The sequence below is a fragment of the Amblyomma americanum genome, chromosome 1, assembly GCF_052857255.1.
Source record: "Amblyomma americanum isolate KBUSLIRL-KWMA chromosome 1, ASM5285725v1, whole genome shotgun sequence".
In the NCBI taxonomy this organism is placed as follows: domain Eukaryota; kingdom Metazoa; phylum Arthropoda; class Arachnida; order Ixodida; family Ixodidae; genus Amblyomma; species Amblyomma americanum.
Window position 1 is genome coordinate 101,222,378 of NC_135497.1, and position 71,833 is coordinate 101,294,210.

The 71,833-nt window shown below is 49.5% G+C and overlaps 1 protein-coding gene and 2 long non-coding RNA genes across 3 annotated transcripts; all 3 read right to left on the reverse strand.

Moving 5' to 3' along the window:
• Positions 1–7,188: 7,188 nt before the first annotated feature.
• LOC144134526 (uncharacterized) lies at positions 7,189–11,388 on the reverse strand. The gene is made up of 2 exons (XM_077667437.1): positions 11,093–11,388; positions 7,189–10,616 (listed from the first exon to the last, which is right to left on the reverse strand). The coding sequence occupies exons 1-2, from the start codon at positions 11,253–11,255 to the stop codon at positions 10,435–10,437; spliced, it is 345 nt and encodes a 114-aa protein (XP_077523563.1). The 5' UTR covers positions 11,256–11,388; the 3' UTR covers positions 7,189–10,434.
• A 2,871-nt stretch (positions 11,389–14,259) lies between these two features.
• On the reverse strand, positions 14,260–15,777 carry LOC144134537 (uncharacterized). Its single transcript, XR_013315144.1, has 3 exons — positions 15,603–15,777; positions 14,889–15,325; positions 14,260–14,377 (listed from the first exon to the last, which is right to left on the reverse strand). It is a non-coding gene; the product is annotated as an uncharacterized LOC144134537 (long non-coding RNA).
• Positions 15,778–16,336: 559 nt separating this feature from the next.
• LOC144134545 (uncharacterized) lies at positions 16,337–18,454 on the reverse strand. Its single transcript, XR_013315145.1, has 3 exons — positions 18,282–18,454; positions 16,650–16,800; positions 16,337–16,410 (listed from the first exon to the last, which is right to left on the reverse strand). It is a non-coding gene; the product is annotated as an uncharacterized LOC144134545 (long non-coding RNA).
• Positions 18,455–71,833: the final 53,379 nt, after the last annotated feature.

Below are 71,833 nucleotides of genomic sequence, written 5' to 3' on the forward strand. Positions count from 1 at the left end.
GTAATGTAAATTATATTTTTATTTTATTTTTTACGCAGTGCAGAATGTCATAGATGCCTTTTGGATTTTATATTTGTGTTCTCTACAGTGCTATAGCTTCATGATACAAGCGTAATTCACTAAATACATTGACTGCAAGCATACGAGTCACTCATCCGGGTTTTGTTAGTAAATCTGAATTTTACATATATACTGAGCATAGGCAAGGAAAACACCATGCATGCATGTTATTTTCTGCTGCCTACTGTTCACAACAAATCCTCTATACAAGGCCTGTCATGCCGATATAGCAAGCTGTCAACACTTAGTGATGTCTGTGATAATGCCTTGCCAGCTTAGTCGCAGATGCCTACTAATATGTACTTTTTTTGTCTCTTTAGGAGGTATATGTACATCGCCTACCGGCAATTTGGATATGTGTTTACCTGTGTTGCAGAAATCGCAGGGCACTGCAAAGCTGCATGGTCAATAAAATAAGGACTGCGTTTCCAACAGCCCGCTATACGTGATTCAAATATCCAGAGTAAGAATTAAACTTGTTTCACTTGTAAGAATACACTCCAGAACTGCAGTATTGCTTTATTTCATGTTTGCATTCATGATGGTCACAACTCATCTCCACCTCAATATGCATTAAAATATGACAGCAGTAACGTAACCAAAAAAAGCTGTCTGAATGATGGTGGAAACATTTACCACTGGTAATAGATGCATGTTGTATTCTCACAGCAGTCATAGCTCGAGCAGTGGTGAAGACAGAATCGGCTCTTTGCTTCTGCTCTGCTGTTTGAATCTGACATGTACTTGTCAGCAGCTTAAACAATTCACGAATGTGTTATGCCTTTAGAATTACTGCTCCGAGTGAATGCACTACTAAGCATTGCCTCCAGAAGTTCGGTTTGAGAAATCTCTATTGCACACCCCATGCACTGTGCCTCAGCACATGGGCTAGATTCAAAAAGCTGCAGTAGAAGAGGACCGCAGTCAAACAGGCGGTGAGCGTCTTGCACAGTTCCAGGTTTCTGATGAAACAATTATACTTTGTGTACACCACATTGAGTAGGCGCTCAGACAGACGGCACCCCAAACTTTTGATAGCCAAGTAGCAACTATGGGTGATGCCAGCCTGTTTGTGATTGCTCTTGCAGCTCTGCAATGCATCCACATTTGATGCAGTGCTCAACAATGATAAAAAGTGGGTCCTGTATGATGCTCTCAAGTGTACTGAACATTGGCAGGTTGTTCCCGCAGGACCTTGTGCCTCACACCGATACATCGCACCATACCAAGTGCTCTATTTCTTTTCATCACATTGCTCTAGCTATGACTGCTATGAGGGTGCACAGCACATGTATTCGTCATGGTGAACGTTACGACACACCCCAACTTTCTTTTAGGGCATGTGAAGAAGTTATCCCCACATTCGTGTTTAGTTCCGCAATGAGACAGCAAGAACCTCTCGTTACTTCATACAACAAAAGAGAGGCCATGTGAAGTGTAACCAGTCTTTTCCTATGCAAGTTAACAACAATGGGCATCTCTAACACTTGGGTAAAGAGCAGGACTAAGCATAGAGGCTGGTTTTCATAAGTGACAAATTGCAATGAAATGCTGCCTGTCTGCTCCTTTTTCTTATGCCAATTTAATGAGCATTTTTTTGGATCACGATATTGTCATTGCTACATACATGTAACAGTAAGCAAGCCCAGTGATTTTACATGTGCCAGTAAGAACAAATGATGATTATGGATTTTTATGGTGCAAGGGCAGCTATGGCCAAAGAGCGCCATGGCAGAAGGTATTTTCGACTTCTCAAGGTGGGGTCAAAGCATTTCCCAAGCATTTCACCCTAACTGTAAGAACAAATTTGGTGACAAGTTCTTTTGTGGTGTACGTAAGAAGTCTGTACCTTGCAATGCAACCAATACAAAACTACAAAATTGCTTCTTCAACCGTCACAGAGCTAGACACATTATGAGCAGATTAACATGTAAAGAACATGCAGAGTAACAGTTTGTTCCATGAAGCAAGAAGACATCTGTAACAATAATTACCTATTGGCAGCTGAATACATCATTGTGACAATGCACAAAGCAGAAAATGACAGAGCAAATAGTAAAACATGGATGAAAGGTATGTGGGAGATTAAGCAGTAACAAAAGCTCTCTAACATGTTACAGTTCGCCTGTTCAAATTGCACGCCCTTTATCACACAGTTAATGGACAGTGTATTTGATAGATACGTCACACCTCCACAATATCAATTCTAAGGTGGCTGTGCTCACAGAAAAAGGCTTTAACATACTGTAAAAGCCAGTTATCTCCCTCGTCACAAAGGTGCCTGTCAGAGCCGAGAAGGAAAACGCTATATAGTAAAGGAGTGTGCTCAGGATTCAGCCACAGAAAAAACTAGACCGTCGCTTTTCAGTCTTTGGTCTAACTCTTCACTGAAGGTGTTTTGATCTTCCCTGCAAAGCAGAGTTTGTAGTCTCCCACGGTCAAACAGTATTGTCTAAGGCATTTTGTGCACAATGCCTTGCCACATTCAGCCAACATCATGCTGTGGCTATATCCCCTCTACATTTCTGAAGTAGCACTGAACCATTTTCATCTATTCAGACCACAGAAGACGCATATGGGTTAGCTGAGAGAAAACAGACGCCAACCAATATTTTTTTTAACTTTGCCCAACATTTCGGGACCAACTCGGTCCCTTCTTCATGCGTGAGTAAAGTGTGCCAGCAGCAGCGGGGTGCTGCCTTCGCTCGCCCTTTGTTAGCACGTGGCGCAATCCACTCACGTACACGGCGGGGAGCATTCCTGGAGTCCTATTCATCACCGCCTTTGCGAGCCGGATGTGCCATGCCTAGACATGTCGCCTTTTGAACAGGTTTGGCTCGACGGCCAAGACGCTCACCATTTCGAAGGCTATTCGGTGGTCGGTGCTATCGCAGTGTTCGGCGAGGGGGTTGGCTCCTGAATTCATGAGCCGGATGTCATTTTTGCGTTGCCTTATTCTTTGGTGAAGGTTTTTTGTTTCACCAATGTATGAAGCCAGGCACCTGGAGCATGGGATTTTGTAAACGACACCCAGTTCTTTTTCTCTGGGGACGCGGTCCTTTGGTCGTGGAAGCGGCTTATTGTCGAAACAGGTTTGTGAGCCACGTGGATTCCATGTTTTCCCAGAATGCGCGCAAGTGCCTCGCTGGTTCCCCTCACGTATGGAAGCATGAGCGCGCTTTTCGTTGTTTCACTGTTGGTTGACCCCCCTGTGCTCCGAGCCTGACGGCGACCAACGCGTTGAATAAAGCCACGTGTGCAGCCATTCTTCTGTATGTCGACGAAAACGGTGGCTTCTTTTTTCTCCACTTCGGAGGAGCATATTGACTTTTCTCTTCTCGGTGCCCAGCTGACGTGGTGTTGAACCCGTGGCCTTTCGCCAAGGCAGAAGTCTCGTTTGCAGACAGCGATCTCGATGATAGGTGGGTGACAAAGTTAGAGACATCACCAGGCGGTCTACTTGCCTTGTCTTTCTCCTTTCGCAACTTGCAGGGACCGATTGAAGGGACCCAGCTGGTCCCGAAACGTTGGGCAAAGGTAAAATATTGGTTGGCGTCAGTTTTCTCTCAACTATCTCAAGAGCCCAACCAGACGGACTTCCGTTGAAGATGTTTTCGTTCAAACGCATATGGGTGATAGGCATTTCTGAAATGGTACAAATCTTTGTCATCATGACATGGAGTCAGATACTTGAGGCAAGTTCCTTCAATGTCAGCATCAAAGCCTTCGTACAGCATACCAAATTTTTAAAGTGCGGGTAAAGACACGGGATGAGACAACTGGCAATTACACAATGCAAGTCAATGTTGACTGCGACTGCACAGGCGGGCTGTTCACAAAAAGTTTCTGAATAAACCTAGTTGCGAGTAGAACTTGTGTACCATCCAGTTATATCTTTGCCTGCACTTTCAAAATTTGGTATGTTATACAAACTACTCCAATAGACAACTTCACGAAATGTTCTAAGAACACTAAAACAAATTTCTGGAGAGTCATAGTGGCTATGATGAGAACTAATGTGTACGTGTGACATACTGTTCAGGTTTGGTAGAGTGCATCTTGAAACCGCGCAAAAAAGACAAGCGACGAGGAAGAAACCAACAGGACAGAGCGCGGAACTTCAACTCGTTTATTAGAACATTGTGTCACATTTATACAATCATCGCAATCGCGTTTGGTTTATGGGGTTTAACGTCCCAAAGCGACTCAGGCTATGAGAGACGCCGTAGTGAAAGGCTCCGGAAATTTAGACCACCTGGGGATCTTTAACGTGCACTGACATCGTACAGCACACGGGCCTCTAGAATTTGGTGCTGGTGCGCCTCCAGCTTACCAGCGCTAGGCATCGCCTCTCAAGGCATGCATTTTTGACGGCCACATCAAGCAAAAAGATTTCGTTGCAATCAATACAGTCTGTACTCTTCATTTGTTTTTATTGTGCTTACTTTCCTGGGTCACTGCGTTATTTCCGTAAAAAGTGGGAAGCGGGTAACGAGGAGGCTAGAAAAAGTGAGAAGCGGGTGACAAGGCTAGGAAGCACGCATTGCGCTCCACTCAAGCAAGAAGTGGCGATTTTTGATTGCGAGGCAGAGTTTACAGTGACTCCTCGGCCACTGTAATCGAGTTTTGCAGCCACAGGTATTTGTTGTATCTGAGAATTGATTCCAGCCACTGCCTTTACACATATTTCGACAGTGGCACTGCTGTCGTTCGTAATAACCGAGCGTTCGTCACATCTGCAACTGTTATAAGTGGGCTCGACTTACCAACAGTAGTTGTACAGCGCTGCCTACACATCCAAACTTTTGTGCACCACCTCTGAGAGCCTACTTCAGAAGCTCAAAGCAAATGGCAATGAGGGAAAAAAGCAAGAGCAAACAGAAATATGGCCTTTGGCTGCAATCACGTACTTTCATAAACTGTCTCACAACTTAAAGATGACAGTGAAGTGCAACAATGTTGATAGTGTGTTTCCAGTCGCAGTGTGCACTTTGCTGGCAAAACCAAGGAAAAATCCTTGCTCAATAAAATGCGTCGATCTATTCATGGTCTGTGTCATGAGTGCTATCTATGAGATGCCTTTAATGTGTGGAAGTGTGCACATCAGCCCAACCGGCAGATGCCTCAATGAGAGATTACTGAACACTATCAGCTTGTACTCAAAAAAGCCAGTGGTCATCTGCATAACTGCTGTAAGACATGATAAGGGTGCGAGCCACTGTATAAAAGTATGAGAAATATACCCAGTGCTTGGGACGGAAATTGAAAGACTAATCGCTAAGAATATGCTGAATGCCAAAGCTGGAGAACTATGCGCAAGCACTCCATCATCTTACCAACTGACAAGGAATTTAGTTTTTTAGAGCGGTTCCAAGTTGGCCCTGCCTTTGCTGTGATGCACTGACACCGCCTTTGCAATTATTCTTGTCTGCATTTCTTGTTTTGTTTTGGCTGAAGGGGGCCTGTGTTCTTTGTTCTGGCGGTTGCAGTTTTGACTTAGCTTTTGCTGTTGCCTGCCTACCATAATCGAAACGGTTTATACATGTTACTCTGCTTTTTCTTCGATGTACTTGACACCGCAGTTTTAAAGCCTTGCTCTTCTCTCCAGCTTTACTTGTCATCATATGGTCATTGGCTCGGGTTTCTATTGGCCACACTCGGTTCCGATTTCTTGCTATACTCATGACAAAACGTCTTTTACGTTTTCGATGGATCTGTACTGATCTGATGTTTCGTTTTGCTTTATGGTTTATGGGGGTTTAACGTCCCAAAGCGACTTACGCTATGAGGGACGCCGTAGTGAAGGGCTCCGGAAATTTCTACCACTTTGGGTTCTTTTTGCGCACTGACATCGCACAGTACACGACATGTTTCGTTTTGCCTATGCTTGCTTTTTTTACTCGTGTTTCCTTGCTGTGAGGTGGATTGAGGTCGTGTTTATGAGCAGCTATTCGCTCTGAATAAACTGTTGGTGATAGTTCAGTACCAGTCCTGTCTGCATTTTTGTTCGTTTTCGTCTTTTTCCACCACATCCTGTAATCATGGGATCTGGTACTCTGCCATGGCAACAATGCACAAAGCAGAAAAGGCATAAAAAAGAGGTACCATGCATATGACATAACATCATGCAATGCTATTTCAATAATAATAAAAGGATGAAACGGAAGCTGAGCAAGCTGCATACGGCACAACAATCAGACAATTCACAGACATGGTGATCTGTGCCATTACATAAAAATGCACTTTCAAAAATAATGGACCCTTTGGCAGCTGGTCCAATGCTACGGTACCAACGTGTAGAGCACAATATGAAGCAAAACCTGAGACACGAGCACTTCAAAATACTGCCTATACTCAGTTTCACAAGATGTTTGCAGCACTACAAAAGGTAGAGTTCTCACGTCCAATCAGAACAGCATGCACTACATTACTGTGTTCCTACGTGCCTGTCGCACCACCAATTACTGATGGGCGGCTCCATTCATCTGAAAGAAGGCATACTAGAAGAACTGCAGATTGGGCTAGTTGGTGATGCATAGTGGTGGTTCGACAGCGCAACAGCACACACAGACCAAGTAGGTGTGTGTCTCGTCTCCTACTTGGTCTGTGTGTGCTGTTGCGCTGTCGAACCACCACTAAGCATACTAGAAGTTAGCTTCTATTTCCAACAGGTTGCGCTTGATGTCTTTTATTTTCTTTTGTTTCTTTTTGGACAGGCGAATGCCCATTCCAAAGGAACTGGCCCCACTTTTTTGTCAGCATCTATTCATATCAGTTCCTCTGTTGTCACGTCACACTTATTTTCAATGTTCCTGTCATGTGCATATAAAGTCCATTCGATTTGCCTGCAGTCCCTGCACCAGTTCTGTTTAGTTCCGCGGCAGTGCCGCGATCGTGCAGCGCCAGTTCCAGCAGTTGAAGTGCTGCTTTGCACTGGCTGCTTCCAAAACGAATGGTGGAGTGCAGATTTGTTCGTCTGCTAGCCTTGGCGTCGCCACCAAATTGCAGCCAGCAGCGTAGTGCCCAAATCAATGGCCGCCAGCATCTCAAACCGTGTGAAGAATTTTCAAATACACATCGCAGCGAAGTGTTTCCATGAATCAGCCTCGATGCAAATTCGCGGCAGCTAAGCGAAACGCACGTGTGTTCTACTGAACACGACTGAGGTGTGCGAGCGCCGACTTGCATGTTAAGCAGTTGTTGCAACAACGTGCATCATGCGCTGCATGCGTTTACTTTTTAGTTAACATAACTGGCTTCGAGTACTAATATAACTTTATTAGTACAAAGGAAAGACGCCGCTGATGGGTCCGTCGCGGGCACGATGGTCAAGAGATGCAAAGTGCCGGCCAGGGCCACCTTCCCCACCTCCGTCGCCACATTCTCGGGTGGCCAATTACGTTCCATAAGAGTTGGTGGGCCTGTTTGAGGCAGCGTTCTCATCGACGAGTGGAATAATTTGAGAATCACCGCCGTTTATCGCAAAGCACAAGCCATCATATGCTTCCATGGCAGCTGCAGCTGCACCATTTCGGCACCGACCACTGAGGAGGTGCACAGTTTTCCTGAACTTTCCTGAACTAGACTTGCACAATGTCTGCACTTTTATTAAACGACTCTCATCGTGCAGACGGCACCATCTTGCACCGCTGAAACGAATGGCTAAGTGCAGCACCGCGAGAACTTGTTCATGTAGTGCAGGCGAATCGAACGGACCTATAATTTTATTTATTCCAGTGTGGTCACTGCACTAGTAAGCTGGGTCGAATGCAGGCAGAAGCAGCAGAATGCCGATGCTGGTGAAATGCAAAACAAGCTTATGTGCTGTGAAAAAGTCGATGCACAAGAAGTCAAAATACATCCCGAGCCCTCCACTACGGCATCTGCCATATCTCGTCAGAGACGATGTCATTCTCATTTTCGTTACTCTCACTGCAACAGTACTGAATGGCTCCGACTTGAGCATGCTGATATAAGGAGCCACGTTAGCACGTTAAAGGGGCTCATTTCATCATCCTCATCACAACTCCATTCAGCACTGCTGGTTGTGTCGTCTCCCAGGTTGACAACAATCGCCAGTCCTTGGTCAACAACAATGTCGATGATGTGGTCCAGTTTTGTCATCATATCTTCCTCATTGATAACATGCTGCACATAATTCTTCCATTTCTCAGCAATCACTTGCATGATGTCTTGCCAAACAAGAGGCTCCACGTCTTGGAGCAAAAACGTCTTGTTTTGACTGGCCATGAAACCCTTGCCGTCGCTCTAAACAAGCTAAATCGGGTTCGGTTGGCAGCGGATGGCCAGCAGCTGCAGCGATGGAGTCCACACGGTATCGGTCCGCACCTGTGTTCACGCTGTTGACAAGTTTCATGAGCATGGCCTTCATCATGTTGCTGCTCCATGCGACACCTTTTCCGGACAGCCAAGCCTGTATGCCCTTTTTGAGGCCCACCCGTGGCACTTTATCCTGTTGCACAGAATCATATGGCTCATAGTCCATCACTATAACACTGCCGGCTTTTTAGGTGACAACGCTCGGCCCATTGTCCACTGGTGAAGCGTTCGCTTGCTCCCCTGGGTGAGTTTTGTTGTCGCCCTCTTGATGAGCGCATTCGTAGTTGAACTACCCCCGCATTCTACGCGAAGCGCTTCAAGAAGCGAGCTGCTTCGCCTGCTTAGGAAAACAGCGCACGGTCGGTGTAGGACACACAAGCGACAAAGCCGACGCCATGTAGACAAATGGCGACGCATCACTAGCTCGCAGCAGGTGTCTGCAGAGCTGTGTCCGCACGAGCTTTGTTAATTTCAGCAGTGATTGAAACACTCTCTACTATTTAAATCTATCAGTCCAAAATATGTTTTGAATTGCTGTGCTTGTTGTTTGGTTAACAGTCCTGCTCAAATATTTGAGGGACTATGCTTGCACGAGAGGTCCGCCATCCGTAGTGCTGCAAACATCTTGCGAGATGGAGCATAGGACTGTAGGCATAACATGCAACCACTCCTACATATTCCAGTAGCTTCCGATGGGCTGGATTGTCTGTTGCGTGACCCAGCCCTTTCCCAACAATCTTCAATTATTCCTGTTTGGCTCTACACATGGCCACTGTATCCCAGCAAATTTCTTAGATTCACCTCCCCATCTGACTTTTGGCTGCCCCTGATTACCTTATCCTTGCCTTGAAATCTTCTCCAGTAACCATCCGTTACACATCCAACATAAGCCGAAGAATCTCACTGAGTGGTTCGGACAAGCCGACACCACCCAAGTTAACTTGGATCTAAAAAGTTTGTGATGAGTCGATCTTGTTTGTGCTGGTTTGCTCCTAGAACAGTTGACAAGAGGGTCATCTACAGCCTACATCGTTAGTTTTATAACAAAAGGCAGTGTAGACAATTAATTTTTGTCTACCACTTGCAAGTTCTTTTTGGCACGGCAGCATGGTTTTTTTAGTGTCTACACAAGTACTGCTGGCCTATTACTGGAAAAACAATGCATTTCTTTGTTATCTAGTTATTCTGTTAACGACAATTGAGACAAAGGCATACAGTGTCTTTTTCAAGCGAAGCACACAGAGACGAGTTCGTGATCAGATCCTGACATAAAATGAATATAAAGGCACAGATGACACTGAGTGCGTGTCAGTGAACAAACAGGAACATTATTCACCTGGAGCCTCTCTTTGGTTTTGTTTTCAGGCACATTCCAAGAAGATATTTTTTGCTGCCACTTTATAGGCTGAACTGCTAGAATACACAACTTTCTCTAAATGGTGACCTGGTATCAATATTTGATGAAGCCTGCCAAAAAAATAGCTGCGAAGCTCAATGTCGGCATACTTAGCAAGGCCTCTCACATGAAGTGGGTGCCAGTGACCAAGGAGGAGACACAGGTGTTCCTCTATCTCGTGCTCGAAGGAAAACAGTTCAGATGTAAAGGCAATACTGGTACTGGTCCAAGAACAGGCTTTAGAGAGCAGAGGAGCAGTACCTACTTCCAGCATAAACAAGAATGCTTCACTTTGTTGGAAATGAAAGCGTCACCGATCTTGGTGGTTATCCACAGCTAAATCTGAATGCAATATGGCCCTTTTCAGACTCACTTGTTGGACCTCTTGGCGTCTCTCCTCAAAACGAGGCTAATTCTAGACCTCAGTATACTCTCGTCGCTGCATCTCTTCTTACTGAACACCTCTACACTCTGCACGTAATTAATCCAGAGCCTTTCACTACAGCATCTCTCACAGCCCATCTGGCACTCTGGGACGTTAAGACGTGCTTGTGCGAAATATGTGACAACTGCCACCTCCACAAAAGATGTGTGTGCGACCACATCACACATTCTCATCATCTGTGCCTGTAATAACACTAGGGTTGTCTTTTCGTGGTGCAAAACTTGAGGTGGTCCCGCACTAGTGCGGCCTTGTCCACAGGGTCAAAATAGCTTGTAAGGGGTGGCGGCGGTGGAGGTAGGGCACAGAGGTGTGCAGCGCCAAAGCTGCTGCTGTCCAAAAGCTCTTCAACAATTTCAAGGAGATTCCCAATGTAGTCTGCACAAAACAAGCGAAAAAAAAAAAACATAAGAAAGTGGGGTACCTGCTGCAGTGGTGTAAGTAGAATTTAGTTTGAAATCACAGAAATAAATTACAGCAAGTAGTTGAAAACAAACAGCCTTGAGGTTGTACTACAGCAGGGTGAGAAGTCTCAGTGACATCATTGTTTTTTTTTCAGTTTTTTGTTTGGCTGCACGCATGTACTTTTTTTGCATTATCATTTTATCATTTCTCGTGCATTATCTTTTCTTACCTATTAGTTCTGAACCATGCACTTGCAGCAAACAGTGCCAATGTTAACCGGCACAGTGCATTTTGATGCTCTTTATGCATTGCAGCACTATCAGACATTATTATTTTTTAGCTATTAGTTCTGAATCGTGCATCGATCCTAAGGAAAAAAAAACTGAAAACTATGGTGCCTGCACCGTAGGCATTAAAGTTTTTCCTTCCCTCTGGAGCTCTTTACGCACCATTGGTTGCAGGTTCTTTGAATGGGCATGCCACTGGCTTGCTTTTCCTTCCCTTCGGGTATTTGACTGCCCATCGCTGCTCGCCCAAGGAAGTTCTTCCTTGCAACCTGTCAGCGTTCTCATTATAATGCAATGCAGCCAGTTGTGTCCTGTGCAGGAACATGCACAAAGTCAGAAGTGCACATCTCTACCTAAACATTGGCTAAAATGAACACACAGCTGACCTCATAGAATGCTTTCATGTGAAAAGAACTTAAACAGTCGTGCCCATGTATATGAACCTGATATTCACACGGATTTTGTCCGTTGCATCCGAAGTTCATAGTAAGTGCATTAATGTAGAAGAACTTGCGGGGCCAGTTGGTGCATAGCTCTCTTGGGCTGGCATTGTGCACACGAAAGATGTACATAGGAAAGAGCAGAAGATGACAGTTCTGTCATCTTCTGCTCTTTCCTATGTACATCTTGTCCTGTGCGCAACACCATCCCAAGATAGTAAGTCGACTTGCCTTATTACAGCCAAAATATAAGTCAGACAAAAGTGGTGTTCATTTCTCTAAAAAGTCTGTTGTGCACCTCTGTTCCTTCAAAGCAGGGCCTATCAAGTCATTTTCTAAGTTCTCCAGTGCGACCGTATGCTCCTGGCTCAGACCGCTGCTGCAGACGAGCCGCTTTAGGTATGCAAAAATACCAATAGTGACTGCAGCATTAATGGAAACTGCTAGTAGGTAGGCATCCTTAGCTTCAATCCTAAACAAAGTTGGAAAAAGGCATCAACGAAGTGATCGCAGTGCATGTGTATGCAGAACATACAGTATGTGCAATACTTGTGTAAAGCACTTGTGCAGTGTACTGGACTTTAAATAAAGCGACACCCTGCTGCAGTTGTTAGGTTCTTGAAGCAACCTTTGCACGGAAGTAGGTACAGCCGCACAGACCTTCAAAACAGGTGGGAACCTATTCTTTACCCGAAAACTGTCGCCTAAAGTCTGATTTCAGTTTTCACTCATCAGTGTGCACTGCTTCGATCTATACAAGGGTGACACAAACTCGCTGCGGTCTGTGCACTGCCTGCACCGGCAGCAGTGCACAAGGTGGAGATCCGGTTGTGTAGGCAATGCAAGTCACATGATCGGATTTACCAGCAAACATATCTCGAGACCAGCATTCAAACTTCTTGTACCGCTACCAGTGGTTGATCACCGGCAGTGTGCGGTATAGTTTGCTGCACATGTGTACAGCAACTGACCTTGTAGCCTGTCTGGGTATGCTTGGCTGTCACTTAGCAGCAATTTCAACACCGACTTTTTTATTAGGGGTTAGCACAATCTTTGGGGGAGAATACAAGAGCTGGGAGACCAGCTTTCGTCAGCATGCTGGCGGGAGACATGCCTTCTTGCATTCACCTCTGCATTTTATAACTTCAGGGGCAACCACTACCCCACCCCATCCCTCGCCCTCCCTTACCGAGTGATGGGTGACCTTGCTAACCAGCCCCGCCGTGGAAGACCAGCTCGTCCTGATCTCCAGGGGCCAGGCGGCTAGGGAAGCATATGGGTCCCGTGAAGAGGGAACCACTCCCATCGACGGCGTCTAAGCAGACGTCGAGCTCGAATCAATAAAGTTGTTTCTCTCTATCTCTTTCAGGGGAAAGTTTGCGGCACCTCCTCGTTTGTCAAAACTGAGCGGTGTGGCCACAGTTGTTTGTTTTATCCAAGACGCAGTGCCATATTCATAACACATATTTTGACCATAACACCACCCTGATTTCGTATTAAGAAAGATTTCGTTATACCTTTGGCCGTTACAAGTCTGCTCGACCGTAGCTACATGCGTGCTGCACTGTGAGCATGGCATTCCCATCACAAATAAATGGGTGGAATGTTGTCACACAATGTGCCTCAGCACAGTGCATTTGCCACCTGAATTGAAGGCCAATTTTTGTTTTCTCTGCAGTGTCACTGCAGGCCGTGACTCTGCAGCTCTGAGCATGTTAAGTAAAGCCTCTGTAAGTGCAGATGATCACTCACTACTTGCTCCTCTACCTTGTTACCACTGTGAACCAACATCCTTGACGTGCTTGCCGCAGACATGACTGTCAATGCAGATATTCACACAAAATTATTTGCACAACAGTGGGTAAAGGAAAGAAGGAAGTTGAGACAGAAACATGTTCGGATGCTCCGAGAAACCCAAAACGTGCTTCAAGGAACCCTGCTGTTTCATGGACCCGTCTGAGAATGCCTGCTTTAGGGCTTTGTATTGTTTTGTACGCCACCGTGCAGAAATATTGTAGCTGGCGCAGTAGCAAACACAAGGAAGTGTATAGTACAAAACATCTTGTCCCATTTCGTAAACTGCGGTCATGTGGTGTTCCATTAGTTTTAAATAAAACTAAACCAGGCTGCATGGCTGTAGTTTTATTGAGACATCTCATGTAGCTCTTCAGCTCCTAACATGGCAAACAGTTAGATATATTGATATTTTTTGCATGGACAACAAAGAATTTGTAAACACACCAGGGTAGGTATTTTAGACACATTACTGCCGCCCTTTATAACATCTAGCACAGAATTATATAAGTGTATTGCTGATGCGTATGTAAAGAAATCAATACTTTCATACCTTGCCAGCATTCCATAGAAGAAAAATGTGAAGCTCTTTAGTGCGAGCCTATTGACCAATGAATGGAATGACTCCACGCTTGATGTCTGGCATGACGCTGACACCTGCTTGATGTCGATAAGCAGGCGGCTGTTTTCAGCTATAACCCTCAGCTTTATAAATGCATCGGTACCTGGTCACATGAAATAGAAGGATACAGCATTATATAGAAGCGGAAAACTTTTGAAGGGCTGTCAGAGTAAATCATGAAGAATGCACCAATGAGCAGGTCTACATTCCTCTTGTTTGCAACGCATCAACCAGACACTTTATCATGATCATGACAATCAAGGGTAATCATTTGGACCGCCAGCATTGAAACAGCAAAAAGCGATCTCTACAATATAAATGCCAAGTTACTTGACACGACAGAATTACCTGGCAAGATCCACTTTCTGGGCAAGAGGTCCCCGTGGTCACAGTTGGGATATTCATCACTGTGCTTACAGTGCTTGTTCTGCACGTTGTTTAGAAATGATCGCCAAACGGCCACCGCAAGCTCACCCCTGGCTCCACCAGTCTTCACTGAAAAGTACAAGTGGTTGATGATTGACGTCACCCACTCTCCAATGAGATCGCAGCCTCGTGATCTTGATACAGCCTGCAGCTTCTTTTTTAGCCCTGCACAAAAAAAAAACAAGCAAGTATTCTTAGCTGCCGTTTAAACAGTAATTAGAACACCCGCATCACCAATAAAGCTCTCAGCCAACTGAAAGTTTGTCTTCCATGATCATCTGGACACTGTTAATTCTTTGAAAAGTTAGGCGATGTTCATAAGTAAATATCAATCTGCATGACAGAACCCACACATGAACACACAACAGGTATGCACAGCTTGAATGCTATGCATGGTGAACAGCACACCTATGTTTTAATGATAAAAAAAAAGGCGGAAGTACTCTTTCGTAGCAATAATTTTGCAATATTAACAGCTTGCAAGGAAAGTTAACTTCCAGGATTGAACACCAGGATGAGAGTATTTACACCAGTTAAAGCTTCCTACAGTGCTGACATGGCAACCTCTGTCATCCCCTATTTGGCCTGCTGCACTTCATGTACTACTGCTCATTCAGAGTGCAGTCTCCCGGCAGACAGCAGATCAATGACGAACTGGAAAGAGTGAGGTACTAACATTTGGCTACATGCCAAGCATCAATGCAGTGGGGGACATCAGGTCGCTCTTTCAGCAAGTGGCTGCGCACCTGGGTGTGCCTGTCTGTGACAAGTTTAATGACACGAACTTTTTGGCTGTCAAGCACCCTCAGGAACCTCTTTAATCCCTCCAGCTCCATGGCAGAACTGCACGAGACCTCATTTGACTGCAACAGGAGATCAAGTGAAAGAAAAGTTAGAAGTGACCAAAGTGGATGCACTCCACACGAGAAAACTGGAAAGTCTTTTACCTGCACAAGCTGCACGTCAGTTATGCGTTTTAGTGACGTGTCCATCAGCGAGTATGTTCCGTAATTAGCGCAAATAGCCTGGTGAATCTGCAAGACTGTCGCCTGCCAGCTGGGCACCAGTTGTGCTTAAGTTGTTTAAGAGAGAACCTTTTTGGCATTTCCAAAGCTGCAGCAAAAAATAGAGACATATTAGTACATAAGCAACGCTAAAGGCCCAGAGAAAAATAAAGGGAAAAGGCAATAACTGTAATGCAATGCTTATAACAATACACCCATAGCAATGGGAAGCATAGTGCTACGTAAAAATAATGTCACTTTTCTCATGACTAGGCACCCAAAAACATGCCTAAAAAATTTATCCGTGACATTAGCTGTATGACCTTGCTTATGTGAAAGCTATTTTTCTAGTGGACACAAAGACAGTGCTAACAAATTATGCCCACCTTGTGTGCAGCCAGGACCAAAATGTCCTTCTGTATGCGGTAATAGGTCCACTTTGTGAAGCAGGCAATACCCGCACTCTGCAAAAACCTAAGAACTTGTGTTGGGCTTGAGCCAGTGAACAGAATTGAGGCAGCCAGAACAATATTGCCCATGGCAAATCGCTTCTTCTTGGGCTGACTGTGCCAACTTAAAAGGTGTCCATCCTGGCACGTTGATGTCACAACGGCAAGAGAGCCAATAACCTGCACACACAAGAATACACACCCACACAGTCCTTTAAATATGCTAGAATGCGGGATTAAAGCTCCTGTTATGCGACTTCTACATAGCGTTAGACAAAAAAAATATCAAGTAGCATAAGGACAAGTCCGCCATCACATATGGTTTTCAACAACCCTGAAACAGACTGGGTGATCACTTGTACCTTGGGATTTGTAATGAACGTTGCATTCAATGATCACTGAAGCACCTGTGTGGCCAGTGTAACCTCCTATTTTTGTAGACGCTTGAACGTGAATGAAAATGTTTTTGTACTGAAACGTACAGCATGCAAGAAATATGTCTGTGCTGTCTTTTTAGGCAGACATTTTAGAAATACAAGAAAGGACAGAAGTTATCAGATTGACAAAATGATAGCAAGAAATTCTAGAAAAACTGTGCTGCAACAGCTTAGCATTAGAGCAATGGTTCCCATACCTGTACTGATGACTCTGCTGGAAGTGGCACTGCCTGCAAAATTTCATGCGGTGCAGGAGGTTTTCCTCATATACAATGAATTTACGAGGAGTTGTCGGTTGAGTGGCAGAGCTGCAATGGAAATTTATATTGCCTTTAAAACAACTTATCTTTTTGTGTTGCATGCTTCACATTTTTCCACGCACAAGCAAAGCTTCTCAGATGTATTACTAAAAAAATGTCAACTATTTAGAGCAAATATGTTGACAAAACTTATGTGGCGCAAGAGTGTGTATTGACCAACATACCAACACATCAGTACCCCATGCATAGGAAGGGAAAATCAGATTTTAGCCATTAGACGCACTTACGCTTCCAAGTGCTCCAAAGATGGCTCATATGTATCATATTTGGAGTTGTCGTGAAAAGTGACAGACATTTCTGGTGACTGTGGTGTGGAGCACCTAGGTTGCCAATCCTCTGGCAGCACGATGTCTGCAAAATCGCAGTCAGTTTGACATCCTGCAAGGCAAGATTAGAGGCTATTGTAAATGTACACACACTAAGGCTGAAGTGTGAAGAGTAAAGAGCAAAGAAACACAGCAGCTTAGAAAAAAGTATGCATAATGCAACAAGTATGCTCTGGTAGTGCATGTCTAACACTCGCCTAGAAGAAAAACACTAAGTTTTGTTAGAGGGTCCACCAAAAAAAAAATGTATCAGCACTAAGTGTGTTGCTTAAGAGCACTGCACTCTCCAGTGAGATTACAGCACAAAAACCTACCACAGGAGTCATCAGAGCACAAATAAGCAACACTAGCAACTGAATCATATGCTCTATCCCAAGGCAACTAGCAAATGAACTGTCCACATCACCTGATACTGCACTTGAATGCATTATGCAAAGGCAACACAATGTGAAGATGAGATAGCGCATGCATGCTCTTTCCGCACTGAACACCATGTATGCTCACACTATAACACGGCCACTTATCAAAGGACTGACTTCAAGTCCTTGTATCGTATGTTAGGGAGTTTTCCAAAAAGAGATTTGGAGCATGTTTACATCCTCCATGAACTGAAAAGTGTGCTTCAATAGGTGTATTGGATTCAAATCCCGAGTTGTTATAGGCTAGGACAGATTATTTCCTCCTTCACAGATTCACTGTGTATAACAGCCGCATCTTACTGGTATTCATCTAGGGGGCAGAAACGTGGAGGCTAACGAAAAGGGTTCAGCTTAAGTAACGGACAACACAGCGAGCCATGGAAAGAAAAATTATAAATGTAACGTTAAGAGACCAGAAGCAGGCAGAGTGGGTGAGGGAACGCACACAGGTTAATGACATCCTAGTCGAAAATCAAGAGGAAAAAATGGGCTTGGGCAGGGCATGTAATGCGAAGGCAAGATAACCGCAGGTCCTTAAGGGTCACGGAGTGGATTCTAAGAGAAAGCAAGAGTAGCAGGGGGCGACAGAAAGTTAGGTGGACGGATGAAATTAAGAAGTCTGCAGGCATAGGGTGGATGCAACTGGCAATTAGGACAGGGTTAATTGGAGAGACATAGGAGAGGCCTTTGCCCTGCAATGGGCGTAGTCAGGCTGATGATGATGAGATTCAGAGCTCTGCACATGACCACCAGCTGGAATACGCCATTAGTCACGGCCTCTATAACTCCACACAGCATGCCTTCCCACTGTCCCAATTCACCTAGACATAAAAGTTGCTGTTACTTGTGTCTTTGTTTACACTTGCATCTCAAGCAATGAGGCAGGCCGTCAGGTGACAAACAGTTTACAGAATTCCCTATGGCAGGCAAACAACCATGCGCTGCTACTCATGCAATAATACACTGCTTACTGCAAAGCTGCGCCACAAACACACTCCTTGGCATATCCAAACTCGTCAATGCTCAGTAGTGGCAAACATAAAAACATGTGCGCACACATGCTTTTCACATAAATTCAATAAAGGTCAGACATGCTAGCTGTTTTCATACGCACCCACAGTTCAGTTCACACCTTTTGTCTGCACACCGATGCTCCTCATTTTTTTATATGAATTGGCCTGTGTCGCCTTTACTGACACCTGCACAGAGCACTGCGTCTGGGAGTCATATGAACTGTGTGCAACTCCTGCTGTGGCTCCACAAGGTGGTGATGGCGCGCAGGAGCGATGCCCAAGTGCTGGAAGAAAAGATGATCACAGAAGTCTAGGAGGCATGTTTAACTGATAATTTGTGCGCACAGAGCATACAGCATATGCAACATGTGTGCCACAATCATGCCAGTGGTTCGTTCATTTCTGTGCTACACAGACAGGTCAGCCAGTTCTACGAGTATAAACAGATAATTGTGGCCACATCCTCCCTAAAATGGCACAACAGCCATATAGAACATGATAGGAAATTCGGCGCCTTAAATTATATTGTTAGTGGTTCATTTATGGATTTATCAATAAAATTGTGCGCCAAGTTGAGCTGGGGTTATTGTAAGCTACTGGTAAATTAGCCTCGCGATTATTCTGCTGGCAATTGCTCCGCCGTAGTGATTCTTAACATCGTGAATTTCAAAGACCGAATCTATTTGTTCGGATTTTGTGTTTACGCACTTTGCATATTAGGGTACGATCGAAACTTACGTGAAGATACTTCGTCCATGGCCGGCATGTCGCAGGAACCGTCACGATCGCCGCCAACGCCAGCGATACACTGCGCAAAATATCAAACACACCAGACTTACAGTCACCGGCAACAAACGTCGCTACAGCCATTACCATCGGACATAATCACATGCTTGCCACATGCAAGTGGTCATTTAAATAGTCACCGCCTGGTTATGGCCAATCCCCCTTGTGGGTATGTGCCATTGTGTGAGGTCAACAACAACAACATAATACACACCTGACGGTTCGGAGAAGTTGCTCCCGTTTCTTGTGCAAGGAGACGACGAGCAGCAGCGGGATACACCGTCGGCACAGCACCGGGTCTTAGGCGCCGCTGCGTTGGAATCTTAAGCTCGGCCGCATACGTGCTGTAGTACGAGTCCATCGAAAAGTGAAGTGAACAAAGCACGCTGCTCTTAGCCGGTGTCCAATAGTGCCGCCCGGCGGCACGAACAAACTTTATCCACGCGTCCCTTTGCTCTTTGTCCCGAGGGAACTTATGCAACACCGCGCCGTCTCCGGCTTTGCTTGGGCAGAAGCCCATCACGCAGTAGGTCAAAGGCATGGTTGTCGCAGCGTTCCAAGGCTGGCTGCCACGAACAAACACGCTCACACGTTGAACGTCGCCGTAACAGGTTCGTGAGCGTGCAAACTGCCGGCTATATTTTCTAGTACAACACGCACAGAAAAGTCTCGCAAGCGAGGGACGGCACCGAGCAACCACGCAGTCAGTCAAAGGTCGAAGCACTCCAGTCAGTGGCACGCTAATCTACGTCACATTATTATTGCGCTATGACGTAGTGCATTCGTTCTTTTGAGGTAACGTCACTAACTGCCGCGCTAGCGATGGCTCCAAATCATGAGAAAGAGCATTTTAGAACTTTTTGGAGCCGAATTAAAATTACTTGCAAATGTTTGTAATATCCAGTACTTCGTCATGGGTGCCCTTGAATACAGGAGAAGCCTGCAGCATGCTCTTCATAGCCTTAAAATTTAGTGCCTTAGCCCCATTAAGCTGCCGCTTCATTTCCATAGTATAAGACTGGTTGGCTTTGCCTACCACACTGCGGCGCCGCTTTCCTATACCGTAATGCCAGCGAAAATAGAAAATAGAAAGAAGATACGACTGTACTGAACTACTCACACTGTGAATAAAAGAATTCAACACCAACGCCGCCAGCAAGCTTTGATTAGAGAGTAGAATTTCGTAGAAGCATTTTTTTGTGCTGCAGCCAGTTCTTTGAATCCTCACTGAGATGAAATCGGACTTCGTTCCGGGAAACAAGGTTTAGGACTTGGGAATTCAACGGCCTTACTGGGTATAATTTCTACATGTTTTACTCCACACTCTGATCATCTGACAGGCTCTGGGCTGATGATGAAAATGTTGAGGGTGGTACCACGGTTCCCGTTGGACCGGCGGCCACCCGTAAGGCCCGGCCAGTGCCCCATTGTTAGCGTACTATACAGGGTGTTTCACCTACTACTTTACAAAATTTTTAAAAATAGGCTTTTTGAGCCTCACCGAGTGAAATCCTCATGAGGTGAGAGTGAGGACGCCTTCATTGAGGGCTCGCCCTCGTGAGGATGCCCACCTCTCGTCGCAACTCACCAACATGTGCATGTAGCAGACGCCCCTGCCGGGAGCAGTCCGGAACTGTGGCTTTTTCTTGTTGGTGAGACGCTTTAACGTTACGTTGAGCCATGGTCAAGAATCGCTCAGTAACAGTGATGCTTGGAATATAAGTTTGTATTAGGCTCTGCATCTTGTTTTTAAACAGAATCCAGTTTGTTTCAACATCCCGTTGTGAAAAACTAAGTAGAAACGTGTCACATAAATTAGCAAGTTCTTCGTTAATAACGTTGCAGTTGCCTTTGTTGTTGTTGTTGCTGCTGCTGCTGCTGCCTCAAAAGCGATGGCACATACCGACGGTGGGGCATTGGCCAGGGTATGGTGCAGATCGAAACAGGCGAAATTTCATCCAGGTTTATCTCAAGCTGCTCATAAATATAGAGGAACATGTGAAAACAAACAACGAATTTTGAAAGATCTTGAGCAAATCGGAATGAAAATTGAGGAAACAAAGCTGTGTGGGTGGAATAACCAAATATTAAAGAATTAATCAGAAAGAAAATAATTTTGAGAGGAAAGTAAAAGGCATCGAGAAGTTAACACAAAAATTTCCCGGTTTCGATAACATGCCTGTGAAGAAGCTCACACACCTGCTTAAGGTGATGCCCTTTGACGGTTGCACTGAAGGAGAGGAGGACGGGAAGAGTAAACGGCTGCCCTAACTGAACGAGAGGATTTTGCAAAAACTTAATTCTCTGCCGTGCGAACCGCCGGAAGGAGAGGATGAAATGATCTACCGTTTCAACGTCCCCGCATGACGCACATAGATGCGACGGCGTGAACCCAGAACGGCGTAAGTAAAGATTGAGACGAGGAATCCTGGCGAGCAACAACGTCGTGGAAACCTCACAGTGCCTTCAAGCGAATGAGCTTATGTTCCATGGGAATTTTAAGTGTTCAAAGTCCGCTGTAGCAAGGATGGGCTCACGGCTCAGGTTCCGGTGTAGTTGGAAATGTTCATAACGGGTCGTGGTCATCAGAATAAGGTAGGGAACGACATGGAAGGAGATGAAGTCTTGGTTACAGACTTAAAGCGAAAAGGGGACGTGATGGTGGATGGCTCATTTTTCTAACAAATCAGCCACCGAATTTGAAGTAATGCCACAGTGCCTTGGAATCCGCTGAAAACGCACTTCTTGGAATCGGTACAAGAGACTTGTCCTCGAGCTTTCAAGCGCTGCCAAGACTGAGAGACAGTCCTAGAGAATGATTACATGAGAATTAAATATTGCGTGGAACTTTTTCAAGGGCCAAACCAATAGCGAGAAATTCAGCAGCAAAAAATGGTGTATAATAAGGGACCCAGATAGAATAAAACTAATCTAGTGCGTGGGAATTAACACCTAGCTACTGCTGCTTTTTCGCCTTGTTGAGATGCATCAGTAAAAATAACTACGTGGCTTGGATACTGGAACAGATATTTTTCCAGGAGACCAGTTAGCACTTTGGCAAACAAGTTCTTTGCATATAGCGGCAGCGTACGGTCGAAGGAAACAACTTGTGCACTCTGGACATTTCTATCGCATTTCACGGACCTAATTAAGCGATACTGCAATTCTAGACAACACGTGCTCTGTAAACACAAATTGAGGCAGTTTGTAGAGCTGCCAATGCTTATCTAGAAACAAAGCTGGATTTGTGTAAAAATTGGGGAAGCCACTGCAGGTATAGGCTCAAGTCACCGTGAGAATGTGCGCACTGTGAGGAGCTGGAAGCGCGAGTTAAGTCCCGTACGCTGGCTTCCAGAAAGAGGACACAATTTGCTGTCAACGAGAACAGAAAACTGGGCGAGTTGGAATGGATTCATCTTTAAGCAGCGCGAAACACAGGACGTAGAGGAAGAAACACGAGACGACACGAGCACTATCTAACAACTGAACTTTTATTGCTAGAAGGGTTAGTTATATATGCACCAAAAGCAATAACCGAAAAAACACACAAAAACCCATATCATAAAATCGCGATAGTCCGTAAAACCGTACGTGCATGCAGCGGGAGGTTAATCGCGTCATTTTAAAAAAGCACACCAGCAATCTTAATACATGACATGAACCTGCTATCAACCTGTCGCCACACATTCCCTGAGAGCGTGAATGTCTTTTTCCACGAGATTAATAGAAGGCGAAGCGACACATGTTTCAGACTCCTGCCTTATCAGAAACGCCTCAACTAACTCCCTGCAGGTCCGATCTGGGCGACTAAACAAGATATTTGTCCTGTCCAAATAGGGGAAGCAATCTTTACATTTCCGGAAGTGTACAGCAAGGCTCGACGAAACTGCTTCGATGTTCAAACAGCAGCTCGTTTATACAGCGGCCTGTCTGGCCGATGTACGTCTTGCCGCAGAAAAGCGGGATAGAATAAACCACTCCAGTGTCGCAGTCGACGAAGCGGTTTTTTATGTGAAACTGTGCATCTGTTCCTCCCTCGGTCATCCCGGCCCTCGAGCTTCTTCCTTACTGCACTGCAGACTCTGCTCAGTGTATTCTAGATAGCGCTAGATAGCGCTAGATAGAGCTCGTGTCGTCTATTGTTTATTCCTCTGCGTCCCGTGTTTCGCGCAGCTTAAAGATGAACACAATTTGCCACTGATGTTGATAAGCCCAAGCAAAGCCGTAGAGCGGGTCTCTCCTAAAGCACCTGAGGTTGAATTTTGTATCTAGGACAACCGGAGAACAGAGCACAACCGAGCTCTAAAATTGGTTTTACGTAAGTCTTATAGAGAAATAAGAGAGTATCTCTGCGCATATCAAATTTCTTAATGCGGATTCGCGTCAGGCAATCGAGAGCTCGCTCACTTTTGAGGACTATACTTTTGATGTGAGGTCGCCAATCTACATCAGGGTTGTATACTGCACCTAGGTAGTTTAAGGACTCAACTTGCGTGATTTGGGCGCCTCGAAACAGTAAACAGATATAAAGACCCCCTCTTTACATCTGGAGGAAAAACGAGAACGGAAGATTTGTTCACGTTGAGAATTAAATGTAACTTACGCAGCCATACTTCCTGGGCTTTGAGGTAGGCTTGCAGTAGCTGGTATATAGTGAATGAATGTCTCTAGCAGAATCGAAAAAGGTTATGTCATTCGCATGCACATACACTTTGATGTCACCTTCAATAGATGCGTCCCGCATGAGTATGTTAAAAAGTAATGGTGACAGGACCGATCCCTGAGGAACACCTCTAGTCTTAAAAAAGGTTTCGGAAGTAAAAGAACCGTCGGAACAGAAGAAACGTCTATATTTTAGGAATTCCTGTACCCATGCAAGAATGTAAAAAAAGAGGCCGAAAATCTTCAAGCTTGTTCAAGAGTACTGAATGCTCTATGCTGTCATATGCTTTGGCGATATTCAAAGTGATTGAAGCAGCGACCTCTTTCTTCTTTATTGCAACCCTAATTCTGCTTACCGGATCTAAATGAGCAGTCCAGATCGAGCACCCACGACGAAACCCTATCTGAGAAGCACTGAAGGCTTGTAATGCAATGATCTGTATGACGGCTGTAAACAGTGCGTTCAACAATCCTTGCTAAATTTGACAAGAGGGAAATCGGCCGAATGTTATCGATTACAAAGCCCATCTTGGGATTTTTAAGAAATAAGATTATTTGCGCAATTTCTCATTCAGGGGAAAGTCAAGCTCTCTCAAGGAACGCGTTAACAATATGCAATACATCAGAGGTAAAGTCTTGCACAAGAGACTTCAACATACCGATAGTGACACAGTCGCATCCATAGATACTGTGGGTTGGGATGTGGCGCTATGAGGAACTGACGTGATGATGTAGTCGATGGCTTACGTGCGCTGGTTGGAAGTCTGTTTACTGCATCTGGAGGGACCACGATATAGTGTAGTTGTGCCTGGCAGAATGGCTGCGCTGGATTCTCCGTGGCAGCGCGCAGCGTACCGCAGATAATGGCCTGAAGACAGGCCAGCGGGAGGAACTACACGAAAAACGGGCGGAACTGGTAAGTGCGGGACATTTGGCTATGCTGCCGAGGCTAATCCGAGCCAGTTTTCGACTTGCTTTACAGGCGTACGCCAACCGAGCCCTGCTGAAGACACCGAGAACTTATATGCAACACACATCTCCATTTTCTAGGGAACAGTGCACTTCCCCAGGCGACGTGCAACGTACAAAAGCGCGTGTTCTGTCTTCAATTTTCACTTCTTGATGGGGGAAGGGCGGGGTGGCTTCTCCTAGCCCTGTGGGCCTCGTTTACGTGAACCCGAAATCGGGGATCGAGTCAAGGGATCGAGCTGAGCAAGGTCAGCTCAGCTCAACCGCTGCGCGTTTACATCAACTCGATTTCAGCGAGTCGAGACCGGTTCAACTGCAGCGACACCAAGCGTCTAGCAGCGCAGCGGAAGAAGGCAGTGGCAGCCTCTAAGATTGCGGCACGGAACCGCTTTCTCGGAGGCGTGACGGCGCAAGCGAAGAACAGGTTCGCATTCATCATATCCCCTCCCACTAACCCGACTCTTCGACTCGATCCGGTTTACATGCTACCTGCCGTTGGGGTCGAGCGAGACAACTCGCTCCCTGCAGCGGAGTTGCCTGGACTCGCTCCCTCAACTCCCGGACCCGACTATGCGGTGTGTATGAACCCTGTAACCGGTTTTAAACTCAACTCAACCGTGGCATGTAAACGCCGCTCTAGGGGCTCTCGCCAATGTGGCGCGGGCTTCTTTTTACCGGGGGTATCTGTTGCTAAAGCCGTCGTCGTCGCTTCGGCGGACGCTGTTGTTGCGACGCGCGTCTCAATTTTTTCGCATCTCTTTTAACTGTCTTGCTGTAGGCACATGACAGCGATTGTGGCTTAGCTCGAGCCAGTGGACGGGCCGTGCATTTATCATTCTTCCTTGAGTCGCAACGACACTTCTGCCATGTGAATTAATTTCTTTTCATGTGTGGAGAACCTGTTTCCCCCCTCCGTTTCGATGCGGCCCATCTTCATCGTCGGCCGTCGGGACGGACAGCCCCCGGCTGGGCGAGGAGGGAAGTCTCCCTCATGGGGGAAAGGGAACGGCGACGGGAGCGCCACCTCGTAGGTTACGCGGAATTCTGCGGAACCGGAGAGAGGCCCTTCGGGATCCGGCCAGCGTGGTGAGCGGTTGGAGCCGCACGCTCTCGTCACCTTCCGCGGCAGGCGCACGGGGATCCGTTGTGCCTTGCCGCTGGACTTCTGGTTCCAGGCAGCGAAGCGAGCGCAGCAAACGCGCGCTCTGACCGCCTTCCCCAGCAAATGCTAGGGAATGGCTTTGCCCCAAGAATGCGGCGCGCACGGGAGAACCCGGCCGCCATTATCGGCGCATACAAACGTTCGCCGTCGATACCTACGAAGTAGCGCCCCTGCCCCAGCCGGTAAGTCGGAAGTCCTTCTTACGTAGCCTTCTATTTCCGAGCAATGCCTCGTTGATGTTTTGTAGCTAGCTGGCCCGCTCTGTGTATTAATTGCAAGTGTAATAAATAGCATATGAGTGTTAACGCTGTGTCGTCCCTTCCCTTTGTCCCTCGAGCACGAACCCCTCCGCGGGCGTTAGCGAGCGGGAACGCTGCATCCGCGGAGTGGGAGTGCGGGCGGGGCGAAAGGCTTTGTTTCCCCCGTATTTCCACAATGGCGCCCAACGTGGGGCAAGCTCTTGGGACGAGGGACGGCAGTCAGTTCGGTTCGCGGAATGCCCGCCCGGATTTGGAACAGCGTTAGGCCTGAACCGAATTCGGAGTTGCTAGCAAGGCGAAGATGCTTTCTTGACAGCGAGATGAGCGTAATAGCAGCATGGGAGGATTGCCGTGCATGCTAAGCTTTTGGTGAGCACTTCATCGGTACACCTGTGGAAGGTAAACCTACGAGGTCCGCTCATGGAGAGCGAGACCGAGACGCCCACGGAGAACAGCAAGCCAGAAGCGAGTGAATGCGGAAGCCTGGAGGGTGGCCCGATTTTTCTTGTACATAGTTGTAAATATTCTCTGTTCTGTCTCTTTGGCTCTGGGAGCCGGGTGCCGTAGTCAGCTGTTTTGGATTGCAGTCGTGATTACAGGAAAAGCACCGGGGCACTGCGACACCGCAGGAAGCGGTAGGCGCCGTTCGCGTTAGGGTCACCTTGGCAGAAACGTATCTCCTCGTGGCGTTGTGTTCTAGCTATTATCCTTGGCCCTTTGTTGGCACCCGGAAGTGTAAGAGCGAGTAGGCCTAAGGCTCTTCGGGAGCTGCCTGTCGCTTTTGGGAGGACTCAGTCGTACCGTGGCACAAGCACGCGCAAACGGGCTTGCTTGTTGTATATTTAACCTCGCTAGAGCCGAGAGGTCTCGCTCAACTACAGAAAGCTGACTTTGTTCGAACGAACTTACTTTTTTGGGCTGCGAAGCGAATTTATAATTTCGCGGAACCAGAGACGCTAACGCAGCTCAAGTGAGCTTAACATCACCATGCCGGAAAGCGAACCGCGAATGTGCTTCGTCCGAAGAGAGCCAGCTACGTTCAAATGAACCGAGCGTTTGGGCGGTGCCGGATAGGATTGTTTGGCACTTGCATTACTCCGCATTTTACCAAATGGTGAGTTTACGCGGTCTCCATTGTTTTTGCTGCAAACTTTTGGAGATCGTAGGAGCGATATGCAGAGTTGAAGAGAAGCTGCCCCGGCCTGCTGTCCATTGTATGGGTCTCTGCCTGCTGCCTTGCGGCCATGAGTCATCGAGCTGCAGAGTCTCCGGCGAGCAGTTTGCAGCGGCTACGAGAGGGGGGGCCAGCCCCTCTACCTTCCAACAAAGGACGGGTGCCCGGTGACCTTGCTGCTCATCGGATGACCCCGGCACCCCGCCTGTGGTGGTGGTAGTGGTTTATTTAAAAAATAACATAAAAGGAAGGTAAAAGATTTTTGCTAGCCCCGGCATCTGCCATCACGTGCGGCGGCACCTGAGCTGGGGCAGCGGAAAGAAAGGATAGCAGGCAGGTGGGAGAAATGAAATAAAAGAGGTGAGGGGACAGAAGAAAGACGTACGAGCTGTCTTGCAGTCATCATCGCAACGCTCGTGGCCCCTTCGTCGATGGCATCCATGGACGGGTTCAACCATAGGCCGACATTTAAGGAGGGAGGGATGTGGAGAACCTGTTTCCCCCCTCCGTTTCGATGCGGCCCATGTTCATCGTCGGCCGTCGGGACGGACAGCCACCGGCTGGGCGAGGAGGGAAGTCTCCCTCATGGGGGAAAGGGAATGGCGACGGGAGCGCCACCTCGTAGGTTACGCGGAATTCTGCGGAACCGGAGAGAGGCCCTTCGGGATCCGGCCAGCGTCGTGAGCGGTTGGAGCCGCACGCTCTCGTCACCTTCCGCGGCAAGCACACGGGGATCCGTTGTGCCTTGCCGCTGGACTTCTGGTTCCAGGCAGCGAAGCGAGCGCAGCAAACGCGCGCTCTGACCGCCTTCCCCAGCAAATGCTAGGGAATGGCTTTGCCCCAAGAATGCAGCGCGCACGGGAAAACCCGGCCGCCATTATCGGCGCATACAGACGTTCGCCGCCGATACCTCCGAAGTCGCGCCCCTGTCCCAGCCGGTAAGTCGGAAGTCCTTCTTACGTAGCCTTCTATTTCCGAGGAATGCCTCGTTGATGTTTTGTAGCTAGCTGGCCCACTCTGTGTATTAATTGCAAGTGTAATAAATAGCATATGAGTGTTAACGCTGTGTCGTCCCTTCCCTTTGTCCCTCGAGCACGAACCCCTCCGCGGTTAGCGAGCGGGAACGCTGCATCCGCGGAGTGGGAGTGCGGGCGGGGCGAAAGGCTTTGTTTCCCCCGTATTTCCACACATGCTCGGCCCATATCTCGCTCGGCGAACACCTCCCAAGGTCTGAGACGCAAAGGCTTGACGTATCGCCTAGTCAACGACTTGTTACCTTTTCGTGCTGAATAGAATAGCATGTTCGGCAAAACTGTGAATATGGCAGTTGCGTGCAGCGGTTTTGCATTTTGTCGACTTTTATTTGTTTTATTAATTTTATTAACGCTATAGCGTTAAAGGCCCCGTTACCCAGCAATTCCGGCTTGGGCGGTGTCGCCGTTGTGAGTGAAAAATCACATGCATGACTATCGCAGGCGGTGCCCAGAGAGCAACCTAGGAGGTAAGTGGGCCAGCTAGGTCGCGTGACCTTGCGGCGTCATCGCAACCTGCCCACCGGATTGTAAGCAAGGGGGAGGAAAACATTTATTGCTACAGTGTACTAAATTGGGAATGGGAGGTGGGGATGGTTGTTGCTCTGGGTGTCAGTCCCTATTCCGGGATGCCCGCCGCCGCGGCCCGTGCTCTGTGGACCAAGGCTCGCTGGGCCTCCAGGTCCGAGCTGGGCAGGGCCGCCTCCCAGCCCTCCCTAGTTGGCTGAGTTATAAAGGCTATATGTGTATTGTACTGGCAGGCCCACACCATGTGGTATATGGGTCAGCATACTTCCCGCAGAATTCACAGGTCCACACTCCTCGGCAGCTAGCAGCGTCTCCGTTAAGAGCAAACTGGCAGGTGGCAGTTAAATTATTGATTGGTCGCTTGGGAAGAGCAACCTGCGCCGCACAAGGCCCACCGTTGGGAGCACCTGCCATCGCAGGGCAGTGGTACGTCGCTTAACTGCTGCACCACTGCGCCAGGAAGGGTATGAGGACTCTCAGGGATCTATGAATGTAAAGTAGAAAATGACCGCCTGCATATATGGGAATTAACCCATCACGCTATGGTGTCATACCCTTATGGCGGAGCTTAAGTGTCCCCTCCAATTTAAAAAAAATGCCATATTATTGGAAGCCCCATGGGGCTAAAATGCGCCGTCGGTCAGAAAATTCGTCCATTGGCGGAAGAAAAGTGACGTCAAGGGACCGGAGGATTCCCATGGCTGGAGGAAAGTGACGTCATCACACCGGAGCATTCCTATTGGCTGGAGATAAGTGGCGTCGCCAGACGCGAGCATTTCCATTGGCTAGAATGATGTGACGTCTCTTTCGGTAAAGACATTAACAGCTGCTAATGCTTTCGCATTGCCAGCATGTAATGGAATTGGTGTCCCTGTGAATATTTTTTTCGTCTGCCCTGGTTCATTCTGTCGCTAGAAAAGATGTCCCTTCAAACATCTGCGCAAATACAGTTCGTGTACGAGTTCAGTGCATTCGAGGAAGCTCCTTGACTCTGGTTCGTCAATGTGCACGTGACTGTCAGATCAGATCAACCTTTCGCAAACTATACACAGACAGACGGGAAGACGAACCGCTTAGAGCGGTCGTGTACGTGGCCGCGGCGCACACGCCTTTCAATTTGAGGTTGGGTATCGGGAGTCGTGCGGTCAATGAATTGCGACGATCCTTGCGAATCGTAGCTAAAGGCTTGTATTAAATTCGGAGGTCGTGGGTTCGAATCCCACCACCGGTATGTCGTTGTTTTTCTTCTGGTTTCTAATCAATTATCTTTGAATAATTACCAATTAATTTGCCATTGATGAACACCCAAAATTTAAAAAATACAATGTGCTCCTTGGTTTCGGCGACTCTAGGCTTCCTTTATCCATTCTGCAAGGTGTTCACCCACTAGGCGAGATCAAATTGCGTTTCTGGTTTGTGAACGTAGCGTCATACGAGACTGCGGCACCAAACTACGTCACTGGTGCGGTCAATGAAAATCTGGTAGGCATGCCACTCGCTCTCACTACGGCATGTTGCTCGCTATGGGGGTAATTGGAAAGCGACTTAATTGTTCTGTATTTTGTATGCGTGCCTAAGCTAACATAGTTTCCGCGCCAGTTGTACCACTTCACGTAAATACTCTAAGCCAAAGAGCCTGGAACTGAAGTGGTTTCAAGACCAACCCAGTAAAAAAATACAAAATGCAGCAGAGGTTTTTGGGGTCCTGTCGTTATCAATAAATTTTTGTGCAGTATTGCTAAGTTGTTGCGACAGAACTGGTTCTGTGGTTACGACAGAAGACTGCTCAATGCTACAGGAAATCTTCTTGTTGCTACAAGAATTTCTGTTGTGGGGTCCCAAAATAGAACAGGAAAATTTGTTGTCACAACAGATAATTTTCTGTTTATGTTTTTCGTTAGGAAAGGGCGGTTCACTGATCACCAAAACTCGCTGGTTTATTAAAGAAGCATTCCAACATCGCTTTCAAACTCGAGCGATAAAGCCAACGCGTAAGTTTCTGTAAGGCATATGATCCCGCTGCTTGCCATGAGTGCGTTCTGCAAGCTTTTACGACAGATGGTACATGGACGTGCACCCCTTCAAGGCTTACTGCCAAATATAGTCACCTATCAAAAAATCACAATTTGCTGTGCTTCCCATTGTAATTTACGGCGAACGTCGCGGCGTACTGGGCATAGACACCCGCATGGCCCATATGACGCGTATATGCGGTCATGGTGCCGAGGGCAGGAGGGCCGATAGGCTGACGTTACGAGCCTCTACTGGCTGGATCACACCAGACATACTTCCGGAGTCCGAAAAACAGCGAAAAGCACTCGACGGCTAGTAGCTGGCAGGTCCGAAACGGACCCTTAAAGTCGTGAAGGAGCCTGAGGTAGCTGACCACGGGTTAGGTTTTCCTGTCTCCGGCGGTCGGAGCCCGTTACGTTTGTGGGTGGTCGGGCATCCCGTGAGTAGAGCCGCACCATTGGGCAATCTCGATGCTTTCCCTGTCCTAGCCAGACAGGCCAGAAATGGAGTCGAGACAATTGAAGGATCAGAGCCATAACTCGCTGTCCCCATTCCGCTCCCAATTCCCATAACCCTATCCCAATTCCCAATTCCCACAACCCGTCAACTCACCCTCTCCGCTACGTCCCAGGGTAGATCAGGGGAGTCTACCCGGGCCCGCTCTCCCGGCTGTGGGTCGCTTAGTAGCTTTTAGCCCCCCCCCCTTCCCCCCCTCGTTTTTTTTCCATTTTCCCCACCTACGGGTGGAAAAAGTACAACATTGCCTTTGGGCCTTTTCATTTATTTTAAAATTGGATTAAACCTGTTATACGTAGTGGTGCAGGCAAGGGCTTATTATTTTTCATTCTTTTCAGGTTGCCGCACAATATTTTATGCATTCGTCTCCTTGTCAGGTTGGAGGCTAGCTCTCGACAGGGATTCGAACCGTCGACATACATACCTCCAACTGTATGCATTTCGCCGACTTTCGTTCTCGGTGGTGTCATACGAGTAGCAGCCGCATTTACTACTTCCGCTTCCGATGAGTTGGTAATGAGGTAGTACAAAGGTATTAGCAGTCAAACAGTAGTAACATCCGCAGTTACTGCCACTTTACTACTTTATTCTTCATGGAGGTAGTAGCGAGGTCGCAAGAAGGTCGTACAAAGGTAGTAACTGTTAAAAAAAATAGTAACAGCCCAGCCGTTACTACCTTTTTACTACATTTTTCTAAGAGAGTTCTTCAAGTTTTCCTCGTGTGGAAGTTGCTGCGTTTGCTTACTTCGAGGAACATATGCTGGCTCACAACGAGCAACGATAGAGAGACAAATAAAGAAATCATCTGCGCCTCTGCTCTGAAAAAGTAAGCGGACTCCCATGCATTTTGACAGGCAGTAAACCACTTTGAAGCACACATTTGTACTATAAGAATGCACCAAACAAACAATCTGCAGAAACCTTCTCGGACAGGTCACAGGGGGCTCTAATTTTCCTGGGTGCTTGAGACATTTCACAACAGAGCAAGTGGTAATTTAACCATGTTTTGGAACACGAATTATTTTATCGCAAGCGTTTGAAAGATATCGGTGACTGACTTCACACTGCAGGTATTCGTATGCACAGAGTGCTGGGATAATTGGTTTCGGAAGATTGCATTCTCGACAGCGGACGAGAACGCAAACACAGAATGACAATTTTTTCGGCTTTTTTTTGTCATGTCTGTACTTTGGTGCGCTGCAGTGAATGCAGTGAAGCTAGGGATTTTGGTATGTGCCAAGAAGCGAAGGTGAAGCCAATAGGGTGGCTTGGGGGCGTAGATGTGAGACAGGAGTCGGGTGAGGCTTACTTTAACCCGTTTAGCAGCCTCTAAATCTGCGCTTTATCATCCACTGCATATCCATTGCTGTTAACATTGGGGTTGTAGTCCACCATAAGAAACCAGACCGATGTGACTAACAGGTAGCTTATGGCGGGGGCATAAGACCCAAAAAATCCTTGCCCATGTCTTCTGGGAGCTGACGTCATCGAGGTAGCGGACGCGTCGTGAGGTGTGTCGCCCGGGCCTAATCGGTTATGAACTACTGCGAGCAGCGATTTTTAAAATTATTTCGAAAATATAGCCACAAAGAAAAAGAAAATATTCGCAGGTCGTTTGCAGTGCTGTCAAGACTGCGTGCTTTTCCTTTTTATTAACTGCGTTCAGGTTAATAGCCACCCGATTCTTTGCCGATCCCCCAGTGTGGGTATGTGCCATCTTTTGATAGGCTAACAACAACAACAACGACTGCGGAAACCTGAGCCAATCAGAACGGCGTACGCTGCAAAACGTGTTCCTCCGCCCCACGTCACTGCAGTGACTGCGATGGCTCACACAGTGGAGACGGTAGCATTTGTAAATGAACAAAAACATAGCGGCCATGGTAGTGGCATTACATTCACTACGTGCATTCGATCCACTGCTCAAGAAACGGACGCAGAACGCAAGGCGCCGTTGCTCCGAGAGTGTGCGGGGAAAGCGACGACACAGTGTTAGAGCGGGCGTTCGGAGGAAAAGCCCTTGCGCGTTATGTGACGGCACACGGACGTCGAGGTGTGGAATAAAAATGATTAAAACTCAAATTATATTGTGACTATGTGGTCGTAGCAAGACTGAAATGACATTATGAGATATAAGGATGCAAAGTAATTCCGCTGAAATGAAAAAATCATGTAGTTAGTTTGGAATAGCACCCATGACCCAATTGGGTAGCCAGTCAGATGTGTTAGTCTGTAAGACATTGAGGTGCGTTCGTTCAACAAGGTTCAAAGAGGAACTTTTGTGTCTTGTGGTGTACCACATAATCTAGTATGCCAACTGATGTATGCTAAATAGGGCGTGTTATTAATAAGTACCAATTAAAAGAAAATATAGCAAATGATCATTAACACCGGCGCATAATACATTTAAGGAAGAGCTTGAGTGTCCCCCTAATTTTGTTCTTGCTTTCCACCTGTAAACACGATTAAAAATCTGCATTCGTATGTATCTACAGTAGCGCATATCGCCAGTAAAATTCATGAGCGCGAAACCACGCAAAACTGGGGCCTCTAGAACTCATGCGGCAGTGGGAATGTTTCTCGCCTATTTTGTTCAAAAGCTGCATGGCAGTCGCTGAGCCTAGCTTACCTGTAATGATACGCCAAAAAATAGCGCCTCTAGAGTTCCGCCGTTAACTGTCTGTACAAGTCTCCAACGTCGACGTTATTTGCGTCTGTAATTTCTTGACGCACGTAAGAAGCATGCGGGGACCTTTTTCGCCGATCCTACCATCACGGAAAAGAAGGTGGAACATTTGATGCAAGGTGCTAAGGGCGCAAACTTCGCCGGTGCGGCCCGCAATCCACCGAAGACCGTCGCTCAATTCACTAGCGAAGAGGCCGCCACTCAGAAAACAATGGAAGCAGGAGCCCGCCATTACCTTCGCCCGCTGCACGTGACCTTGGCAACCCTCTCGGAAGACACAGCATGCGGAGACAACCTGCGGTATGTAATCCTCGACATTGTACAGGCAGAGCTGCGTTACCTGTTGCCGTCTTCCAACCAGCCCCAAGTAGAGCCCCTCGTGGAAACTGTCCGCGAAGAAGTGCAGCATCCGCTTGACTCCCCATCATCGACGCCTCCAGCGGAAGCTCAAGCCAGGACTTACGCCGCTGCAGTACCCAGTCCTCACCACCGAGGACACTCCCTAAGTCCTCATCGACGTGAACCAGCTGTTTTAGAACGCCGCCCCTAGCCCACGCCCGCCCAGCCTACGACAAGGAAATGCGACAACCGCCCGCTGTGCTTCAGTTGAGGAGATGCCCGCCATATATTCTTCGTCACTGCCCGTACCGACCAATCGGTCTTCGTGGTTTTGCCAGCGACCACGACCACGCTCCGGCCAACGCCCGCGGGCAAGAAATCGACGACTATATATCTGCGTAGAGAGGAGTATGCGCCAAGCGGTCTTTCCCGTTCACCACCGCCGTCAACCTCGCGCTTCGTGTAGCCACACCGCAGCTACGCAGCCGCGGTGCGAAGAAGGTCCACGTTTTGTTTTGTTCTGAATGTCGGTTCTGAGTGTAGGAGGGATAATGCCCATGAGACATATTCGACTCTTGTGCAGGTCCCCCAGCCCTCGTTCCGGAAACTAAGGAGAGCAGCACGCTTAGGAGATGAGGTTGCTCACCAGCGAAACGGCGAAGATCCTCCACCGACCACGCCACATGAAGATGTCAAATCCACTACATCAATGTCGCATACAAAGACAAGCTCGACCATGACGCGACCCGATTTCAGAATGACGCCGGCGCCCAGCGAAATCACGACGACGCATCGCAACCACGATCACAGCACAAGACGAAGCCGAGATCGGACTTCGAGGCCAACGCGCGATGCCAGGTCACGAGCAACCGCCCTTGAAGTGGACGGTCGCACAGTTACTGCCTTTGTGGACAGGGCGTCGACTACTCGGTCATCAGTGGACCTTTCGCAGCTCAGCTCAAGAAAGCAAAGACCACATTTGATGGTCCCCAAATCTGCACCGCGGGTGGCCACCTTATTACGCCGCCGAGGCGATGCACTTCGAGAAAAAGAGTAATTGCACGCACTTATCCTACCAGCTTCGTGAACCTGAAACAGTGTTCCCGCGGCTTGATTTTGGCTATGTACTTCCCGAGTGATCACCGAGCGATCATCAACCTTCGGTCGAAGCTCATCATGTCTTCGACGGACGAAGTAATACCTTCTACGACAACACTGAAGCATCACGTTGTTCTGATTGTCCGATCGATCAAGAAGTGAGCGTCCCACCCAGGTCAAGTGTCAGCAGGGACTCCGGAACGGGGGGCGGTCCCCCCCCCCTCCCTGCCCCCGTCACCCACGGTGTAGTATTGGATTCAACAAACGCTTAAAATATATTTTAATTCAGCTCCAAAGACTCCTCAACACTTTCGTGCACGCGCCTATTCCCATCGATAGCCGCTATCGATGGTTTCAAATTCGTATTTTCCCGCTTTGAAAGAGCTTTTGGACAGCTAGCGCCATCCAGTGGATAAAGAGAAACCTATATTTCAGTCTCGCTTTGCGTTTTGTTTTTTTCGTAACGCGACTATTTTAAAAGCTCCTTCGGAGTCACGTAACTGACGCTCGTCGTTTACATCATGGCGTCGACGTCTCGCGCCACAGCTGCACGATAACGGCGCGTTTCCACGTAAATTGATGCATCTGAGAGCTCGTTTTTGCACGAGAACAGCAGCAGTGATGACTCAGAAGGCGACCTTGGCTCTCTAAGGCGCCCGTGTGCTGTGCGATGTCAGTGCACGTTAAAGATCCCAGGTGGTCGAAATTATTCCGGAGCCCTCCACTACGTCACCCTTTTCTTCCTTTATTCTTTCACTTCCTCCTTTATCCATTCCGTTACGGCGCGGTTCAGGTGTCCAACGATATATATGAGACAGATAGCGCTCCATTTCCTTTCCTCAAACAAACCAATTATTCTTATTATTCGTCAGAATTTAGTACGGACAGTGAAACTGCGTCAAACCGACCGGGAACGTCAACAGCCATGCTCCGGTAAGTTACGCTTTTGCTGCGCCCTGGTCGGAAGAGATCAGATTGTTCTGAAGGACACAACTCTTATCTGCAGGTTGTCAACGTCTTTCTGGCGGGATTGCATGCCGCAGGCAGCCCAGAGAGTCGTGTTTTCGGCTAGAAGACAGTCAGGAGTCAATCTCGGCGCTTCTTCAGAGCCGTCGATTTCTTCCTCCTATTTTTTCCCGCGGAAATCATCAGTGGGATATGCAGGAACACGAACAAGTATGTGCGGAGGCATATTTTGAAGAAACCGTACTACAGCGAAAAGGACGGATCTTGGGGAGAGGTAACTCCGGAAGAGATGCCAAACCTCAAGGGCTGCAGCGCAAGCCCCCAAGATGGAAAAATACCGAAACTGCAAATTGTGCTATGAAAAAATGAAGCTCGAACGAAAGACAAATGTTTTCTGTGAAACATGTGCTGCAAACCTCTGTTTCACGGTAACAAAGAACTGTTCCGCGCGGTGGCACGATGGTCGGTAGACTACTGTGTCCTTGCCTATCTCAGCGAATACTGTACACGGAAAGCTGAAATTTGCTGCAGTGTTGCATCAGTCCCCGTTGTAAAAAACGTATATCCTGAACTTTTTGTTTTGTTTGTGTGAAGAAATTTTGGTGTTTTTGTGCGTTTTCTCTTTGTGAATACAAATCTTTCCCTAATAATTTTTTTTGGTAGCCTTCAGCGTGGCGGCGCCGCCACCCGGTGTCAGGGCTCAGCCAGCTGTAAGCACCGCCCCCTACACCCGCCGTTATATGCAAGAAATTAACTTGGTTCTCTCCCGAAAAAAATTCTTGGCTACGTGCCTGGAATACCGGTATCTCAACAAAGCCACGACGATTGCTTTTCTGTAAGAACTAGCAGACAGGCGGGAGGTCGTAAGACCATAAGCCCACCTTCGTCATCAACTCAGTGCTACCTCGGAACGGACAAGATCAGATCCGCGTTATTCTCAAATGTTACAGCAAGTGCTTTTCATATCGTGGTCAAAGGTACGACAAACGCCGTTTTCCAAGCAACGCATTGTAACTGACGAACACGCCCGACCTCTCCGACAAAGCCCCTAGCGTATATCGCCGCGAGAACGCCTAGCAATCCGGCATCAGGTGGAAAAAATGCTTCGCGACGACGTCATCCAGCCGTCGAACAGTTCCTCAACGGTTGGCCTGGTGAGAAATAAGGACGGCACACACCGGTTCTGCGTCGATTACCGTCGCTTGAAATATATAACGATGTAGGAGGTCTCCCCGTCCCCCGCATCGACGACACACTTGATCGGCTCTGCAACGCCAAGTACTTCTCTTCGATGGACCTCAACAGCGGCTACTGGCAAATCAAAGTCGATGAGAGAGACAGAGAGAAGAACGCATTCATAATGCCGGATGGCCTCTTCGAGTTCAAGATGATGCCATTTTGACTGTGTTCCGCGCCAGCGACATTCCAACGGGTACAGTATTGTCAGGTCTGAATCAGCAGATTTGTCCAGTGTATACTTAGATTGCGCCACTGTCTTTGGTTCGAGTTTTGACGACCAGCTAAAAGCGCTTCAAACAGTGCCGGGAGCAATCAAGTCGCCCGGGCTAACCTTGAAAGCAGAGAAGTGCCACTTCGCCTATGAAGAGCTGCTGTTTCTGCGACACATCGTAAGCAAGGATGGAGTACGCCCGGACCCGCAGAAAACAGTTGCTATCGCGCAGTTTCCGCCGCGCATGAAAAACGTGCAAGATGCACACGTGGTGAAATATTAACACATCGACGTATATGCGTCAACATACTTTCGATAGCGTTTCGTGACAGCGAAATTGATTATCTGCGTGTGTTGTCCTAATCTTTTACCACGTGTACATCTTATGCGTTTGCCATGCTTCTGTCCTTTCCTTATTGCACGAGCCAGATGTATATATTCGATCGAACGTGTATTAAAAATCTGGTTGTTAGTCAGCGTTGATTCCCGCCTCTCTCTTCTTTGTTTCGTGCTGCGCTGCTCCCGCCACAAGAACATGAAATGTGCTAGAATTTTACACCCCCCCCCCCCCCCCCCCCACAAAGGAAATATTAATTCAAAAAGTCGCCCGATACCGCCCATATAACAGGAAATAGCAGCGCAATGCAGATGTAATTTCAGTTTATTAGATGTGCTCTTTGCATTTAAATGAATACAAACAGGAGACGCATATGTATGCGCGATTTAACACACAATGTACGGAGCACTACGACACCAGCAAATAATAATGGCCAAAATTTTCTCTACCTCTGAGAAATCTGAAAAAAATGTACCAATAAAAACATAATACAGGATGAAAGTTGATGCACCTTAAGCAAACATTCTAAAGGGTACAAAACATATATGCACACGCAAAAGCAAACGCATGTAAAGAGCAACCTGGGTGCCAAGAGAAAAGACGATATGGGCGTACGATACAGATACGCGGTTTCAGGTCACTGATATTCTGCAGGGTGAAACCTCCCTCTCGCTTTGCCTCTCGCACGAGCCTCAGAGTAATCTTGAGCGTGTTATCAAAACAGGAAAAAAAATTAATTCTACGAGGCGAAAATAAATAACGCGCATAAACCGCATACCTTGACGACGTTGCCAACAGAAACCCGGGGATGAAATAAAATGCTGCAACTATATATATATGAGTTCAACGCAGCCTTCTGTCCTGCGCCTTCTCACGGCACAGCGAGCGCTCAAACATACGCGTTACATCCTCCTTACACCCCCGTTTTATTTTCTTGTGACTAAGTGTGGAGATAAGACTGCTTGGAGCCGGATGGAAAGGGGGGATGTCTTGAGGTAGGAGCCCTGGCTCGCCGCACCCATGGTACAGCAGACCACGCGTGCGGCACAATACGGCGTGGGAGGCGAGATCAAGGTGATCAAGGCACAAGTATAATCCGGTGGGGGTGGGTTGGGAGTCAACGACGCGAACACAACACAAACTATACCGCTGCGACAGGACGGCAATGTAGGTAGAGCAGGTTAATCCATGGGCACTCGCAGCAAGACTCTGGTGGGCTTCCGAAGATCTCTCCCGCCTATGACCGCAGTGGACGGCCACGCTGCCACCAGCAACACGCCACAGTCGTCGGAGGCGCTGAGGGATGCAGAGTGCGCGCTAGGAGTCGCCCATTGCCTTGAAATCCGCTGCCGCGAACGACGCCTGTACGAGTGCCATTATGGTGTAGGGCCGTGAAGCTGTGCAAAAGACTTGCGATGCGCCGCGCGCCGATGCACCAGTTCCAAAAGGAATTATGTGGGCACGCCGAGGTGCGCGGGAAAGCTGCCATGAATCCGCAGCTACGAAGTTCACGACAGCCCAGTGATGAGAGCAAAAGCTGCTGCGCGCTGGGGCTTGCGCGCGAGCGGCTAGGGGCTGCGCGAATACGTATGCGCAAGATGGCTTCCGTCCAGCGAGGAAGCCGGGCGAGCGACGGGAGGCCCATTACTGCGCCTCTGCTAGGCAGCGGCGCAACGAGGACTGCTGGTAGTTGGAGATGCCTGCAGGGACCGCCGCACCGTGCTGAAGTTGGAAACACTATTGAAGACGGGCACGTTGTTGACCGCCGCTCCCGGCGATGCGATGAAAAGGCAGACCGCCGTCGCCTGCCTGCCTGCAGCATGGAGCCGACGGCCCACGAGAGAGATGCGGGGCGAACTGCGCTTCCTTCGGCTGTTCGAAAAAAACTGTCTGATCTCTCAAAACGGCGAGTGCAAGCGAAAAACCTTCTCTCCCCGTAGCGTTTGGCGCGCGCGCGAGAGAGAAAAGGCAGCGAGGAGTCAATTTGTATTTTTTGTTGAAAAGCATTGGTCCCAAAAACGTTCTCCTAGTTACGTTTCTGGGACCAAAATGCTAGGATTTGTTTTTGTTTCTGCTTAACATCCGCGAAGAAACGTTTCTAGGACATTAGTGGGCGCACTTCCCTTTTGCTTGTGTTTCTATGTCCTGCCTCTACGGCCTGGAAATGTTCGATAAATGTTGTACTGGGACCGGGACATTCCATCCTTTCTGGGCGCTCCTGGGGAGGTACGTTGTTTACTGGGATGTCTATCACAAATGCTTGAATTTTACAGCTGTGTATTTACTGTATGTGCTCGAACTTAGCCAATGTTTTGTTGAGTGAAGGGATGAATTTTTGCCCAACGTTTCTCTCTCTCTCCATCTCGCTCCATGTAAATAGAACAGGTGTCCAGCTAAATGTAACCGCGTTTTTAACAATTGGAGTGTCCTACTGGTGTGCTGTACGATGTCAGTGCACGTTAAAGATCCCCAGGTGGTCGAAATTATTCCGGAGCCCTTCACTATGGCACCTCTTTCTTCCTTTCTTCTTTCACTCCCTCCTTTATCCCTTCCCTTACGGCGCGGTGTCCAACGTCGCGTGTCCAACGATATATGAAACAGATACTGCGCCATTTCCTTTCCCGAAAAACCAATTATTATTACTAAGGTGTGCCCTAGGCGCGTAAAATGGGTTCAGTACTGCTGAGGGTCGTGTGGCCTACTCTGCAGTATCCATTCAAGGCAAAACTTGAGTTTCAGTCCGGTGTGCGTATATGAAATTGAGGTGACCTTCGCACTTGGCGATTTGATTGCAAAACACTGAAGAAGTTGGCGCGGGAAAAACGAGGACAAGTGAGACAAAGACGAGCGCCTGTCTCGCTTGTCCTTATTTTTCCGCGCCCACTTCTTCAGTATGAACATCAACCAACTATCCCAACTTTCTGCCCTCAACGCAACAGCTTTAAGCCAGATGACAAGCATATTTTGACTGTGGCCTAAGCAATGGTGTCTCCAAATTAGACCCGGGTCATTTCTGAAATGTTGCCCATCCCATCCCCGAAATTTGACCTTCATTGATTTGGACCAACATCTATTTTCAGGCTAATTTCAATGGGCACGATACGATGGTAGTCTCTAAATGTGACCCGGGCCAGCCCCGAAATTGGACCTCGGCCGATTTGGACCAACCATAACTGAGCATGATGTAGGAACAGCGCTAAAACCAGGACAGAAGTCAAACATGGAAGCACAGGGACGGGCGCTGACCGGCAAACTGCAAGAGCAGCGACTGAGATCAGAAGACTAGGATCCGGTCAGCGCCCGTCCCTGCGTTTTCATGTTTGACTTCTGTCCTGTTCTTAGCGCTGTTCATACACCATGCAATACCAACTAGCCCGCCAACTCGCTCTCGTAAACTTCATTTCTTGTTTCTCGGGCTCTCTCGACTGTCTCATCTCGGATCCTAGTCTTCTGATCTCAGTCGCTGCTCTTGCAGTTTGCCGGTCAGCGCCCGTCCCTGTGCTTCCATGTTTGACTTCTGTCCTGTTCTTAGAACTGTTCCTACACCATGCAATACCAACTAGCCCGTCAACTCGCTCTCGTAAACTTCATTTCTTGTTTCTCGGGCTCTGTCGACTCTCTCATCTCGGATCCTAGTCTTCTGATCTGAGTCGCTGCTCTTGCAGTTTGCCGGTCAGCGCCCGTCCCTGTGCTTCCATGTTTGACTTCTGTCCTGTTCTTAGCGCTGTTCCTACACCATGCAATACCAACTAGCCCGTCAACTCGCTCTCGTAAACTTCATTTCTTGTTTCTCGGGCTTTGTCGACTGTCTCATCTCGGATCCTAGTCTTCTGATCTCAGTCGCTGCTCTTGCAGTTTGCCGGTCAGCGCCCGTCCCTGTGCTTCCATGTTTGACTTCTGTCCTGTTCTTAGCGCTGTTCCTACACCATGCAATACCAACTAGCCCGTCAACTCACTCTCATAACTGAGCGTCCAACCTTATTGAGCGTGCAACCATAAGTGTGAGCATGCCCGACACGATGACAGCCTCGAAATCTGGTTCGGGCCATTGCCAAAATGCTTTCACTCGACCTTTGGTATAACCATGTTTTAATCCTGCCTAACTTTCTCGCACTGCACAGTCAATTAATTAGTTTATACTGACTAACTAGCTTTTTAAATATAAACATCATGTTCGCAGCAAGGTACCGTCCGAGTAATTTTTTCTTCAAGCTCTAAAAGATAGCGCGAGAAATCCAAACACACAACAGTGGTGCTACTTGAGCGCGGCACATGCATATTCACTTATCGTATATCCCGCGCCGAGTGCAAACACAAAACTCATTGGAGACTCGTTTACCTGGAACGCCTCGTATATTGCCAAATAAAATAAAACCGTCATCCCCTCTCTGTTCCTTGGCAGCGGCCCTTTTTTCGGGGCGAGAGACGCGTGCATCTCCGTAGGGAGAAGAAAAGAAAAAAAACGGAGGGGTCTTTTTTTTTGCGCCTGCACACCCACGCACAGGCGCATCGCCGCCGCCGAAGACGCGATTGGGAAACTGCGACGGCCCCGCCGCGGTGGCTCAGTGGTTAGGGCGCTCGACTACTGATCCGGAGTTCCCGGGTTCGAACCCGACCGCGGCGGCTGCGTTTTAAACGCTAAGGCGCCCGTGTGCTGTGCGATGTCAGTGCACGTTAAAGATCCCCAGGTGGTCGAAATTATTCCGGAGCCCTCCACTACGGACCTATTTGTTCCTCTCTTCTTTCACTCCCTCCTTTATCCCTTCCCTTACGGCGCGGTTCAGGTGTCCAACGATATATGAGACAGATACTGCGCCATTTCCTTTCCACCAAAAACCAATTATTATTATTATTATAACTGCGACGCTCGCCAGCGCCATTTCTCGCTCGCAGCAAACAAGCCGTGAGTCACGTGAGTCGATTTCAAATCAGGTTGAGCAGTATTTAAACCGTAAACAATTTTTTCTGTAGCCTTGCCACCAATGTTTCAATACAAGATGCGAAACGAGGTACCAACCGCGAAATGGAGCCAAACAATCCTGGCGACTATACGGTTCTTTTTAATGCGCAGAACGCTCATAAGTGCACTAGTATTCTAAAGAAATGCAGCACTTTTTGCTCTACTTCGTGAACGCTTGAGCGTAAGTTGCGAGAAATGTCACTGTATCTCACATGCTTCTTTTATCTTCAAATTAATATTTGCTTATAATTGACCTTTATCCTAAAGGAGCCAACATTGTAAGGAGAGCTTACAGCATACCATTCCTCCGTCGTAATTGAGAGCAGCCGCGGATTACTACAGCATAATAATAATTGGTTTTTGAGGAAAGGAAATGGCGCAGTATCTGTCTCGTTGTTCACCTGAACCGCGCCGTAAGGGAAGGTATAAAGGAGGGAGTGAAAGAAGAAAGGAAGAGAGAGGTGCCGCAGTGGAGTGCTCCGAAATTATTTTGACCACCTGGGGACCTTTAACGTGCACTGACATCGCACAGCACACGGGCGCCTTATCGTTTTGCCTCTAAAGCAGGAAAACAGTAAATATTTGTGGAAAAGGTATGTGGATTAGCTCAGCTAATCCAGGATATACAAAGCGAAAGACCTCGGCGTTCACTGTGTTCATTGGCTTTGGCGTTGACAATATTCTAGACGGCGATGACTTTGATCAAAGGAATGAGGGTATAACTGGCTTCCTGGATATGCAGACGCCTCATTTGTACTTTGATACATGTGGCGGTGGTGAGAGAGATGTGGCCTGAATGCATTAGCGCTGACAGCGTTGTGGCTGACATGCAGCACTGCAGTAATAGCTAGGCCGCATCGTTCATTTGGCTGCGTTTTTGTGGAGGAAAAACGCTAAGCCGCCCGTGTGCTGTGCGATGTCAGTGCACGTTAAAGATCCCCAGGTGGTCGAAATTATGGCGGAGCCCTCCACTACGGCACCTATTTCTCTTTCTTCTTTCACTCCCTCCCTCATCCTTTCCCTTACGGCGCGGTTCAGGTGTCCAACGATATATGAGACAGATACTGCGCCATTTCCTTTCCCCAGAAAACCAATTATTATTATTATCAATCTCGCGATCAACCGCTAACGGCATGCAACCTCCCAGGGTGGCAGGGAGGGCGCGCTGCCTATCCAGTGTGCGGAACCCAATGAAACCAGGCTTTTGCAGTTGGACACCAACGCCACGTACATGAACGTGAGATTTAGGTCTCCACTTACCCGCGGAGCCAATTGTCCGCCTCTCCTTTCGTGAAAATGAACGGCCTTTGCAAAGTTGTCAACGCCAATGAACTCTATGAACGCCGTCGGCTCACTTGTTTAGTTTTTGAGGAAAGGAAATGGCGCAGTAACCGTCTCACATATATCGGTGGACGCCCGAACGCGCCGTAAAGGAAGGGATAAAGGAGGGAGGGAAAGAAGAAAGAGAAAACTGATAATTGAAAGCAGGATTTTGAGGAAAGGCGCCGTGCTGCGCAGCGGCGGTACACCTGTGGCTCGGTGCTACTAGTGGCGCATGTGCAGTAGTGACTAGAGAGCGAGAGAGAGAAACGGGGCAGCGGCGAAAGGTCAGCCGACACAGTCGGCGGCGGCCACCTGCGCCGTGCGTGACGTCACTGGTGCTCCGACATACGCCGGCTTGCGCGAAGCATGGTGTTGACTAGCGTAGTGAAGATTTTCGCTTCAAAACTGCTATTGCCGCCCTCAGCCGGCTGCAATCCACCGGCCGCGGTACCCCACTAGTGCGGGACATTCGCTCGTTTATCGAGCGTCTCGCGCAGAGAGAATGCGCCGTGCGTGCACAATGGGTGCCCGGTCACTGCGGCATCGCCGGCGACGAAAAAGCTGACGACCTCGCGACCACCGCACGTCTACTACCTGCCAGTGATCTGCCCCTTGCGCTGGAGGACGTGCGTGCGGTCATCCACGAGCATCTCCGAAAGCAGCACCCCGACCCACGTATCGCAGGAGGTGAGCGCATCGAAAGCATCAACGGCTGTCGCGCACTTACGCGGTCGCAACGTGCAATGATCCTCCGCGTGCTCATTGGCTGCGTGTGGCCCGGGGAACGGCGGGAGCGTCACGGAATCGCGACAATTAATGCGTGTGACGGATGCGGTGCAGTGGAAACACTAGACCACCTGCTCCTTCACTGTGCCGCGTACGCCGGTGCTCGTCGCGATATGCTTGAGGCCTATGGGACGCTGGGCATACTACCAGATTCCCTCAAGACGCTATTGTGGCCGCAGGGCAGTGCGCGCACCCCTGAGCGAACCTTGGTGAGCCTCTGTGCGTTCTTCGAACAGACGGGCTTGAAGTCCCGTCTGTTCTCCGCCAGGTAGTTGCAAGCAGTGATCGAACGCTCCGCGAGTTCTACCTTGGACGATAAACAACTGGACGCCCCGCTCCAGCTGTAGTCAACATAGTGCTGTGCGCGAGTGTTTTTATTGCTCCATCATGAACTAATCACGCGCACAACCTGGACCCATTTCTTATTGTGTAAATAGTTTGGTTCTATTACCTCTCCCCTTATCCTCTGTTCCTTTCACCTTACCTCTTTCATTTCTCCATTCTGCCTGCTATCCTTTATTTCCGCTGCCCCACCTTAGGTGCTTCAGTGTCGATGGCAGATGCCGGGGCTAGTAAAAATCTTTTACTTCCTTTTTATTATTATTTTAATAAAACCCACCCACTACTACTACATCCACTACGGCAGCTCTTTCTTCCTTTCTTCTTTCACTCCCTCCTTTATGCCTTCCCCTAAGTTTCGGTTTAGGTGCTCGCCGAGATATGCGAGTCAGTTACTGTGTGACTACCTTCCTCGAAAACAAATTTTTGCATTTCACCAACACCCGCCGCGGTGGCTCAGTGGTTAGGGCGCTCGACTACTGATCCGGAGTTCCCGGGTTCGAACCCGACCGCGGCGGCTGCGTTTTTATGGAGGAAAAACGCTAAGGCGCCCGTGTGCTGTGCGATGTCAGTGCACGTTAAAGATCCCCAGGTGGTCGAAATTATTCCGGAGCCCTCCACTACGGCACCACTTTCTTCCTTTCTTCTTTCACTCCCTCCTTTATCCCTCCCCTTGCGGCGCGGTTCAGGCGTCCAACGATATATGAGACAGATACTGCGCAATTTCCTTTCCCCCAAAACCAATTGTTATTACTATTATTTGCCAACACAGCCTCAGTGTTGGACTTTAGTGCGTTAAATACGGGAGCTTCAGTTGTTTACATCGGCGTGCTCAGCAAATGTGGAGAAGACCAAATGGAAACATCCGTGGATGTTTGTCTTCCGGAAACATACCTTCTAAGTAGGGTGCCTGGATGCGCGCCCATCGAGGTATACCCTACATGGATGGATGGATGGATGGATGGATCTGAACCCTTTAAATAGGGCGGTGGCTCAAGCCGCCTAGCCATGACTTATGGAATTTTACTCTTGTCTTGATTTTAGCCACGAATCAGATAACATTGGCTTAGTTACTTCTACCCGCTTAAAATCTACTTTCCCTTCAGTGTCCTTAAATCCCAATGCCTTGGGTAAATCAGCTCCGCTGCTTTCCACTGTAGGGTGTAGCCCTTTACAGAAAAGTATCAAGTGTTCAGCCATTTCCTCCTCCTCTCCGCACGTAACGCACAGCGTGTCTATCCCGTGGTACCTGACTTTATATGTCTTAGTCCGCAAAACTCACGTCCTGGCATCAAACAACAAAGAGCTTCCCCTACAATTACCATAGGTATTTTCTTTGGCAATTTCCTGCTTAAAGATTTTGTATGTTCCCAGTACCGATTTCGTCAGCATCCCTGTTTTACACAGAGCTCTCTCTGTTTCTTTAATCTTTTTCGTAACCGATAATTGCTGATTTGCCCCCTACTGCTGTCCAGATATTTGCTTGTCAGTTTTCTAATTCGGTTTCTGCATTTCGTGTCAACATTCCTTATATACAGCTATCTGAAAACTTTCCTAGCCCACTGGTTTGCCCCCATTTTTCTCAATCGCTCCTCAAATGCTATCTTACTGCTATCTTCTCGGCTCTCGAACGACGCCCATTCCATATCACCCTGTACCTCTTGATTTGGTGTATTGCCATGTGCTACCATAGCTCGCCTCCTTACGCCACGTTGTTTAATTTCTAAGCTTGCTTGAACATCTGGTCTCATGTACAGGACCGCACTACCGAAAGTCAGGCTAGGAACCATCACCCCTTTGAAGATCCCTCTTACCACTTCATACCTTTTGTAATTCCACAGTGCCCTATTTTTCATGACAGCTGCATTCCTACTAGCTTATTTCTTTATATATTTCATTATTTATTCATAATCGAGCGTCTCGCGCAGAGAAGATGCGTCGTGGGTGCACAGTGGGTGCCCCGTCACTGCGGCATCGCCGGCAACAAGAAGCTGACGACCTCGCGACCGCCGCACATCAACTACACGCCAGTGATGTGCCCCTTCCGCTGGAGGACGTGCGTGCGGTCATCCACGACCATCTCCGAAAGCAGCACCCCAACCCACGCATCGCAGGAGGTGAGCTCATCGAAAGCATCAACGGCTGTGGCGCACTTACGCAATTGCAACGTGCAATTATCCTCCGCGCGCGCATTGCCTGCGTTGGCCCGGGGAATGACGGGAGCGTCACGTAATCGCGCCACATTCTCACAGCCGGCCTACTCTACGGCGCGGCGGCGACGGAGCCGAAAACCGCGGCAGCAACGGAGCGGCGCGGTGTTCTGATCGAAAGAGGCGGCGGACACCGGCAAACCAGTTGTGGCGGGCGCTGTTGTGCTCGCGCTTCCTTCCTGCTTGGAGTTCGGCGAAGTTGGGCATGGGGAAGATTCCCTGAAGACCACCGCGAGGGTGGGTGAGCCCTCTGGGGGAGACGTCGCTGCAGGAATGCCGAAAGCAGCGACGACAATAGCGTTCCCACGTGTTCGAACAGGAACGCCGGAAGCAGCGACGATCATAAGCGTATATGTTCCGGTCCTCAGACGACGAAGTGCGGTATCAGTGTGGTCCCCTTCGGTCACGTTGGGGTTGAACAATTGCCCGAGTGCCGCACCTTCGACAGAGCTTCCACGTTCCGGTCACCAGTACAAGATCTTTCAACCCCTGCTGGGAGACAGGCTGCATTCTTGTGTCATGCAGGCGCCTTCCGGGTCAACATGGGCACGGTGCGGACACGCGTTCGCGCCCACCTGGAGGCCGCGTGGACGACAACATGACCGTGTCTTGTTCCCTTTCCCTCGACCGAGCTGCGAGGAAACATCAGGACCGCCCTGCCGTGGGTGCTACAATCAGTGTCATCGTGTCATTGGACATCATTGCTCGAACTGTATTCCCTAGCTAGGGATCTGATAAATACGAAGAGTAAGGAGCTGCTGGTTTGGTACCAGAAGAGAGCCCCCTTCTTGAGAGATACCAGACTCTCCCGTCTTCTAAGAAGCTCTCTTTACTGTGAAGCACTCTCAGTTGCCCGTACTTGTACATTACGTAAATAGTCCTTGTATAAAGTTTCCTAAGTTCTCTTCCTCCGATCGTCCTCGTCTCTTCTCCGGCCCAGTCACGCTACCTGAATACCAACTGGTGGCAGCGGTGGGATGCTGCTACCTGAATTCCAACAGCGCTCGCTTCTCCCAAGTGACTCTACGCCAGTGCCTTATTTTTTTTTCTCCCGCGTGGAAAAAAAAAATACTCAACAGCGGCAGCGTCGGCGGGGTCCGAAGAAGATGCCGAAGGTGCGGTGAAAGTCGTCTGCATGTGCTTGCGTTGCTTGACTTGACTATTATCGCAGAAGAAACAGTGCGATCTCGCAAGCGGTGGAAAAAGTTTGAAGTTAATTTAATAGCTTTGCTTAACTCCACAGTTTTTACAGCGAAACACCATGCGTAGAGCACCAAAACATATTTATACGATTATAGCAAGCTACTAATAAAGGGCTGCGCACACTGCAGTCACATTATTCTGGCCAATATGAACGAAATCGAAAGTATGTAGGGGGTAATGAACTCTGTTAACAATACAGGAATGATTTTCCGGGGCTTGCTAGATTTGTCTTTATACCAACGTTCGAGAATTAGGCTAACAAAACAGATTGGAGAATATCATACCAGTATCGGCTAATACACATGCAAATTTTCAGATTTTGCTCGATAGCAGAATTCAGTGAGTGTCTGAAAGAGATAAATCCGTCATGCTAGTAACATACATTACCGGATCGTTTTGCTGACATTCCTGTCTGTTTTAATGCACTTTATTCTGATATGCATCTTTGTGTACAACCATGTCTATCTCAAATGCCTGTATTTTACTGTTGTGTATTTACTGTATTATCTCAAACTTAGCCAATGTTATGTTGAGTAAAGGGATGAATTCTTGCCCAACATTTCCCTCTCTCTTTCTATGTAAATAGAACAGGTGTCCAGGTAAATGTAACCACGTTTTTAACAACTGAAGGAGTGTCCTACTGCTGTGCTGTGCGATGTCAGTGCACGTTCAAGATCCCCATGTGGTCGAGGATTCTTCGGTGGGCGTTCGAAGCGAGCGGACGTGTTTTTTAGCTCTCTGCTCCTTCGGACTCTGGGCCTAAGGCTTCGCGGCGTTGCGGGGTCTCCCCATGGAGGCCACAGACACCGTGAACGAGCGAAGGCCTGTGTTTGGCGGTGACAATCAGCAACGCAGGGCAGGCCACTCTCGCTCACGATCACGGAGACGAACGCCGTCCAGAAGAAGGTCGTCCAGCACCATTCGGTGAATGCAGGCCGAGATCGCTGATCTGCGGTACACGGTGAGGTGCCTGACGGCGGCGCTCATCACCACCTCAGAGAACCTTGAGTCCGTCATCGGGACCTTGGACGTGTCGCCGGCGGACCCACGCGGTCTAGCCTTGCGGGACGCCATGGCGCTCGCTCACCAGACGCAGAACTCCATGGCGGCTCCCTCCCCGCCATTTCTGGCCACCCCTGCGTTTCCTGCCGCCATTGCTGCTCCTGGGGAACCGGCTGTGATGCCCTCTCCCCCTGATGCTGCTGCTGCGGGCTCACCGCGGACACCTGCAGCCGAGGAGAGCATGTGCACCCCAATGGACGAGTCTGCTCTCCGGAAACGGTGACGCTCAACGGGGTCCGAGGAGGAGAGGGACTCGGAAACCAAAAGGGACATCGCGGTGGCCAAGCGGGAAGCTCGAAGGCCCCCCACCGTCACTGTTCCCTCTCCCTCCACACTCGAAGGAGCAGGGCCTTCCCAGCAGGAGCCCCATGGAGCCCACCTCCAGCCTGCTGCTGATGCTGCTGTTGTTGCTGGTGGGGCGATGGCGTCCGGAAGAAAAACGGGTGCGACCTCACCAAATCCCGCCGCACGAGACCAGGCTGCGGCTGGGGCTTCGTCTGCTGGCACCGAGCGCGCCCAACTCCACGGCGCGCCGCAGCAATGCCCCGCAGGCAGCGGCGACGCTGATGCTGGGGCCAGCCTGGTCCCGTGGCGCATTATCACTACCAAGGCGCAGCGGCGTCGGAGAGCTGCCCTGGAGCGAGCCGCGGCTGCCGTGGAGGTCCCGTCCAGCCTGGTGGGGACGGTGCTGTTTCGGCCGGCGAACCGGGGCACCGCCTTCACCAGGGAACAGGGCTGGGAGTTGGCCGAGGAGATCGGATCCCGCCCGGGCGTCCTCGCCGTCCGGGTAAACATGCGGCGGAATGTGGTGGCAGTGGACGCGGGGAGCAGCGATGCTCTCCAGGCCCTGCTAGCCACGGCCGTCATCCGCGGCGTGCCGGTCTGCGCCAAGGAGCCTCCTGCTCGGAATCAAAGCTCCGGCCTGGTCTTCGGTGTGGACGGGCGCAGGACGGCGGAGGAGCTGCTAGCGGCGGCGGAGTCAACGGTACCGATGGTGTCGGCGTCTCTGTCGGGCAGCACACTCGCTCTCCGTTTTGCGGCGCCGACACCCCCGGCGTTCATCACCATATTCAAGCGCAGGCTCCCGGTCCGCCCCTGCCGTCCCCGGCCGCTCCAGTGTGCCAAGTGCGCCAGCCTGGGGCATGCCACTGAGGTGTGTCGTGCTCCTGCCCGATGCACGCGCTGCGGCGGGCCACACGAGCCTGGTACCTGCGCGAGCAAGCCCCGCTGCATTAACTGCGGGGGGCGGCACGCAGCCATTGACCCAGCGTGCCCGCACTGGCAGCGAGAGCGTCACGTGGCCACTTTAATGGCCACATCCATGGCCCCGATGTCCAGGCGGGTTGTCCGAGCCGTCGTCCAGGCTGAGACAGCGGCCCCAGCCCAGCAACATCAGCAGACGCCGCGCGCTCTTTCTTATGCGCAGGTCGTCAGGGGAACACCCCAGCAGCAGCAGCAGCAGCAGCAGACACAGAAGCAACGGCAGCGCCGGCAGCGGCAGCGGCGATCCGGTTGCCCGGCGTCCCGTACAGCGCGGCCCGAGCCTGCGGCCGCTTCTCACGGCCAGCCGCCTGACGCACGGGACGCGGAGATCGCGCGCCTAAAGCTGGCGTTGCGCGCCCTCAGCGCACTTTTCCCGGAGGGCGCCGATGGACACCGGGCTTGCTTAGAAGCAGCGGGTGCTCCCGCACAGATAAGCCAGCATGATGGCTAGCCGCCGGACTCCCTCCCGCATACCATCCATCCTGCAGTGGAACGTGCGCTCGCTTGCGGCGCGGTACGCCGAAATGCGAGTTCGCATCGCACAGGATTCGCCGGAAGTTATCGCGCTGCAGGAGACGTACGTACGTTCACATGACGGGGAGCCCCAGATGCGGCTACCTGGCTACATTGGCTACCACTCAGCCACCACGTGCGAGGAACCCACCTGTGCTGCAGTGCCCTGTTGTGTCACATCTCATCGCCCCGGGAAATCAAGGTGCGCGATATACGTGCGGCAGGACGTCCAGCACACCCTCGTCGGCTCGGCGGCGGCGACATCTGACGCCCAGGAGTGCGTGGTGGTGACAGTGCGCGTCGGTGGTGTTGACACGTCGGTGGCCAGTGTTTATGTGCGTCCAGCTGTCGCGTGGAACGCGCTGTGTTTTCGTGCTGTGTCTTCGTGCTGTGCCCCGCGCCAAATCATCTGTGGTGATTTTAACGCCCACCATAGTGCGTGGGGCAGTGCGCGCCACTCCGCGCGGGGAGACGACCTGCACGACGCAGCAACGCAGCTGGGACTCACCCCCTTGAACACCGGCGAGCCCACCTTTCGACGACGCGGAACAACCGGCTCCTGCATCGACGTTGCCTTCGCATCCAGAGGCATCGAGGCGACATGGCGCCGATCACCATCTCTCTGGGGCTCGGATCATTACTCCATCCTAATTGAACCCACTGCGATGGAGGCGCGCCCCAAACGTGCCTACTCCATTACCAACTGGAGTGCGTTCAGGCGGGCGGTCGACGAGGCGGCGGCCACTGGCGCAGATTTCTTTTCAAGTCTAGTCCGAAGCGCTCTCGCAGCCACCCAACGAGCAGAGGTAAGGGCAGGGCAGCCCACACCTGATATGAAGCTGCTCAATCTGCGCGAGAAGAGAGATCGCTCAGAGCGACGGGCGCGACGGACTGACAGAGCCGCCGACTGGACTGTCTACAACCGCTTGGACGCAGCAGCGCGCCGCCACGCCGACAAGCTATACCGCCGGCAGTGGGCTTCACTATGCCAAAGGATGGAGGAAGATGTCAGCTCGCGGAGGCTGTTTGACACCCTGCGGCGCATCACCGAACCACAGGCAAACCGTCAACCGCTGGTCGCCCTCGCAATCTCCAGCGGGCTCAGCTTTGTAGAATTGGCAGAGCGGTTTGCCGATCGGTTCGCGCCGCCCAGCCCCGCAAACGCCGCTAACATAGCTGCTCCTGAGAGCCCCAGAAGCGACGCCAGTCCCTCGCCCGTCGCCTCGGAAGGTCCATGTGATGCGCCGTTCACCGCGGCGGAATTGAACAATGCGCTGCAGCGCTGCCGCCGCCGCTCGGCGCCCGGACCGGACGGGGTGACATACCAAATGCTGCGAAACCTGGATGCGCAGCAACGACAGATCCTCCTGCAGCAGATCAACCTGGTGTGGGAACGCGGGGAGCTACCGGAGGATTGGCGAACCGCGGTCGTTTGTCCCATCCGAAAGGCAGGGCGCCCACCTACGGAGCTGAGCGGATACCGGCCAGTGGCATTAACATCGGCGGCAGGTAAGCTAATGGAGCATATGGCGTTGCAGCGTCTGAACGAGCGGGCTGCGGAGGCTGATTTGTTTGACGAGCGGCAGACGGGTTTCCGTGGGATGCGGTGCACGGCTGATTCTATATCGGACGTTGTTACAGCGCTGGAGCATGCCAGGGCGGCAGGCCAGGTTGCGCTGCTGCTGCTGCTGGACGTCTCGGGCGCTTTTGACAACGTTCACCGCGCACCAATTCTCGCGGTGCTTGAGGGGGCCGGTGTGAGCGGCCGCCTTTTGCGATACGTTCATGGCTTCCTGAGCGGGCGCACGATGCGCGTACGAGTAGGGGGTGAGCTCTCGAAGCCTCGCCCGGTCGACATGGGCGTGCCGCAGGGCTCTGTCCTATCACCATTTCTGTTTAATGTGGCCATGTCGGTGGTGCCGGCCTCCCTCCCCACGAGCGGGCGACACCATGTGTACATGTCCATATATGCAGACGACATAGCTCTGTGGTGCCGGGGACCACCGGGCGAGGCGTTCCGCGTGCGGGGGTGCCTTCAGGGAGCCCTGACCGCAATCGATGCCAGCTTGCGCGGCCTTGGTCTGTCGCTGAGCGCGGACAAATCGGTGGCCATGACCTCCGTTTCGCGCTCGCGCGCGCACCTTGCGCCACTGTTACTGGACGGGACTCCGATTCCTTGGCGTAAATCGGTGCGGTACCTTGGCCTGGACATCGACTGGCGCCTTTCCTTCCGCCCCGCGGCGACCAAGGCCTGTCTGCAGATGAAGAGGATCACCGCCGCCGTGCACAAGCTCACCGCTCGAGGCCAGGGCATCTCCCAGCAAGCCGCGCTGCGTCTATACAATGCCGCAGCTTTGGAGGCGGCGCTCTATGCGCTGCCGCTCGTCACGATGCGCAAGCCGTGCTGGAAGAAGCTCGAGCTTCAGCACCGCAAGTCCCTGCGCGTGTGCCTAGGCCTGCCCAAAAACTCGCAGTGCGCCGCAACGTTGGCCGAGGCAGGAGCGTGGCCCCTTGAGCTCCAAGCAGCGCGCAGGGCACTGAATCACATCGACCGGCTTCACCGCGCACCGGACGGCGGCTCGCTGCTGCAGCGTATGCGCTCGCACCCGCGCTCACGAATGGGCGCGGCGCTGCTCGAGTATGAGCAATTGACCCAAGGCCCACCCCCCTACGGCTCCTGCGCGCCCTGGCCTGCTGCCTCGGAGGTACAGCGAGAGATCGTCGGCATAGCGGGAAAGCGGAGCACACCCCTCTGCGCTGTGCAGCAGCTGGCCAGAGCCGTCATACACGAGGAGCTCCAGGACCATCTCCTCGTGTACACCGACGGCTCAGTGGCCCGCGACAGCTGCTCCCTTGCTGCGGCGGCCACCATCCCCGCCCTGTGACTGCACAGCCAGCAAAACGCAACCTTCCTGGGCTCCTCCACCACGGCGGAGTTGATGGGGATCCGGCTCGGGCTGGACCTGCTGCTCACCCTCGGCCCTCCGCCGCCCAGGAGTGCTCTGCTGTGCGAACCCGCGCCGCCCTCAGCCGCCTGCAATCTAACGGCCGCGGTACCCCACTAGTGCGGGAAATTCGCTCGCGCATCGAGCGCCTCGCGCAGAGAGGTTGTGCCGTGCGTGCACAGTGGGTGCCCGGTCACTGCGGCATCGCCGGCAACGAAGAAGCTGACGACCTCGCGACCGCTGCACACCAACTACCTGCCAGCGATCTGCCCCTTGCGCTGGAGGACGTGCGTGCGGCCATTCACGACCATCTCCGAAAGCAGCACCCCGACCCACGCATCGCGGGAGGTGAGCGCATCGACAGTGTCACCGGCTGTCGCGCACTTACACGGTTGAAACGTGCAATGATCCTCCGCGCACGCATTGGCTGCGTGTGGCCCGGGGAACGACGGGTGCGTCACGGAATCGCGACGAGTGATGTGTGTGACGGATGCGGTGCAGTGGAAACACTAGAACATCTGCTCCTTCGCTGCTCCGCGTTCGCCGATGCTCGTCGCGATATGCTCGCGGCCTATAGGGCGCAGGGCATACTACCAGACTCCATCAAGACGCTATTGTGGCCGCAGGGCAGTGCGCGCACTCGTGAGCGAACTTTGGTGAGCCTCTGTGCATTCCTCGAACACACGGGCTTGACGTCCCGTCTGTTCTCCGTCAGGTAGTTACACGCAGTGACCGAACGCTCCGCGAGTTCTACCTTGAACGATTAATAACTGGACGCCCCACTCCAGTTGTAACCTACACAGTGCTGTGCGCGTGTGTGATTTAATTCCTCTAAAATGAACTAATCACGCGCACAACCTGGACACATTTCTTATTGTGTAAATAGTTTGTTTATGTTATCTCTCCCCCTATCCTCCCTTCCTGTCACCTCACCTCTTTCATTTCTCCATTCTGCCTGCTATCCTTTATTTCCGCTGCCCCACCTCAGGTGCTACAGTATCGATGGCAGATGCCGGGGCTAGCAAAAATCTTTTCCTTCCTTTTTATTATTATTTTAATAAAACCCACTTACTACTACTACATCCACTACGGTAGCTCTTTCTTCCTTTCTTCTTTCACTCTCTCCTTCATGGCTTCGCCTCAGGTTCGGTATAGGTGCCCACCGAGATATGTGGGTCAGTTAGTGTGTGACTACCTTCCTCGAAAACTAATTTTTGCTTTTCGCCAACACAGCCTCAGTGTTCGACTTAAGTGCGTTGAATACGAGAGCTTCAATTGTTTACATCGGCGTGCTCAGCAAACGTGGAGACGACCAAATGGAAACATCCGTGGATGTTTGTTTTCCGGAAACACACCTTCTAAGTAGGGCGCCTGGATGCCCGCCCATCGAGGTGCCCTTCTTGGATGGATGGACGGATGAATGGATGGATGGATGGATGGATGAATCTGAACCCTTTAAATCCGGTGGTGGCTCAAGCCGCCTAGCCATGACTTATGAAATTTTAGTCTTGTCTTGATTTTAGCCACCAGTCAGATAACCTTGGCTTAGTTACTTCTACCCGCTTAAAATCTACTTTCTCTGCATGTGTCCTTAAACCCCAATGTCTTGTATAAGCTGCTTTCCACTGTATGATGTAGCCGTTTACAGAAAAGTATCAAGTGTTGAGCCGTTTCCTCCTCCTCTCCGCACGCAACGCACAACGTGTCTATCTCGTGGTACCGGACTCTATATGTCTTAGTCCGCAAAACTCCCGTCCTGGCCTCGAACAACTAAGAGCTCCCCTTCAATTATCATAGGTATTTTCTTTGGCAATTTCCTGCTTAAAGATCCTGTATGTACCCAGTGCCGATTTCGTCAGGATCTCGGTTTTACAGAGTTCTCTCGGTTTCTTTAACCTTTTTCGTAATCGATAATTGCTGATTTGCCCCCTACGGCTGTCCAGATATTTGCTTGTCAATTTTTTAGTTCGCTTTTTGCATTTCGTGTCAACATTTCTTATATACAGGTATCTGAAAACTTGAATTCCTAGCCCACTGCTTTTCCCCATTTTTCTCAATCGCTCCTGAAATGCTATCTTAGTGCTAGCTTCTCTGCTCTCGAACGACGCCCATCCCATATCACCCCCTGATTTCGTGTATTGCCATGTGCACCACCCCGCCGCGGTGGCTCAGTAGTTAGGGCACTCGACTACTGATCCGGAGTTCCCGGGTTCGAACCCGACCGCGGCGGCTGCGTTTTTATGGAGGAAAAACGCTAAGGCGCCCGTGTGCTGTGCGATGTCAGCGCACGTTGAAGATCCCCAGGTGGTCGAAATTATTCCGCAGCCCTCCACTACGGCACCTCTCTCTTCCTATCTCCTTTCACTCCCTCCTTTACCCTTCCCTTACGGCGCGGTTCAGGTGTCCAACGATATATGAGACAGATACTGCGCCATTTCCTTTCCCCCCAAAGCCAATTATAAATATTATGTGCTCCCAAAGCTAGCCTCCCCCCGCCACGTTGTTTAATTTCTAACATTGCTTGAACATCTGATCTCATGCACAGGACCGCATTACTGAAAGTCAGGCTAGGAACCATCACGTTTTTCCAGATCCCTCTTACCACTTCTTACCTTTTTTAATTCAACAGTGCCCTATTTTTCATGACAGCTGCATTCCTACTAGCTTTATTCATTAGATATTTTTCATGCTCTGTCAGATTCTCAGCACCGTTATTTATCTACACGCCAAGATACCTGTACTTCTCCACTACCTCTAGCGTTAACTCCTGTATTCTATGCTCGTCGCCCTCATCATTAAATATCATGACTGCAGAGTTTCCCCTACTAAATTTGAAACCTAATCTATCTCCCTCTGTACCACATATATGTCTATCGACGTCTGTAAATCTTCCTTGTTGCCAGCCATTAGCACTACATCATTCGCGCATATTAGTCCCTGTAATGACTGTTTAATCCATTCTCCTTGCTTGAAAAAAAGTAAGGTTGAAGCCTAGTCCGCTCCTCTATAGCTTGGTCTCCAACCCTTGCAGGTACAGCATGAACAAGAAAGGAGACAGAGGACATCCTTGCATAAGCCCCCGCTGTACCTCTACAGGCCCTGATACATTCTTTATTCATTTTATAAGCACTCTGTTACCTTTATATATATCTTTTAAAAGATTAATTACTCCATCTTCCAAATCCAATGTGCCCAGTATGTCCCACAAATACTCTTGAATGACGTTGTCGTATAGGCTTCCCTAATATCCAGAAATGCTACCCATAGGGGCCTGTGCTCCTTTTCCGCAATCTCTATACACTGCGTCAATGAAAATAGATTGTCCTCCAACCTCCTTTGTTTTCTGAACCCATTTTGTGGTTCCCCTAGCACCCCCTCTGTAAGGCCGCGCTTCATCGACGCGTACATTTTTTTTATTCCCTTAGCTTGCGGTCCCTGCGGGCCTCCGGTATATGTGGAGTGGAGAGCTCTCAGTGAAGCTCCGAGCTCCCCCCTACCCGCGTGCCCCCCACCGCCCCCCCCCCCACCCGCAAGCAGCGGCAAAGGCGCAGGAGGCACTGGCTGCTTGACAGCACCGCTGTGACGGCCGAAGACACCTGGGTTTGTTAAGCGCACCAAGAAAGCATACTAGGCGCACACAACGAGCACGTGGCGCCGCTTGGTCTTAGGAAGCATTCCCAGGGCGGCAGACCCCCATACTGCGCGTCTGCGGAAATGTGCGTACCACCTAGCATTCCGCGATGGGTCCCTTTTTTTTGGCATTCTCAATGGCACCGAAGCATCGCGGGTCTCGGCCGTCTGACATTCTTGCGGCGTGCCAGCGGATTAGTGGTCCCGCCAATTATGGCCGATTCACACGACGGTCGGTTCGCCCGCGGCCCGCACATCACGTGTTCATGCGTCACCAAATCGAGAGGCGTGGTGTCGGCCCGCGGACTGGACAACCAATGAAGTTCAAGTGCCTGTCCCCTCGCGGGATTTAGCGGCGGCTCGCGAAGATGCGCGCGCCAGCTCTGGCAACCACCGATCTGGCCAGTATTTCAGCTGCTGCATTTCACTGAGTGGCGTTGATCTGGCGCGCAGTGTTTACAAGCTGCACTGCGTTCGCTACCGTCACGAAGCGATCGACTCGGCTAGCAAGACCACTCAGGCCATTGACGAATTGTACAAAGGGCCGCACCTGCACCATTCAGTCGCAGTCATGGGTCGGGAGGAAAAACCAGTTTGACCAGCGTTGATAATTAAAAGCTTTAAAATAATCTGGCAACAGTGGTCGTGTGAATCGGCCATTAGCTGAAAAAAAACTTTTCATCCTTCGAGAGGCGACGCGCGGGTGCGGCAGGGAAGGAGAAAGCATCTCGCAATAAGGGCGGGAACTCCCACCGGAGAGAGGGTTTTGAGAATGTTATCGGTATGTGTTTCTTTTTCTTTGTAGCCAAGCCCCGGGCTCGAAGTTGGGCCCAACCTTCAGAGGCTGTGGCTACCTCCATTGGTTATCGAAGCTTAGGGTGGGCCTTGAAATATGACCGCCCTAACTTCTTTGCAAAAGCTTTAAAATTGCATGTAAATTCATTGAAGGGCAGCCTTGTCTAGTAGAGCTAGAGGCTCCGTGCAGTGGCACGTAATTCTACAGACCTAGACTCTAACGTCGGGTCGATGAGTAAGGTCTTGTCGAGTTTCTCTGTGTGAGATCTTTTCTTTTACGTTACACTTCGTCTGTGTGGCTCAATTTGTAACGCAGTTTGCCATTGTACATCCTGTAAATATATTTTCTCTTTGTCTCCATCATCTCGCATCAATCATCGTTTGCTCCTTCAACACTCACGTTTGGAGACGTCCTGTGCCCCTCCGAAGAAACGCAAAGAACAATCTTGAATTTAATCCCTCGTTCTCCACCGAAGCCTGCAATCTGTCCTTTATAATCTGCATCGCCACCCTGTAAACCACAGATGTTACTGTTATGGGACAGTAGTTACTTACGTCAGCTTTGTCCCCCTTTCCCTTATATATCATGTTCATTCTACTTATCGCCATTCATCGGGGACTTTCCCATCCACTATCATTTTATTCACTACCTGCATTAATGTTTGCTTGGATTTTGGTCCTAGATTCTTTATTAACATAATCGGAATACCATCTGGTCCTGTTGATGTGCCACTAGGAACTTTCTTCTCTGCTCTTTCCCACTCTCTTTGCTCAAGCGAAGCTATTGCAGTAACCGGTCTATCCTCCTTCGGTAAATTATGTGCAATATTTCTTTCTTTAAATTTTTCTGTCATCCTTGTTCCTAAGTGTTTTATCGCTTCATCCCCTTCTAGTCGAATACCCTGATCTGTAACAATAAACCTTTGTTCTCGCCTAGTCTTATACTCATTGTATTTAGATGTTTCCAGAATTTTTGAGCTGCTTTTCTATCCTTTTTATTTACTTTTGACATCCATTGGGCTCCCTTTCTTCTGATTTTCTCGTTAATTAATTAGGATGCTTCCCTTCTACACTTTACGAAGGCATCCCATTTTGTGTCTACTTCAACTTCTGATTCCCCCTTTTCTTGGAATATCTGTGTTCCCTGGACGCTTCCTGACGTTTCTCTATCGCCCTCTTGACCTCCTCATCACACCAACTCTTGGGTTTGCATCTTTTCCCTTTTAGCTTTACTCGCACCTTAGCTAAAGCTAAGTTGCGTATACCCTCGCTTGGGGGCGGCGCGTGCGGAGACCACGTGAACATCTGCGTGGGTCGAGGAAACGTCGTTCGCGGAAGAACGCGTATGTAGCTAACTTTTCAGCCATTTTTCACTGCATGCCCTTCGGAAACGGTGGCGAGGAGGCTGTGAGCTTGTGAAGGACGTTACTGGAAAAATGCCCATTCCAAAAGTTGTTAGAGGAACTCGTATCTGGTTCAGAAGATTACTCATGCTGTCCAGATATCAGTGCAGAGAGAATTGCTATGATTGATTTTGGCAAACAAAAGTTATCCCGCTTACAGTATTCAAAATACAAAGATGAAATGAAATCGCGTTTCACAAGCCCTCTTCACTCGCCCAGTTCCGAAGATTGGACGCTACCAATCAGAACTGCGCCTTGCACACAAGCAGCTCAAGCTTGCATGCAGTTGATGACTTGCCAGGGAAGCCCGCAGCTACAGTGTACTACCGAAGCCGTGCAAATTGCCGGCGTCATGGATCCGCGTACATGTCGCAGGCAAGTGAGGTACGAATGAAAGGTGGGACCACAATAGGGGGAGCTCCCCTATGCACCCCCGCTTACGGACGGACGACTGCGAGAACGCCGTGACTACGACAAATAGATAAGTTTTTCCTTTAATATTTTGAGAGTTTAGATTTAAGCTAGTTTTAGATCTATGCTAGTTAGGTGAAGTGCTCGCGAAAGAGCAGGAGAGGAACCCAACGGCCGGGCCTTTTCCGGCCGGCAGCTATAGATGAGTAGCGCTCATTTGTGAGTTCGCTACATTAGACAGGCAGTTAGTATTTCTTTCTAGGTGATTGGCTTTTGCGGTAGGCAGAATTTTGTTTGAGTACGTGGTTGCAAGTGCTTTTTTTTTCTTTTCTAACATTTTGTGGTACTAATAATAGAGTGCTGCTAAGATGGACAAGCAACTGAGGGTTAAATGCAAGGAGTGTTAGGTGTCGGTGAATTTGAAGGAAACGCGGTTCGAATCTGTAGAGGAGGCCGAATGCGCGGATTTTATGTGAAAATTCTGCGTATTAAGTGCACGCTTGGACAGGGCTGTCGAAGCGAACACCAGCCTAGCGCTACGTATGGATGTAATAGAAAAAGAGCTACATGTAGAGAGGGCAGAGAAGCGGAAACTTCATGAACAGCTTAGTCAATTGTTGGAGGCAAAAATGGCTGGCACCACATTGGCGGACATTCCAGTGCCAGCTACGTGGATGGGGCCGGCACTGGCATAAGCAGCGATCAGGAAGTAGGTCAGGCAGGCTCAGACAGGAACAGCTACGCACACGTGCAAGCTGGGAAGTTTGGAGGCGATGGAGAGAAGGGGAACGAGCTAACTCTCAGGAATAAGGTCACAGTCACAGATAAGAGGCGGCATAATAATCCGGAAGTTAGGATGGAGGAAGGGAATAGCCTAGCGCTTATCTGTGCTGACTCGAACATGAGGAGGTGCAAAAGAACTATAATGGAGTGTGTAAAGAGTGATAAGCGGGTAGCAGTCGTGGCATTCCCAAGCAGGACAATGGGCGCAGTACCGAGAGATAAAAAAAAGAACTTTCTCAGAATGTTGCAGAGTGCAATTTGGTAGTGGTTGCGGCGGGGCTAAATAATGTCCTGAATGGTGAAGCCGCAAAAGTAGTGGGAAGATTAGCGGAGGGAGTTGATGATTTAAGGGCGATAGCACAGGAAGTCCAGGTCGTGGTGTGCACAGTGCAGGAGGGGCAAGGACGGAACGGAGGAGTTGCCACGAATGTTGTGGCTGTTAATCGAGAGATAAGGAAGTTAAGCCAGGAGGAAGGGTTTGAAGTGGCAGTCATAAACAAGGAAGTGCATAGAGCAGGCTTTGGCGGAGGCTTTACACGAGATGGCATCCACTTTAATGGAAGGCTAGGAGCCGAGATCGGGGTGCGCCTGGCAGGCCGGGCAGTAGCTTTCTTAGGGGGTCCACTGCGGCTCAGGGCGTAGGGGTAGGTAGAAGCAAAGTAGAAAGTGTAACAATAGAGGCTGACACCAGTAAAATGGCCACTAGGAGGTCCAGGAAGAAAAATACAAAAAAGAAATTTAACACCAGGATCAGGTACATAAACATGCGAGGCGGTAGAAAGAGAGCGAAGTGGTTAGAAATAGAACAGCAGTTAAAGGATGAATAATTAGGTGTATACGCGCAATGCGAGACACATCTCAAGGATCTAGAAGACCCACCATTTATTGGTGGCTACGTCTGGGAAGGAAGCAACAGAAAAACAACGGAGAGGAAGGGAGGAGGAGTAGGTATGCTGATACAATAAAGAACAAATTGGCAAAGAATAAAGTCAACTTGCAAAGAACATGTCTGGGTACCAGGTACAATTGCCGGTAAAAAGGCATGGCTAGGAGTAGTTTATTTAGTTACAGGGGACAAATGCAGGCAGGAGAACACGGATCTGGTTAAGCGTCTCAATGACGATATAAAGCAGTTTGGAGAAAGTGCCGATATTATTCTGCTGAGGGACATGAATGGCCACATCGAGGATCTGGATGGATACACAGATTGTAACGGGAAGTTGATGCTAGATTTCTGTGAGCGACACAACCTACTTATTGTAAGTAGAGAAACTAAGTTTGAGGGACGAATCACGTGGGAATCCCGTAACAGGCAAACGACCATTGACTACTGCTTATTGTCGCAGGGGATGTATAGCAAGCGCGCAATAATGGAAACAGAAGAAGAGGGGAAGTACAGCTTCAGAAGTGATCATAAGCGTATTAGTATGCAGTTGGGAGTCCTGCTCATAAATAAAAAAATGTAGGGAGGTCAAAAAGAGTACGCAAAATTAAATGACGAACAAATCGCGCTAATAGCGGCCGGCATAGGGGAAGCAATAGAGAAATGTCCCATGGAAAAGTGGGATTATAATCAGTTAGAACTACTCATTAGTACAAAAATAAATGAAGTAAAAGGTGTAAACCGCTGGAGAGGTAGCAGGTAGCCAGGAAGTTGGTGGAATAAGGAAATTAGGGAGGCCATCGAACAACGACGGTTTTCATCACGGGAATACAGAAAAGCAAAGAGGGCGCAGTTGTGTGAAGAGAAAATATGCAGAAAATGGGTGTCGTATCGACAAAAGAAACAAGTGCAGGTCCGCGTCCAGGCTCAAATAAAGCAGTCCTCTGATCGCTGGCTGGCTGAAGTTCGCGATGCAACTAAAGGGGGACAAGAAATTTCTAGAACCATATAAGCTGGCTGGGCAAAGCGAATCACAGAAATCAGGAACAGATTCACGTTGTAATGTATATAGTAGCTTCTTCTGAATCTAGCGATAATGCTAAAACTTTGAACTTTAAACATTTGGGGTTCGAATAAGAGCGGATAAATCAGAAGGGGACAAACACTGCTTAGCGATAACAAAAACATTGGCTATATTCAAGAAACATCACACACGTCTTCTTCCGGCGACTCTTAACTCCTATCGCACTGGCCCCGTCCACCCGCTTTTTCACCCTCAATGTCCACGAGGCACTCTTTCTATCTCCCCCGCACGTGCGCATGGTTTGGTGGCCGCGTCCCCACCCCCACACTTGTGCCGTGGCCGACATCTGGAGTTCGTTCGGGAAGGAGACCGCTTGTGGGCGTGTAGAGCTGAAGCGCCGTCTGTAGCCGACCGCGCGGCTCTCCCCTGTCGCTGCCAATTAAGGGCGCCGTGCTGTTGGTGGTCTTTTGTCCACTCTCTTGGGGGTGCCGCCTTTCGGGTGGCTCCAAGGGCTGCTTTGTAGCACTTAACCGCAGTTTGGCGTTTCTTTCCGTAGAACAGCTGTTTGTGCTTCTTCGTTTCCTTGTTTCTTTATATCCCCCCCCCCCCCCCCCCCCAAAGTGAGTATAAACTCATTTTACGTTCGTTTCTAATGGATAGAGGAGCTGCACCGGTCGTCTTATGATGACCCCGGACGGCATCTTGGCGGTGCACGATCGGACATGTCCATCTCTCCGCTTAAAGACCCCCACAACGCGAGCAGTCTGCCAGATATGCCTTGGCGCATTTTCTTTGTGCGCGATCACCAAGTCGTCCACGGCTATGACACTCGCAGGGCTAGAAGAGGCGAAGTAGGCTGACCGTAACTGAAGGAGTACCTCCTTCAACTATCGCTTCCAAATTGAATTCATGATAGTTTTCCGATATTTGCATCTTCGACATATGTCTGTTGCATTGGCCGAAGGAATGTACGCTGTCCTTGCTTCGGGCGAAGCGATCAGCCGTTTGCCCGTGATGAGATGGGAAGGCTTAAGGACCGATGGTTCCTTTGGGTCTGCGGAGGCGTATGCCAGTGGCCGGGAATTAATTGTTGCCTCTACGTCTGCCAGCACTGTGGCCAGCTCCTCGAATGAGAGGATTTTACGCAGCGTTTCTTTGACTGTCTTCAGCATTCGCTCCCACCAACCTCCCCACCATGCTGCTTTTTCTACGATGAACTTCCAAGATAGCTGCTCAGAAGTGGTGTAATATTGCGTTTCGCGGCTGCGAAGAATTTTCCATAGCATCTGCAGGCCTTTGGAAGCCTTCTCAAACGTCAGAGCGTTGTCGCTGTATATAGTGGAACGCAGTCCCCAGCACGCGACAAAGCATCGTAGAGCCAGCAAATAACAATGTCGTTAAATTAGAGACTAGCTCCAGGTGAATTGCTCGTTGTTGGGCAGGTGAATAGGGCAATCTAACTTTTGGAGCTGCCATCCTTCTTTCTTGTGTACAATGGACCGGCAAAATTAATGCCCACAACTTCAAAAGCCCGATTGCCGCTCACTCTGTAGCAAGGAAGAGGTGCCGTGGGTGCTGTTGCCTGTTTAAGTCGTTGTCGGCAGCACACATGGCAGGGCGCTATGATTTTCTTTATTTGTCGCTGGGCGCTAGGAATCCAGAACGACTCGCGAAGTTGTCACACTTGACTCCCCCCCCCCGGTGTAGGGTGCGGCGTTGCGCTGCATTCACCACAAGGTATGTGAAAGCGTTATCCTTCGGCAGGAGAATAGGGTTCTTCACTTCTTCTCGCAGCGTTGCAAACTGCAGTCTTCCTGTGACCCGGAGCAACCCCTCAGGATCTAGAAAGAGTTGAAGCTGAGCAGCTTGCGAGTTACGTACCGTTTCTCCGTGGGATAGCGTCATAATTTCATGCTCGAAGCCTTCTCTTTGGGTACATATAATCCAGAAGTTGCGTGCTGTATGAATCTCCTCCGCGCTAAGGAACTCCTCAGCAATAGCATTTCTTCGCCACCAGTTGTTTACAAATCTTCGTATCCAGGCTGTCACTCTCAGCAAGCGAGTAAGGCTGCTATAATTTTCTGCTCGCAGCAATGGAGTATTGGGCTCAGAGACGAAAAGTTGATTTGTTTGTCTCTTCCTTTCCTTTGCAGCCACCTTGTCCAGTGCTGGTGCCTTGGGCGTCTCTGGGAAATCTTCTATGCCTATGGCGTCCAGTTTCGCGAAGTTCTGCGGCACAGTGTGTACCTGGTCAACTATCTCCTAACCTATCCGTAATACGCAAACATTGTTTGCTAGTATGAGGTTGTCGGCGCCAATTAATAATGCCATTCCTGGGACAGATGCAATGCCGGGATAGAAAAAATTGTCTGCTATTAATGCTCCTCCGAGTTCCATCTTTTGCACAAAAATGTGATCTGCGGGCACCTGCCGGACATCGTTGCATATAAAGGGCACCTCAATAGCCTCTACTGTGGTTTCTTGGCCGCTATACTGGCTCCGAAGGCGAAGTTCGATGAGCCGGCATCTTTGAAACTGCGCGGCAGACTTGCCAAAGATGTTCAGATGGAAGTCGCTCGTATTCGATGGCCTAGGTGAATTCGGTCTCGAAAGCTTCCTCTGGTAGATGGTCCTCCAAGTCGTCGTTTAGCTTCAGCAGTTCATCGTTGCTTACTTAATTGTAGTGTGTGCAGCAGAGCTGTCAATTGATAAACGTCGGCTTTCGGCAGTACTGATGTGGATTCGTGGATTGTGATGGTGTTCTGCCCTCGCCAACTTCTCCTGTTGGCCTTGAGCTTTTCCATGTTGTCGTTTCTTCAACTCAGTCTTTGGAGTCCCTCGTGATCCGTTCGGATTTCACCGCTGTCTTCTCATCCCGGCTTTCGGCACCATGCAATGTATATAGTAGCTTCTTCTGAATCTAGCGATAATGCTACAACCTTAAACTTTTAGGGTTCGAATAATAGCGGATAAATCACGCGGGGGCAAACACTGTTTAACGATGACAAATACATTGGCTATATTCAAGAGACATTGCACACGTCCCCTCCCCACCACTCTTCTTTTCGCACTGACCCCGTCCACCCGCTTTTTCACCCTCAATGTTCACGAGGCACTTTTTCTCTCTACCCCGCATGTGTACATGGTTTGGTGGCCACGTCCCCACCCCCACACTTGCGCCGTGGCCGACATCTGGAGTTCGGGAAGGAGACCGCTTCGGGCGTGTAGAGCTGAAGCGCCGTCTGTAGCCGACCGCGTGGCTCTCCACTATGTCGCTGCCAATTAAAGGCGCCGTGCTGTTGGTGGCCTTTTGTCCGCTCTCTTTGGTGTGCCGCCTTTCGGGTGTCTCCAAGGCGTCCCAGGTTCCTGCTTTGTAGCACTTGACCACAGCTTGGCGTTTCTTTCCGAGGAACTGCTCTTTCTGCTTCTTCGCTTCCTTGTTTCTTTACACAAGATGCCGAGGGAAAATGTTTAGAGGGAGATGATGCTGTGAACTACATTTCATCAGTTATAGCTGAGTTGTTTAAGAAAGACGATACGGTAAATACCGGGAGCAACACAGGACAGCACAATAGAAAACAGCCTAGAACTGACCAATCTTAACTGGAAATTCCAATCCAATGTACGATTCCAATGTACGAAATTCCAATCGAGCTAATTAATGAACTTGGCCGAAGAGGCAAGGAAACGCTGATAAAAGCATTGGAGGCAGTCATAACAAATAAGCAAATTCAGCACAGCTGGAAACAGAGTAAAATGAATTTGATATTATAAAGGGAAAGGCGATAAGACAAACATAAAATCTTTCCGACCGATTACGATAACATCAGTTATATACAGGCTGGCGATGCAGGCGGTGAAAATAAAAATGCAGTCATGCGTAGAAAGTAATAGAATACTCGGAGAACTTCAGAACGGGTTCAGAAGAGGTAGGCGCTTAGATGGTAGCTTGTTCGTGCTTACCCAGAGCACAGAAATAGCTAAGGCTGAAAACAGACCTCTGTATTTAGGCTTCCTGGACATAAGCGGTGCGTACGACAACGTGAAGAGGGAACCCCTGTGAAACATATTAAAAGATGAAGGTGTCCTTCATAAGGTAATTGATTTTCTACAGGAAATATATCGAGAAAATACAGTTGAAATATCATGAAAAGGAATTAAGAGTACAATAACTGTCGAGGTACACATAGTATAAAGGCAAGGTTGTCCTCTATCACCGCTGCTGTTCATGCTTTATATGAGAAGTATGGAAAGAAGACTACAAGGAAGCAATCTAGGTTATGATCTGTCGTACAGATTAGGCGGAAAGGTATTTGAGCAACAACGACTACCGGGTTTAATGTATGTGGACGATATTGTACTGTTAGAAGATAGCCAGGAAGACTTGCAAGCTTTGGTTAATTGCTGTGGAGATGATGGAGGCAGTCTAGGTTTCAGTTTTAGCGCAACTAAGTCAGGTGGGATGGTTTTCAACGGTACAAGTGATCAGGAGCTTATTATGCAAGGCCATGAAATACCCCGAGTGGCCGAATACAAATACCTCAGGGTATGGGTAAACGAAGGGCATATGTATACGGAAAAGCACGAGCAGTCTCTCATAGCAAAAGGGCGTAGGTATGCCGGAATAATGAAACATATAGGGCACTGCGGGGGTACAACAAGTATGACGTTTTGAGAAGTATTTGCAAAGGAATAATGGTGCCGGGGCTCACTTTCGGGAATGCGATTCTCTGCTTAAGGGCTGAAGTTTAGTCGCGATTAGAAGTAAATCAGAGAGCTATTGGAAGATTACCACTAGGTGCCCACGGGAAAACCACAAACGAGGCAGTACACGGGGATATGGGCTGGGCATCGTTCGAAGCACGGGAAGCTCAGAGTAAAATACTATACGAAGAACGCCTGAGGAAGTTGGGCAATAACAGGTGGGCAGCTAGGGTATTTAAATACCTATACAGAAACGTTGACTCACAAGGGCTGAAAAGAACTAGGAAGCTAACCAGTAAGTATGCCAGACACGAGGACGGAGTAAGAAAGAGCGCTAAAAGGTTAAAAACGCGGAAGGTCAAAATTGGATAGAGTCAATGGAAAAGAAGCATATAGTGTAGAACTGTATCGATACAGGAAAAGGCAGATAAGGAAGGAAACGTTTTATGGTAACTCAAGGGGCAGTGCCCTCCTCTTTGAAGCAAGGTCAGGGTGTCTTAGAACGCGCAGCTACAAAAAGGAAATTTAACGAAGAAGATGACACATGTGCTGTGTGTGGTAAATCTGTAGAAACAATAGAATACCTCATTCTAAATTGTGATGGTATCCATCCCGATCTCGATGCAGGCTCAGTCATTCTTCCTGAGGCGCTAGGGATTATAGATAACAAGTCATGTAAACAAATATGCGGTGCAAATTAGCAAAAAACGATTGGAAGATTGGTAGTTCAAAAGCAGAGAGATGACTTAACTTTAAAATTTAGTTCTAACAACGTAGCTGAGCAGCTCCCCAAGACATCTTTCACCGCATCGTCGAAGCTGTCAGACTGCCTTCTTTTGGTCCTGCATATAAATATATCCGCACAATGTTTTCTTGCAATCACTGATTATCATTCAAATACTGCAGGAAATGTGAACCATGCCAGTACCGAGAGGAAGGTCCATTGGATGCTCGCCTTTTGGCAGACCTGCAGGACAGGCCACATCATTAGACTCAAGAAATGCACTGGAAAAGTATGTCTGCTTCCAATAAAAGAAAGTGCGCACAGCTTTGTTACCCTGAATCTGGGGCAGCGGCTCCTGCTTGTGAAGTTGACAACCTGCCTAAAAAAATGTTTGTTAAGGTGTCATATTCCGACACAAGAAACTGCACACCAACTTACCCTGAAGAGCCAGCAGCAGATGCCGCACCTTCTGATGTGCTGGGGAGCCTATAGAAAAAATAAAAATGCTGCAATTTATGCCGTGCAAAAAACATGTCTACTTGCAATGCTATGAAAAGGAGCAAGACACATCACACTCACCTAGTACCCGAAAGCTTGGTTTCACACCTTGTTGCAGTTTTTAGACGTGCAGTCATTAAATAGAACACTTAAGTTTTCCCCGTACATTGCAATGCAGTGCTGAGTGTGTGATTCACTTGAAACTTCAGACCAGCTGCGAGTCATGAGAGCAGCTAAGCCAAGATCTGTATGCACATAAAACTAATCCATTTCTATGGGAGTGCAGCATAACAGCGCATAATAGAGTGGACACACTCTTAAACGTGAAAGGCTGGTGAAAAGGGTGTATTGATATGGAACCTGCGATGCACCACAGCTAGGAAAACTGAAAATCACCAGCCACCTCAAATCGTCTTCATCGGTAAAGTCATTAGGGCTGTCAGAGTACCAGCATTATATAAAGACATAGGATGTTGCTACTATTGGGGGATAATGACACCACAATTAGTACAGCTTACATTTCTTGAAAATGCGCAGCAGCCGGGCTTGATATACAGCTGCACAGGTGAATGAAATGACAATGCTGCACATAAACTGTTTCACTGCAGTAACCGTTATGGTAAGCAAACAATGAGGTGCACACCTGGCCACCAGCCTCGGACTGCAAGGGCTGTTTGATGACAGTGGAGATTCCAGAATGGAGCTGCACAAAAGCACAGATGCATAACAAGTTAAATCACTTGAAGCTTTACAAACTGAAGTTACACTTATGGAAACAAGACTTAACGTACATGTCCTCTTCTGGGGGCATATTTTATGAAGACCTGAAATGTAAAATTTGAGGTGTTTTGATGCAAAGCCTTGTGGGGTTGAATTGGGGAGATAAGTACGTTCTCCCCACTCAATCGGGGCTGACACGGTTCAAAGCCGCCCGGACCCCACCCCGTGATAGCGTACGCTACCGAGCGCTCACCGACCACGGCGGGCCTTGCTCTGGGGGAACAAAGGAACGACACATTGGCTGACACAAACAGGCATTTATTGCTACAGCAACAATAACGCCAGCTAGCAAAAGGTACGCTAATAAATCGAGGTCGTCCGACTCACCAGCAAGGATCCGAGCGAATGTTCGCCCGCGCTAGGGCAAGGGATATATACTCCGAAGGCCGGACGGGACGAGTACGGGAGCCTGTCTCTCCGTCGCTTTCTCGCCCCGCCGGCGAAGAGCGGAGCCGCGAGCGACACGTCCGCTCGCGCCGACGATCCCAGCCGAAGCCCCCTCTCCCGCGCGCGGGCTTTGGCAGTCTCCCCCGCAGCGATGCTGGCGCCCTCTCTTGCCAGTTAATCTAACTCACAAGGGAATGCGCTCAGCCTGGAGGTGAGACCGCCGCTTCACGGTGCCTAGCGGGAAAGCAAACTCAGGGGGCTGCAGGGCTGGTCCCCACATCCCCCCAACCTTAAATAGACCCACGCGCCTGAAAGTACATGCTATAGAGGAGTCTCCTGGTCTTCATGTCCTTGAGGCACGTCTTGCAGCGGAGGTCACGCCGACAGCGTCCACGCAGACTTCCGTGGTATTTCGAAGGCGGCGTGATGGTCTCCGCTGGGACGACTCGTATGGCCCGCGGACTACCGTGTCCGCAGGCCCGCGAATCGAAGGCCGGTGGGAAAACTGCATGCCAGGATCCTGCAGTAGTCGCCAGGGCAGCAGCAGCCGGAGGTGACTGCTGACTGGTCTCGCCACAGCTGCCCCGGACGGATGCGGCGAACAGGATACAGGCCGCTCCGTCGCAGCAGGTGGCAACGAGACGATGTGCACCGGTCAGCAAGCCTGGGTGGCTCCACCGGATCTGCAAAATTGCCGAAACGCTCTCGGCGTGCCCTTAATGTAGGTCACGGGAGGGGAAACGGCATCCGCAAGGGCCTCGTGGCACAATGCCTAACTCGCAAGCAAATTGTGTCGGCGGCTGTGCAAACACAAAGTTCGAGTGAACAATGCCATTTCTTGAGTTGAACGAGACTGCTCAGTTCGTGCGAGGTTACAAAAAAAAAACGGGCGGGCAGCAAAGTGCGCCCCCTCTCAACGACACGGTCCGGTGGTCGTGTCTCCTTTAACGTGGTGCAGGCAGCTCCGAAAAGCCTCAGGCTCAACTACCACTCCGACAACGACCGTGACCACAACAAAGACTCGAAACGGGTTATGGGCGCGCAGCCGTG

Coding starts and splice junctions, on each gene's coding strand:
- LOC144134526 (XM_077667437.1), bottom strand. CDS start 11,255: ATGTTCCTGCACAGGACACAACTGGCTGCATTGCATTATAATGAGAAC. Junction 10,617..11,092: donor CAAAGAACCTGCAACCAATG/GTGCGTAAAGAG, acceptor TGTTTTGTGCAG/ACTACATTGGGAATCTCCTT.